General features: G+C 47.6%; 2 protein-coding genes across 2 annotated transcripts; both read left to right on the forward strand.

Annotated features, from left to right (window-relative positions):
- Nucleotides 1-17925: 17925 nt before the first annotated feature.
- LOC119093657 (putative acyl-CoA dehydrogenase fadE25) lies at nt 17926-32973 on the forward strand. Its single transcript, XM_037216685.1, has 10 exons — nt 17926-19179; nt 20250-20378; nt 24430-24614; nt 25116-25230; nt 25739-25908; nt 26131-26261; nt 29705-29820; nt 30721-30838; nt 31034-31226; nt 32764-32973. The coding sequence occupies exons 1-10, from the start codon at nt 19056-19058 to the stop codon at nt 32971-32973; spliced, it is 1491 nt and encodes a 496-aa protein (XP_037072580.1). The 5' UTR covers nt 17926-19055.
- A 178-nt stretch (nt 32974-33151) lies between these two features.
- On the forward strand, nt 33152-39197 carry LOC119093750 (NADH-cytochrome b5 reductase 1). Its single transcript, XM_037216788.1, has 4 exons — nt 33152-33335; nt 35905-36126; nt 36302-36432; nt 37138-39197. Exons 1-4 carry the CDS (start codon nt 33152-33154, stop codon nt 37309-37311), a joined length of 711 nt encoding a protein of 236 aa, XP_037072683.1. The 3' UTR covers nt 37312-39197.
- The last annotated feature ends 11758 nt before the right edge of the window (nt 39198-50955 follow it).

Below are 50955 nucleotides of genomic sequence, written 5' to 3' on the forward strand. Positions count from 1 at the left end.
TCTTAGGTCACGCGTGTACCATCTGAGGTCACGCGTGTACCGTCTGAGGTCACGCGTGTACCATCTGAGGTCACGCGTGTACCGTCTGAGGTCACGCGTGAGTCACGCGTGCCGTCTGAGGTCACGCGTGTACCATCTGTCAGTGTCGTCTGAGGTCGCGTGTGCTCTGAGTCACGCGTACCATCTGAGGTCAGGCGTGTTCAAGTCACACGAATTTAGAAATTCCATGTTAGGAAATCCAGTACAAAATTAGATGGACCATGACTCTCCGGAAGACAAAGACCCACCCATGTCCACGGTAGAAAGTTAGACGGTGGACCGGTATTTGGGTAGAGCTAGCAATGTTAGCCTCACATATGTATCAACAGGATCATGGTGAAAATTCTCGGTAACGTGTACTGGGAGTTCAACCTCCATGCTCGTTAAGTAACACAGTACGTGTGACAGTGTGCTTTGGTTTCCCAGAACATGCCGCCTGACTCAGCTTTCATTAACCTGATGCGTTTATCTCACCTAGGATATGGACCAGCATTTGCTTATGCTTACAGTTTGGGATTGCTCCTGGATAATAGAAGCCTAACACGCCGCCAGCTCATGCGTAGTTTGTTTGCTGTCTCAATTTATCGTTCTGACGCATCGCAGTGCACTGCAAGTTGTTGTTACATTTCATAAAATGTACAACGATTCACCACAATATCCTTCTGAAATCCTCACTCGGGGCACACATATCTTGGGCATATGCTCTTCTCCCAGGAGCCGTGAGCTCGAGCCCTCAGACAGACTGGGCTTGTCGTGCGGAGCCAAGATCGAAAGGGTTTGATATATATCATACATGGTATCTTCGACGCTTGGAAAAGAGTTTGCAATCAAACTCAAAACAGGCACGTTGGTACATGAAATCACACATCAGCTGAGCAACTGACATCAATCTCATTACTTATCCTTGACCAGCGTTGGACTTAATTCGAGTTGAAAATGGAGCTGACTTTGAAGACATCTCAACTTTTGCTGAATCAGGTTGAAAAAGTGTTTTCTTCAATAGTCGGGCTAAGAATTGAGCGGAAAAAGTCCCCAGCAACTTGCTGAAGTGTAGCTGTCTGAGCTCAGGGCCGGGCGTGCACCCGCAGTCATTCAGAGTCAGCGTCTGGAAATTACGTAGGCTCTCCGATAGAAAGACAGGATACAAGGCTTTTTCTTAGCTTGTTCCATTTTCCAAGGCTTATCCTTAGCTTATTCCATTTTTCTTAATTTCTAGAGCGGAAAACCCCCATCCTTAAAACACAAACCCTAACGAGCAGCGAAATTCAATGCCATGTGGAAGGGCGTCATGATCACGTGCAACGCGCTGCAAGTATGGGATGGTTATGGGTCACAGGTGCCGGAAAGAACGCAGTCCAATGCGTGAATTACAGCATTAACTAGAAATACGCCAAGTGTGCAAAACGCCCTAAACTTTAACTTTAAGGCTGAACATTTATCAGCCGGGGATCTTGAGGTAGGAAAATCCTGCGTGCGTGGAGAGGCCATGCTATCAACGTACCCTCAGTGGGGACTGGGATAGTAAAGCGTCCATGAGTTGCGATTGCTTTCCTGATACCGGATTATTCTAAGCGTTTTAGGTTAAGCACGTCTTAAGTAACTGAGGATTGAAGTTCACCAACATCTCATGCTGCAAGCATCTTCTGAATATACTACAGTACAGTACAGTGTTTCAGGTTTGCTGTTCGGGGGGGGGGGGGGGGGTCACCTACAGACCTTACTGACATAATGCGGCGGGCCAGTGCTGAAGGGGTTCTCAAAGCCCTCATCTTGTATGCTGGCGATCTTTCCACCCGAGAGGCGGCCGTTCTGCACGTCTTCTATCAGGTTCTCGACCAGCATCTGCTGTTCGAGAGTCATCTTCTTCAGCTCGTGGTTGCACTACGCGCGTGTTGACATTCTTCTCCCTGCCAGCGCAGAGGAAATCGTTCCCTGTTGTCTATAGCTTAGCATCATGACTATGCTTCCGGTGAAGCTGCCAATGGTGCCGTGGAATATGGAGCGCTGCTATTAGACGCGTTGCTAATCGCAATAAAAAGTGATAATGCCTGTAACCTTTATACCTGGGATTACTGCAGTTCCATCATACAAAATGCGGCTCACTTACCAGTAGTCCACGGCGTCCATGCCAATAAGAGCGGATTTGCCGATGAGCTGTCTGATCACCCTCGTTGCTGACTGCCATCAGCCAACCGGCCATGCCGTCTCTGAGCAGACGCTGCAGACCTGGTGGCCAACGGAGAAACTAAGTCGCCACGGCCACCAGAGTGGACGGGGCGATGAGGAGAGCACTCTACACGTGGCCACGGCAAATGCAATGAGCATGGAGGAGTGCCGGCCCCGCCAGGTCATCATAGCATTGTCCACGCCAATGTGAGTTGTCTGCCCTTGGCGTTCAGTCCAAGGTGTCATTTGATTAATATTTGTGACAGAAATCTTATCACCATATTGCACTATGAAGCTCACCCCAATTCACCTTGTACCCAGAGCCTCCTGCCGCAGGCAGCATATTGTCGGTTACTAGGTTCACGTTCTTGACCGCGGATAATTTTAATTGAAACATCCAGGGATCGAACTTGGCTCTGCGAACAGGCCATTCGTATTTAGTGGTCTCCAGTATGGTGTGGAAAATGATGACGCCTGCGTGCAATACACAGTAATGACGTGCATATAAGTTATGGTCTAGGTCACACAACAACTGGACTGATACTGCATATTCAGAACTAAGAGCGCCACTCCATCTGCGCTCCGGAGATCCGCATCATATCACAGTCATGATCCTTGGTACATTTCTCAGCTTTCAGCCTTGTGCAATTGTATGCATGTTTCATGCATTTGTGCTCTGTTTTATGTCATTTATTATTTCATGCATTTGCACTCTTCTTGAATTTTCACCACGAAAGCCTTGAAACATTTCAACAACAGCATCGGAAAAACATCCTGCTGACGCAACATGCTTTTGGCAGCAGTGGTAGCCTTGCTTACGTGAATCCTTCCTTCAGATCTCCAGCCTATGCTATCTACGCTCTCCGGGCGTCACTGACCTCGGTAGGTACGTGGTGTCGCTGTGCTTTTCCCAGTTGTTGTTGTCAGTTTCTTGGTCTAAGGCCATGGCAAGCGAAGCATTCATCAGCCGCGTCGCGCTCGTGTCGCATATGCATTCGCCGAAGAAGTCCTATAAAAGACAGACATGACTTCAAATTCAGCAGCGTGCTGTGGAGGAGCCTCGGACACCACAGTTCTATGACAGGCAGAACACACAAGCTGTTACAGCACGGGAAAAAATGCTCCTGATGGAAACCGATTTGAGTTAGTCATCAAATAAAAAACAGTCACACTTGCTTTCAGCTCCATGCATGCAGCAAATGGTCACCGTACTGTACACTTGGTTCAGCCCACATGATTCCACTGTACCACATTGCGTAAGGGTCAGACAGGAGTATCAGACACACTGAATCCACATCAGACGACTGGACAACCCAGCGCGCTCTTCCCACCCAAACACTGACCTGGACACACCCCGACACTGACCTGGATGGTCGAGAAGTCGCACACACGCATGCCCACGTCGCCGTGAGTCTTCCTGGTGACGTGCTTCTTCACCACGTCGATGCAGGCCATGGAGATGCCGTTCCAGCAGGCCGAGGTTAGCAGCAAGAAGTACGGTGCTGCACATTCGTCGCTTGACAGCGCGCCGTCACCTAAAGCACAGTGCAGCAAATGCTGGACGTTCGCTGGGCTCTTTGGAGTAATTATCTTCCGGTTTGTGGCATTTCAGTTCAGTCCTGGCGTTGCTCATCCAAGGATAGCACTCTGAATGCGATGTACATGTACATTAATTACTAATAATCCAACCAAGTAGTCTGGTGAGCACAACGGCACATCTGCATGATGTCCTGATGGCTACAGCTCCACACACCAGTGGTAGCAATTGCAATACAATGCACCCTCCCCTTCATGCCATCACTAACACGCTTTACATGGAATTACAAACAAATGGCGCACACTGAGTGAACTTACCAGACACCGGATAGACAGAAATGATGCTCCCCACTGACGTCATAATCAAGACCGCCGATGCCATCTCGGGCGAAACGCATTGCGTACATCACCGCATCTACTAGCGCATCATCCATGCATCAGCGCCGATATAGAACCTTGGCACATTGACACCGAGATGGCCGTGAAGTTAACGATTTATTCAGCGATTTTGTCAGCGACGAGTTCCGATCTCTCTGAAAAAGTCCCAACGTCTTACTTACGCTTGCTGTCTAAGTGAAACGCAAACTAGGACTACTTCATTGATTCGATTAGGCCCCAGCATTGCTCGACGGTTCACAATTCAGGAGCAGCAATGTCATACTTGACGAGGTCAAGCATGATAATGAAGAACAAATCACACGACTTCACTGGTCACAGTTTTATGAGTGGGACCAGACGCAAACCGAAAGGGGAATTAAACTCAGGCAAAGATATCAAAATATCATGTAAATAATAATAATATAATATAATATATTATAATATATAACAAAAACATCCCGCAACAGCCATGTCAGCCACATGTGCATTAAGTTGTGTGGAATGGTCCAGGCCTTTGCATATCATGTCTCATATAATGAAAAGAACATTTCCATATTAAATGGTTCACACCATCTATGTCCGACCACCCCTGAACACTATGCAGCTTTTCTCATGCTCGACACACCTCTCCCTTAGCAAAACCAATTGGAGGTGTGCAGGAGCGGACTCTGCAAACAATTGGCGGACGTGGCAAATATTGTCAACGGCTTCCAAGATGATAGCTAATAAAATTTCTCGCCAGCGGCTGGGAAACACAGTGTTTACGGTTTGGTAAACACATCCAAACACATCCTGCGATCTCCAGGGCATAGCGTCATGCCCCCGCCACCCAGAGCAACAATCTGGTAAACACACTCGAGATGGAGACGCTTGAGACGTTGTGCAGTGGTGCAGGACTGGCTTAATCCAGCACAGGGTGTGTCAAACCCTCATTTACTCGGATGCCGTTACACCTAGTCAGAGGGTAAGCCTTGGGTCATGTTCACCATTACACCTTGCACAACAAGTCTGTTTTTTATCAATTCGAATATTTGCCAATTTGGTGCGATTTACCAAGAAAATTGATGCTGGATCAGGTGACGGAGACTAGTGGTACCGACGCCCGTCTACCCAACTAGCGACAGAAATTTGAAGCCCTGACTCTGTCTTTGCTTTGTATTATTCTGTGACTACACGCGAATGGCTTCGCGCTAGTCGATGCGAACTACGCGACACTTGGTCACACTCTATCACCAGTGAAAAGCTTTTAAGGACGAGATTTCCTTTGTCCTCTGGACCCCCCCCCCCCATCCCATGAAGCTGTAATCACACCCACCCGGTACTCGTTATTCATTAACGCACCCACCCGTTTCATTTTTCAGCACGGTTGTTCTACACAGCTAAATTTTCCCTCATAAAAGAGCCTCAAAACACTTTTTTAAAGTTTTCAGGTTCTGGTTTTGAAGGAAATGCTCACCATTTGAATATATTGAGGCAAGCATCTCCGATGATAAAATAAAGTCGCTTGAAACTATTGGTATTCTTTAAACCGCAGAAGATTGCTCTGGACAAAAAAATCCACTTTTTTAAATATGCTCGGGAATGCGTCATCGTGTGATTGTGTGATGGAACGTTTGTATAACGTCGGAGCGGCTGCCAAACTGGCCGTGCCGAGCTGCCACCAAAGCCGAAGGGCTGACCTACTTGTAACACTTCTACTTGTCGGTGACGTGTCGTGCTTAAAGGTGCGTTACTCGTAGAACCCAAATATTTTTAAGCGCGCGTGTTTTTGTGCTTAAAATAGGTGTAGCATTTTTGCATGTTCTTACATTGTTTACTTGCATGCACGTCCTAGGCTGTGACGCTTTTGTAAAGTTATTGAACTTCCAGTCTTGCTTCTGTCATAACTCGTATCACTGCCCAAATCCCTCTATGCTATGGCGCGAAACGTGATTTGTGTTCGACAGTTGCGGTGAGCACATAATATTGGTTGAGGACCAACGGAGATCCATTAATGCCAGAAATCGTGCTAGCATGCACCAAACTTAACTAACTTGAATATAATATTTTGCTTGGCATGGAGCGCTGCATGGCCAACGAGGTTTGCGGTGTTCGAACGATGTATATATGGCGCTTTGCTTGCCCTGGTGGTCTAAAATTATGGTGTGCGAAATATTCTGCACAAGTTTGCGGGCGTCAAGTTAAAAAAAACAAGGGGTTTTGAAGGAAGCATGCCTTTTTGGTACCTTTCATTTGATGTTCGATGACATGGGTGCGATTTCATAAGCAATACTACTTTTCTCGCAATATTTCTGTATAGTTCAGAAATTTGACTTAAAGTAGCCGCTGCTGCGAGAGAAACGTTACTGGACATCCTGCTGACCTCTATGAAAGTCATGCATTTCATTTGCATTGCTTTCGCCATGTGTGTGCTCCGTACTGTTTGCGTCGCACTAATTTGTCAAAATGTTCATGCGATAAATGCTGCAAAACTCTCAAACATTCGGTTCAAAAATAAATATATCCGAACATCAAGCTGTTATCCCGCGACTTCAACGAGATATTATGTAATAGTTTTGATTTCTCCACTATGACGTTTACCACAGCGGTTGTCATGGTGACAACGGTCGTGACTCTAGGAAAGAAGTGTAGTGCTGTACAGGCCGCTGACAGCGTAACTTGGATTCCAAAATAATGAAATTGATATGCGTATCACGCCTTGACGGTGTTGCAGTGGCACTACTCAGGGCTATTCGAAGACATATCTGGTCCTGACGTTTCACGAGAATACGTTTTTGAAATATGCCCCAAAGGAATGGCGCTCCCTTTAAGCCTTAAAGGGGACACTGAATGATCTTCAAAATGAATGTTTTAGTTCGAACCCCATACAAATGTGAGACACTCCGTTTAAGATGTGATTGCTGAGGGCATTGACTCAATGCATGAAACGAGACATCCGTAAGCGGCAGACATATGAGTAATGAAAGCGTGGGTATCAGGAACAAAATCAGCAATAAAATCGGAGTCCTTTGAACGCGTTCTAGTTTGAAATATAGCTTAACCGTTCATGCATAGAGTTTTCCCGTCATCAAAAAGCTAAGATTCGTCAACAAGTAGTTTTTATCATTACTTCACTACTCACCTGACCTGACTTTTATCCTGAGTTCAGCTTCGCCTAGCTTTAGTGCTAAATGTAGATCAAGCAGGTTTAGGTGCAACAAAACCATTGTAACCCATTTCGGTTCTGAGCTTTTAACTGTCCAGATGGTTCAATGCTACCCTTGCCATTGCTGCAGTAATTTGATGTTGGCAACGTAATTACAGCAATGTTAGGCCCTAACAAACACGGCGCGGTATTGTTGGAGACTGCAAAACCTGAAACATGATTGTACATTCCTTCGCAGTTCCTTCTTTATCACAGTGATCCGAAGTTTTTCCCCGTCATTTAAGGATATTTCTTTATTTACAGGCACAAACAATAACAGATAACAGCCACTTCTCGCAGTGCACCACAATGATCATTACATGTGAGAAAAAAACAAAACCAAAGTGCTGTCCAGTTGTCCAGTTGTCCTGCTTTTCATTGGTGGCGGAGATGCTCCCCGTAAGCGGTTTGAACAGCGCTCCAGCTAAGACGCAAAAATGCCGCCGAGCACGCTGCTAGGAATGAGTCCGCCCTGTTCGTATCTGCATATGTCAAATGTTTATAAACCATCTGCTTATTCGGAGCGCTTCAAAACATAGGCACCGCGATCCCCAGTATCCACTAGCAGCCCAGATCGCATGTTTATTCCGGCACATATGAAGATTCCACTCCTGGTAAAAGTCTGCCGTCAAGCGACCAGATTAAAAACGCTGTCTTACATGCGCGCCGAATACCTAATTTACGCATCAGAACGCTCGTGCACATCGATAAATGCCGCTGCGTACGCACGTTCCGCGAGGTGTCGTATTTCAAACTCGCATTAATTAGTCCGAAGGTCGCAATGACGCTGCACACGCTGAGCAAATTTTGTTCAGTCATTCCGTAAGTCCGATGACGTGTGGCTTTTTGGTTTGGTTTCCACTGGTCTTGATTTGTGACGGCTGTTACTTAATCCCGGTCCAGTAGCGCAGGCAGTGGCGGCTTATCTAGGGGGAGGGCGCATCTGGCGCTAACTGCCACCCGTTCCATCTTCTGAGGTGAGGCCAAAGCAGCCCCGAAGAGCCTAGAAGGCCTGTCGAGTCCGACGATCTAGGGCGCGTTTGGAGGGTCTAAGGGTGGAAAGGTCTGGTAGGAACCTTTTTCAGGGGCTCTGGTCCGCGAAGACGAACCCGCAAACAACGGTCAGAGGGCTTTTTGTACCGATCGGGTACCCCTGAGTCGATATGGGCCCATATGTTGGTCAGGTACCACTAGTACCACACAGCCGGCCTCGTGTCGAGATGGGCCTGAGGGCCCACTTCCCTATCACCTATAAAGCCGGGGTCAGCGATTCGCAATGCTAGGGTTCCCTGACACGACGAGGGGCTCATATGTCGGTTAGGGGCCACATTGTTTAACAGGGGCCCTGTGGTGGCAAGTGACCCCGAGACGGAGCAGTATTTGAGGGGGCCCGAAGAGCGGCCGAAGGGTTTTTCGAGACCAAAGATCACGGGCTCGATTGAACGGCTGAAGCCTCCAAAAGGGTAGGTCACATTAGGCCACATTAAGTAGTCCCTGCAGGTTAGGTTAAGTAGTCACTGTATCGAATGGAGTGTGTCGGAATCAGTTCAAAATGCACAGGGTCATGCCATGTTTCCCCTGGAAAGTCTATTTGTTACAAAATCGACTAGTGAAAAAATAACATCAAATGGTTTGAGCCTGGGCGCTAGTGTCGTTTGTGCCGATAGTGCCGATAGTGTAATGGTTAACGCGCCTGTGTTAACCACTGAGGGTGTGATAAACCACAGGTACAATGTTTCGATTCCCACTGTACCCATCCTTCCAGCCAGAGTGAGTGGCTGGTGACGCCATATAGTCCCAGCATATGAGTGCGTCATAAAGCCCCAACGACTCCGGTAATCTCGGGGAGCAAAGAAAGCGACGGCATGGGTTGCAGTTTTCGTAGAACAGAACGGCATCGGCCACTGAAAGTAACGCCAGGCGCGGCGCGGTAATGACTATCGTAAAACAATGTTTCTGAATGTCTTTCAAAATGTATTTGTACAGGTCAAGATAACACACGGCGAGTCTTCATCAAAACTTTCGGGTTGTCCTCTGGACAGATTGACAGTTACAACACGGAAAGTAGAGAATTTACTTTTACTCACCCAGTTCCACAGTCAGGTTCCAAAACCGCTTCGCGGTGCTGTAAAGACCACTACGATACTGTCATCAATCTGTAACCACTCAGGTGAATTATACGCCCGTAACATCTCTGGGGTCCAAAAGCGTTCAAAGGTACTTGTTTCAAATACGCCATCATTTCGTTCACCTGTTGGCCACGGCCAGGGCTGGAAAAAATGCCTTTTCTGTCACCGACGGCTACACTATCTTCGCATAATCATTACCGGTGCAGAACTCCTAACTTCCTAACATGATCCAAATCAGTTATAGCAAAAGCCATGCAATACTGGTGTCAACAGATTCAAACGACATTTTTTAACACCTCTGTCACCTTTATTCATTTTCCTATGCAATATGATAATAAAAAGCGCTTTATCTCTGACCTCTTCGCCGATCAGTACGCTAAGCCAGAGGCTCAACGGGTAATACGGAAGACCTACAACAGTGATGCTCAATCTCTTACCTCAAAGCCGATACTACTCACAGGAGCAGAAAACTCCGGATGAATCTTTGACATGTGTCACTCCAACGTCCTCCGTATATCTCTGGAGCTAAAGTTCAGGTATCCATATACAACAATCCTCGTAAATCGGCAGGGCTTTTTAATGCTATTACATTAAAACGCTGACGGTTAGCTACGTTTTTCTAGCCAGGCAGCTTCTCACGACATGAACACAACCACCAGCTGCCCACAGCCTTGCACGGAACCCAACTCATCACCGCACGGTGCGCGTTCGAGTCCATCTGTCTCATATGGCACGACGCTTAAAACGCTGCGTATCCAACTGATCACGTTCGTCGCCAGATGCTGCGGCCAGCCACGATCCTTGCGACTAGTAATACGCTTAGTTATTCGGTATTTTATGCTCTTTAGTGGGTGAAGTAAATTTTGGCTGAAAAATCTGTAAAAAGCACTGATCTGAGGGGCATTGGAAAACACTGTGTCACCGCTGATCTGTGACGTCAACAATGATACAATACAGTTTGCAGTATATTTCTGGCGCCCGCCAAAAACTGTCCTCATTGAAGCTGCTATGTTAAACAGAATCTCACGGCTCAATTTCCTCATACTGCGAAACGTCAACTCAGGCTGCAAACGTTAACGAGCACAGACCGATACAAAGCTGAGTTTCGTTTGGCTGGGATAGGAAGTTGTAGGATGGTCTGGTCTATTGAAATTAGTCTGCATTTCCACAATTTTGTCATCAATTGGTTTGTCAAAGTGTTAGTTTCTGTCACCGATCATATCCGGTAAATCAGCCTTTTTCGCCCCTGGTCCCGTCCTAATATTAATCGCTGGGGCGACGGTGCACGGTCTAAGGAGACCGCAACGCTTGGCGTTGAGGTTTTTGTTACTAAGATATCAACACAGCATGCTCAAAACTACGCTATGTAATTTGTGTAAATGATGGATTCTGCCCAAATGTTTCTGTTAAAAATTCTACTGAGCTCTATGGGTTCAAAAGAGTTCGCTGGACCATTGTACAATGAGGAGCGCCGGTGATTTATTTCATGGAATCATTAAAGGCATGGTTTTTCAATTAATTTTTGTATACACGTAAGGAAGAATTGATTTCGCGGTAACGTCTGGCTTATTTTTCAGTTATGGAAGGTGGAAAGGTGTCACGTATTTATGCATATATGAAACCTACGAAAGCATTCCCGCATTAACGGATTTGCCGGGGGCATTTTAATATTAGGGGGCCCCATTGTTAACCCTGTGCCCCTCCCTGCCACGGCCCTGGCTGCGTCCTTGGTACCAACCCTGTGTTCACAGCAGTAGGTTCTGGGACCGCGGGTAAATATTTCTCAACCATGGCAGCTTTGCAGCACATTGTTGCCTGTAGTGGAATTTGCTTAAGTGCCGGAATAAATTGGCACCCAGAACGTTCCCGCCATTGCTGCAGGCCACCAGCGCAGGGACAGCGCCGGGACAACCCAAGGTTACCGCGCCGCGTCACATACCGAGAGGAACATTCGCCTCACCTCCCAGTCACGTGACCGCCCAGTCCCGCTCCGGCCTTGCCCGCCCTCTGTCGCCGGAGAAAAGCGGCGAACTGCGGAGCGGTGGCAGCAGTGTTGGAGCAGCCGCCGAGTTGTGGGGTGAGTGTGGAGGGTGGTGGGACAGGACCCGGGCTGGGTCTCCAGGTGTTTTTACAGGATGGGTAGGGGTGCAGTCTCGTATTTAGTTACCCCCACCACGTTGAGAAGAAAGTCAGACCAAAGTAGAGTTGCGACCCGTTTTGTCATGCTTTGAGGTCGGATTTAGCTCCGCTGCGTGCGGTCCTCGGTGCTTCGAAGCATTTTCAGCTCCTGGCATTCTGACCGTCTGGCTTAACATCTTATCAGTTTTTAAAGTTTGGTTGCTCGTGCTTTTCGTTATTCGCGTTTTGTGTAGGTATACATTGGTACCTAATGTTAAAAAAGGGCATTGTACATCGTTCGTCGTGTTTAAGGCGGAACATATCGCAAACAATCATAAAACAGGTAGATTTATGCTCCTGCCTTCGAATTTTAATCAGCACGATAGCGAGCTTTCGAGCGCCTCAAACACAGAGCTTTGACCTCCCAGCGCCACTGCTACGTTATCGGCACGTGATCTCAACATTACTGCGAATCAAGAACCATACAAAGGTACGGGGCCAACGTAGCAATATTAATGCAATAAAATACGTTTCTTGTCGCGTGTAGGTAAGGTTGTGAGGCAGACAGACCAGAATAGACCAGAACCAAACTTAAACTAGCCTAACCTAACATAACGTAACCTAACCTAGCCCATCCAAACGTAACCTAACCTAACTTAACTTAGCTTAACTTAATTTAACTTGACTTAACCTAGCCTAGCCTAACTTAACGTAACGTAATGTAACGTCACCTAATCTAACCTAACGTAACGTAACGCAACCTAACGTAACCTAACCTAACCTAACGTGACCTAACCTAACCTAACCTAACCTAACCTAAACTAACCTAGCCTAACCTAGCCTCCCGACTCTATCCCCTTCAACCCAGTGTTCCATTGGCGCCCATGTTCCATGCCATATATATGTGACGTATTTAGAAGTGTTGTTTAGCCGCCAGTTCTCACTTTGCTTTTCGTTCCAGACGTCATATTTGCCCCCCTCACGTCGACCAATCTATGAACAGTACGGAAGACTGCTTGGATACGCAAGAAGCATATTTCATTGCATTCTTGTTACCTTTGCCCCGTGCATCTTTATGGTTCTTGATGCGCAGTTATGTTGGGACCACGCGTAGCAATGACGCCCGGTCGCGTTTGCTGTGTGGTTGCGGCGCTCGGATGTTCGCTATCGTAATTATTTGATTGCCAAGGTAAGGTTATATATGTACCTGTTATACGATTATTTACCATATGTTCTGCCTTAAAAGCGGCGATTGATGCACAATGCTGATTTTTAGCATTATGTACCAAGGTATACCATGGCCCGTTTTTTTCGCACGATGCCTCTTAAAATTTAGTGATGTTTGTTTTTCTTCATCCACCAGTATTTGCCAACACCAGGAGCGTGGGTCGGGGTAAGAGGGTAGGGTAGGTGTGACAGTGGGTGGGGGGAGGGAGGGAAAGAGCCAGAGAGCTCAGCCGAAAGCGTGGTCGGCTTCCACAGCTGCATAGGTTGGTTCCCGACTGGCATTTCGACTTGTAGGTGCTTACATAATCACTGTAGTGGCTAGCGCTCCGAAGTGCTGCGCGTAAAGGCGCGCCGCGCGACATTTAAAATGTTCCATATTTGTATGAGGTTTAAACTGAGATGGCCATGTTATAGAGCATTCGGTGCAGCTCACAGTACTGCTGTTCGTAAGGCCTAATTCCTTCTAGTTTCTGAGCTACACGGCGCGGAAGATGTACAGACTTTTGGGGAAACTATTGCAAGGGCCCTCAGATATCCATGACACCATAAAAGCGTCATTCAAATCCTGCTATCGCATTGATCCTGTGGTGATCCAGGCCAAGAAGAATATAATAATATAGTCGGATATTTCCAATTTCCAGATATAACGGTCCTCAACAGGCTCTCAATGTTGTGCAAGATGCGATTCGGTAATCAATGACGCATTCGGTGATCAATGGTGCCTGCATCCCTATCTTCAAATATGGAACACTCTGTTTAAAATGCGAGAAGTCGGGCGCGTGGGAGTCGAAATCGCGGAATGATTTGGATTTTTTACTTGAGCCCACTCTGAATTAATGGGAGGGAAACGTGTTAAGACTCCACATGCCTTTAAATTTGCCTTCAGGTTGATTTTGATCCTAGAAAACACCCCCACCGTCCCCCTCCCCCCCCATCCCTGCCATCCCACACCCACCCCCGCCCCCAGTCCACCCCGATGCCCCTATGTGGAAAGCCTGAACGATCTCAAACAAACATCATTGATACAAATGGTTGGTTGTGTGAGCCTCGAACTTGCGTAAGCATAAGTGCTTTATAACTCACACGGTGCGCTGAATCAGAGAAACTGTTCTGTCTGATCAGGCTGTTGCGATGGTTGATAAAATATGGTATGAAGCGTGAGTGGTACCCAAACCGCAGTGAGCACAATTGTTTCAAGGTGTATAGACAACTCTGAACGTGCCCATTTGAAAAGCGTATTGCTTATAGTCATCACCGGTTCTATGCGAAAATTGCGGATGAATGGCTGGTGACAAGACCAGAGGCGCAACTTTTCGGTTGTTTTTCACATCATTACAGAGCCAGGCCATGTTCTCATTATTGATACACTTATTGCAGCGGCCCGCGGAAGTCCGATCCTCGAGCAATGTAATCTTGTTTTACCATTGACCACACTAGGTATATAAGCCCAAGAGCTAGCTTTACAAAAATCTGCACACTATATATCTATAATTGGTAGCTGAATACGCACATCTTCTAATTTGTCACCAAGTCTTGCAATTCATGACCGTCATCTCCATCCACTGACTCTGGGCAGGGACATAACAACCCCTGGAGTGGAACGTGCAGCTAAGCTAGATTTAGAGGATACATCATTGTCAGAAAAATATACAGAATTGACGCTCCAAGACAACGAGAGCACTTAGTGAACCTAACACCACCCTAGACCATATCCTGCTGTTCACATTTTGAATCAAATGTAGCGTGAGTTGTTGACACATTACTTTTCTATAACTACTTTCCACTAAAAACTGACTGGTCACGTTTGTCACAAAGAGATGAACTTGCTGCACATGAATTCATGATATTGTGTAATAGGTATGATAGTGAGAACACTGGTTACAGCTGAGCAATCAGATACAAAATATTGTAGTATTGACCCAAACTTAGACTTTTAAGTGTTGTCATACTGAAATCGTCGCTGAGATGATTAACCTGCTGCCTGCCGTAATAAAACTGTTAGTACTGTGTCCTGAATAACCTCGTAGTTTTAGCATAAGATGGGTCATGAATTTCATCGATGCCCTATCCTTCTGTGCAACTTCAAAATGCATGCAAAATGTGCCTCCTGATTTTGAAAGGACCTCGTCACGAAAAAAAAGTCGCCGGATGTGTCCCATTTTCAAATGAAGGCATGTTTTCTTTTTTTATTGTTATCTTGTGTAACTGGAACAGAAGCCAGAAGCTACTACGAGATTAATTCTGTCTGAATGTTGTGTTAAATAAACTGAAGAAATCATGTGTTAAACAACTGCAGAATCTAGACCGCTGAAGCTCCTCATTTGAAATAATCCGGTGGACCTTTTATAAAACGGCATTACTCGGAAGTTTTGTCCGAATTTTGATCTGGCTTTGACAGATATTAAGGACCGCGCGAATGTACATTTTGGATAGAAGCAAGGCAACGATTTGTATTACCATGGCCCAGCTATGTTTGGCTGGAAATGTTAACATTTGGTCAAAATCGAATAGTGGAAAATGTTATTGAACGTGGTCTTGAACATGCAAACTCGAAAATCTCACTAACAAAACCTCGACACCAGGCGTTGCAGCCTCCATATGTCTCGCAGCGTCGGCCCCGTGGTTAACACTAAGCCGTGGCCAACGGGTGGACGAAAATGATGGCGCATTGAAAAGAAGTACCTATTAGTGCTTTAGGAAATCAAATCGTATATTTAGAAGATGTTCCGGGCGTATCTTTTACTTGTGCGATTTTTAGATAGATGACAATCACGGATTGGCATGTAGAGCACCATGAGTGATGCTGGAATCTAGTGGTGGAACTAGAAGAGTGAAGTGTAGTCTCTATATTAGGTGTTGCGGGTCTAAAACTGTTTGTTGTTTGCTTCCCTATTCAATGTTTAAAAAACAGACGTTTTCAGGCAAACATGGGATGACCTAGGTCGCTTTTCAGATCATTTTGACCCACTCTTGTCGGCACTAATGAGCCCCTTACTTTTTCTATGCGATGGGTTCCCTTGAGTGGAACGCCGCAGTGCACACTTTTGTACCCGATCGAGGGCTTATGGGCGATTTCGTCTCACCGCGGGGCGTCTCCCGGCTGCCATTTGGCGACACAGGGATGGGGTCCGCTGTTCGACTTGGAGGCCGGTAGAGGGATACATCATATCACATTGGTCCCTTCCTGACGCGGGAAACCCTCCGACCCGCGCAGTTCGCCCCGGATCGATGCCGGAACCCTCATTGACGCAACACAATCCCTGATCGCCGCAAGTGGTTCAATGATTGTGCTTAACTCCAGTTCGGTTTAACGGCCCCACGCGAGAATGAGGTTGGAGAGCCCGCCGTTCGGTACTGGAGGCCGTAACTGTCACAGGACCCTTTTGTTGTGTTGTGAATGTGAACTCTCATCATTACTTTTTATGCTTCTTTTCATTGTCAGAGAGCCCCGAGCGACGCAAGATGTCCTCTGATATTCGGGGTTCCGTCCCCGTCGCTCTTCAGAAGATGTTCCCTGGCCGACTTAAGGCCCTTTGTTGACACAGGACACCTTGTTAAGCACTGCAAGCCCCTGGCCGATACAGGATCCCCGCATTGTCTCAGGGGGCCCTACCAATGTAAACAGCGGTCTAGTCTAGTCCATGCATGGGAAATGAGCTCCGACCGACGCGGGGTCGACTGTTCAAAGTTGGTGATCTCTGCTTGAAAAGAAGAAAGGTCTGTCTAAAGGTCTCCACTCGGTGGAAGAAGGCCTGTAACTGACGTTTAAGATCACAGCCCTACGGTTCTTAATGTGACCTTCAGCCACCTTTTCGGACCCTTCAGTCGTCCAATCGGGCCCTTGACCTTTGGTGTCGAGAGACGCTTTGGCACCTCGAAGGACCCCGCAAGCACGGCTCCTAACGACTCGGGCCACTGGCTGACACAGGATCCCCTGTTGGGCACTGTTGGACCCTAACTGACCCTCTCATGGTTTCAGTGACCCCGATTGGTGCAAATCGCAGGTCTGGCCTCGCTCATGCGTGGGAAGTGGATCCCCAGGGCCCAGGCCGACACGAAACCGACTGTTCGATGTCATTGGTCCCTGATCGAAACAGAGGCTCGCACTGTCCCAGGGTCCCAATCGATGCAGGAGGTCCTTTGACGAACATTTGAGTTCACGGCCTTATGGGCGGCGGGGGGGGGGGGGGCCCTAATGTGACCTAAGGCCAGTCCTTCGGGCTCTTCAGCCTTGCAATCAGGCTCTCGATCTATGGTCCCGAGTGGCCCTTTGGTCCTTCTTCGGACCTAAAAAAGCTTGTTACCGACTCGAGGTCACGGCCTACACAGGACCCCCTGTTAGGCATTGTGGGACCTGACCGACACAGGGGTCCGACCATTGGTCCATGGACCCAGGCCAATGCATGTCGAGGCCCCGGTCTTGCTCCTGCTTGGGAAATGTATCCCAAGGTTTCAGACTAACGGGGAGCCAACTGGTCGGTGTTGGTGGTCTGTGGCCATCACAGATGCATGCATTGCCTCAGGGGTCCTCAAATGGCGCAAGAGGCCCTCTGACTGATATTTAAAGGATGGCAAACTTACGGACCGTGATTCTTTAAATGGCGCGCAGGAAGTCATTCGTGCCATTTGGTCTTACCGTCGAGCCCTTGATCTTCGATTTCGGTGGGTCCTCACGACTCTTCAGGCTTCCTCTAACTTTCGGTGCGAAAGGTTTTCCGTCAGTCGCCTCTTCATGGCTGGAATTTTCTCTCAAGGGAGTGGGTACGGACGTTGGCGTGACAGGGGTATGGGGCTCCGGACTCATTTTTCAAGTTACAATGCGCGGTTCATATCCTTATCTATATCATATCCTTCATATGCTTATCATATGCTTATCATATCCTTATCATATACTTATCATATCCTTATCATATCCATATCCATATCTAGTATTCTAAGGGAACGATCTTAGAGGAAGGTGAAAATTCACATCTTGAAACTTTTTTCCTCGATTCACAAATAAACATGGTCTGTGATGCGCTGCAAACAATAACTTGTTTTTCAATGATAATATTGAGAAACCAATTGAACTAAACGGAGAAGAGACGCCAAAAAAATGTTTTACGCAGGGGTCATTGCGATAGAATGGTTGAGGCATAGCCGTGAGAAATTCGTGATGTTTGTCACATGCATTGTGCGTAGTTGCCAGTTTGAACGAGCAGGATTCGACGGATCAGTGGTGTTGTAAAAGCTAGTTTAAACAATGGGCCAAACCATTCAGGGCTACGTAAGGTTTTGAGTGCATTTGCGGAGGACATTATGCATATAGATAAGACATTACGGTGAACCTCATTCCTCGTGGAATAACCAGGAGAAAGGAGATATAGATGTATTTGTATTTCGTCTGCTTGACTATGCAAACGTTATGGGTAGTAAATTCGAAGTTGCCTTGCCGATCTCGTTTGATTTTTAGCTGTTCTTTTTGGCACTAGTCATTAGCCTCTTCCCTTTTCTCCCCTCCCACTTCACATACTCCCACATCCCACCTCCCACTCTCACATCAACATACCTGGTGCGAAGGTGGTGCAAGCTCAATTTCTCTGCTGAGTTAGGTGCCTCCTATAAGCGTTGACAAAATATGGCCCATTGTGTCTCGTCCGCAGGTGGTGGGCCGCACCATTCTAAAAGAAATCGCCTTCCTTCGTGGATAAGGTGAACAAGGTGGCCCGTATTTGGCGCACGTTTGCACAAGAGACATGCGGCCATTCACTCTTGCGTACTCATAGCACTTGTTTTCGATTTATTTTACCCGATATATGCAGATGTAACGGGAATAAGACGCTGAAAACTAACACCGAGCGGGCGTACCGCACTCCGGTTACTCTATCATTTGTAGAGGGAGCCAAGAGTTCGAAACGAGAAACAAATGGCAGGATTTCTTTCGCGCTGACCGAATCATCCGTGGAATGGCCAGTAAGCCGTCAGCTTCACAACAGTTTATTGCTGCACCTTAACTCTTTTCATAGCGTTAGCGCTGTGCTTTACGACTCATTGCTGGGATGTAAAGCGGCCGTCACAGAACGGGACACCACTATTCAATAACCGCGAAACAAGCACATTGCAAAACAACAAGCATCGTGACCGAACATACGCGAGCGGCCGTGACATCCCTGTACTTGTACAGCGGGACAAAGGTATGTCACAGTGGATAGCGACGATAACGGTGTACTGCTGCGACGCAGATCCACTGCGACAAGACCTATGAGTACCCGCGGGAGTCGCTGAACGCCTTGGCCGACATGGGTCTGCTGGGTGCGATCGTCCCGAAAGAGCTGGGCGGACTTGGGGAGAATCACGTGTGCACCGCCATGGTGGTCGAGACCCTGGCCCGCTACGGCTGCCCCAGCACCGCCATGGTCTACAGTGAGTACTGTCGGCAGCACCGCCATGGTCTACAGTGAGTACTGTCGGTAGCACCGCCATGGTCTAAAGTGAGTACTGTCGGTAGCACCGCCATGGTCTAAAGTGAGTAATCGGTAGCACCGCCATGGTCTAAAGTGAGTAGTCGGTAGCACCGCCTTGGTCTACAGTGAACAATGTCCGTAGCACCGCCATGACCTACAGGGAGTACGTTTGCCAGCACCGTCATGGGCTCTACTGTCTAATTCTGCCATCAGCCTCGTGGTGTACTTTAACCAATGTCACTAGCATCGTCAAAGCTGACAGGGAGTATCGATAGCACCTTCATGGCTTATAGTAAGCACCTTTGCCAGCAGCGCCATTGTCTACAGTGATTTCGGCGATTGTTTATGCCATAGTTTACTGGAGTTGAGCCATGTCTTGGGCAAAAATGAACTTTAGTAAAACGTCTTTGTTAACCCCAATTTACATTATGTGCTGTACTGTTCATCCACATGTTCCCGTATTATTGTGGCCTGTAATAATAAACACTGTTTTGAAAGCTATCGGTAGTTTTACCTGGCTATTTAATTACCCTTCGTTGCGCAGTTATTTTTATCCCCATGACCTGTTTTAGCGCAAGCATCCTTGAACCGTGAGTACCCTGTGTTATTGTATCCTCGCTTTGGGATTATATCACATTCCCTGCCAAGGCATGGTTCACAGTGAGTACATTGCTGGCATTGATTCAGAATGCTTATTTTGCTGTCAGTGCGCTGCTGTGGTCTAATATTGCGCACAAATCTTAGCCCAGTTTAAAAGCCTCAAGCCTGGTCAGTAATAAGATTGAGTATTGCTATCATTTGTTCAGAATAGCCCACCATATGTTGGCTGGCTGTCAAAACTTGCCACGACCTGTCCTCTTTCGTCAACGTATTGCATTCTATTATGGTACATTATGACATCTGTCCAGCCACGGCGCGTCACAGCTGTGTTATCCAGCCATGTCCATTGCATGTACTGAATTGACTGAGTGATCCGGCAGCGATCGGTGCACGCCTTGTCATGGGTGACACGTCTTGTTTGGCCTTCAGCTATGCACGTGGCTGCCGTGTCGACCCTGCTCTTCCGCTACCACAACAATCCAACGATCCAGGACGTGCTGCACCGCCTGGACAAGGACAGGCTGGTGGGGACGTTGTCCTTCAGTGACCCGGCTACCGGTGAGTGACATCTAACAGTGGCATGTCGCACTGCGTTGAGGCGCGTAGAATAGTTTGTTGTGTAACCGGAGGACGATTTTCGGCGGTCGTTCCGCAGCGAACGGCCGTAAAGCATGGCGTTGGGATATGCAGGAAAGGGCACCAACATTTGGATATATTTATAGCCGTATTAGTTGTATATACGGGAAGATGGGACATACATTTTACCTTTTATGGATGCTCAAATGAAGTGTTTCAGATCTGAATATCTTGAAGCCAACATCAGCTATCATGGTACAAGCTCTCGCACAATTGTTAGACACATTTAAGAAGAAAAACTGCACTAGATAACACAATTTCTCTGTTTAGTAACTATGCTTCTCAGTACGTCATTGATTGCGTCACTGTACCTTACACATGTGCACCAGCATTTTGGGGGAATTCATAGGCGCGCTAATTGCATGCTGGGAGTGAGGGGTCATGTATTTACTTTCTAAAAACGTTAACAAGGACCATATTATGAATATAGAGGGCTCGCTTAAAAGTTGGCTTGCCTAATCGACACCCGTTTTCGGGCTTCTAAAGATAAAGGACCATGGTGAAACGGCAGTGCTGCCATGGCCAGCCTCAAGCCCGGGGAATTGCTGACATACGTTTCGACCAAAATCTGCCACCTACACATCGAACGCCGTTGACGGTCAAAGGTGACCTCCAACCAAACCGGTCACATGTTTATGGCTCTAGCTCGTTATGCGTGTTTGGCGTGATCACTAATAACGTTTCACCTAGGTTATCACCGTGCCCATCTCTCATTATGCCAGACTCGGGCACGACAGCCGGACATTAGCCGACTGAAAACCTAGAGAGCAAACAAACCAAGATGGCGGGCGTTGCGGCGTAATCGTGTTCTGCGGTATCGCGTCGCTGTACCGTTCACAGTAGCATCCTGGACGCCAGAGATATTGCCAGCATCAGCCTGCCTCAAAGCATCTCAAGATCTGCTCTTAGCTCGGGGATAAACTGTTTTCTACGAGTGTTTCTTACGTTGTAGGATTTTGAAGAGTTTCGGTTTCGACACTGACCGAATGGAAGAGCAGCACCACCGGTCGACGGGGATAATGGAAAGTGACTTAACGTGTGATAGATCCGCTCTTTGTATGCACCTCCAAATGCAGTGCTCAATTTAAAAAGTATACTGGCGTATTATGGACTGGCATTTCGTATCACGCTGGGAGATAGGACGCCGTAGAACATCCTACCTGTGTATGCAATGACGTTTGGATGCTGTTAACCGGACAAGGAACTCTTTGTGCAAGGGTTGTTTTCTTCCGATGATGCATATTTTGTTTCGTCAAAAAACTTTTAAATCGTGTTCCTGATCTGCAACAATTATTGATTGCAGAGGCTTTCATGTAACCTTAAACCCTCGCTGGGCTAGCTGGTGGATGGGTTTCCCCCAAGCGGTGTTTCTGACGGAAGGGAGAACCATCCAATATTTTCCAATAATTTTGTCTTAGCTGATAATGCTTTCATTGCTTATGTTCGCAAACAAGTGGCTCGGGGTCATGTCATGTTGGGGTGTAACGCCATTTCGGAATGTTTGCACAAAACTTCCGTCACGAAATATGGTTTGTTTAGTTTGTTGCTGTTTGTTGGCAATAAATGATGCATCTATTAACGAAATCGGAGCGGAATGAGATTCTTCTGTACACGATTTCTCTAGGAAGGTCGGGGTCTTTTGATGGCTATATGAAACTATCATTGGTGTATGGCAACCCAGCCTTAGATCGTCTTAGACGCCTTGGGGCACTGTGTCACATCCAGAACTGGATTCTGTTTTTTCTCAAATATCATCGTTCAATGCTTTGGGAGGGTTTATTGCTAGGGCTTTATGCTCGCCAGCATTAAGGTTGGCCTGGCCTGTGTGTAGTTGAGAAGATCTGGTCATCGTTTAATTCGTTAGATGCCAGGCCTCACCGTTGTTTGTATCACGGTTCTAGTTCAGCTTGGTGCCAGATGGCGAGACACGCCTGTTGCTGACGTCTGTCAATGACGCAAAACACTCTGCTTTTCTTGGTTACGGTCAACATTTGCTACTTTGCCAAGTTAAACATTCGCAGGGTTTTCCCATGCTTCACCGAGTACCACAGCTCCCGCCGGGATAGGTTATCCCGAGATATCTGCAGTGACGAACATTTTAGCAACTTGATCTGGACAAAAACAAGCATTGGGCTCCTCTTTTTTAGCGTTATGAGCGTGCAGTTCTTGTGCTGAAAAGAAATGCTCTTCAGTATACCAGAAGGTATTAGTTAGACTGATTGGGTAATGATGCCATCACCGTCCGTGAAGGTGCTGGGGTTTACTATTGAAAGTACCCATTGTGGGAGATGCACATGCCCCATATTTTGAAAAGGGCAACTCTATCCTCTTCTGCTTGTGTAACATTTGTCATCGCTCTACGCCCGAGGTTCGTAAACTTTCCATCCAGTCCGATGCTTCCTCCCTCTTCTGTACTGCCTCTCTGTCTGGCATGGCGCTGCAGCGTGTCGCCTAAACAGAGTGCAAGGCGTGATGAACTTTGGCGCCAGGATTGCCACCGAAGGTCGCTGGCGTGATTCGATGGCGGCGGCTGTTCAAGCGCCGGGCTGGCGCGCTGCTCGTGACTTTGTCACCCAGCCTTGCTGTATCCAGGGCCCTTAACGACTCGGGGGCTCCGGGTGCCATTCGGTCACTGTTCACCCCACGTACCGCTGTATGCGAGCGTGCCACCCGGACGGCACGGCGGGCGCCCTTGCTCTGCCAGCTCTCCGCTTGTCGGTGGCACGTGGGGTCGCGGTGGTACGCCGATCATCACTGCCTCTCGCAACCACAATGAGTTTGGTACCAGGTTGGAGGATTTAGACGGTCGCGTTGTGTAATCATTGCTTGCTCGCCGTTGTGTCACGTGTGTTGGCGACATAGATTCAGATTTTTTTACAGAGTGGTGGGAATGAATGGTTGATAACGTGCGAATGTGCTTGCGTTGTCATGTATTACTATTGCATTCATACTACTATTGTAAGCGTATGGAATCAAACAGCAAGCTGCCTGTTTGAATGATTCCTGAATACAATTAACTTACCTAAACAGAATGAACTGAAAACAGAACGTATTGGTTATCATGCAAACATTGATTATATTGTCCAAGCTCAAAACACAAAGTCTTGAGTGAAAACACAGCGTTTTTTTACAGAATCTTCAATCTCTTTGCTTAATGGCAACCTTTCATCAACAGTTCCTGGTAAATTAGAGATCAGTTAATGCCAGCAAAAACTTCCATTTCGCATTAGTTTGGCAACTATTTGAACCGGTGATGTCCGCACGTTGCTCGCGATAGAAAGACTGCCTATCTAATCATTAATATATCGAGAAAAGACGTCCCGGACCAGACACCAGGGAAACATGACGTCCTATACAGGCCACCGAGGAGACCGGGCTCCACGAGATCGACTGGACGTCACGAAAGTACACCATGCAAACCACGCATCACGAGCCAGAACCCAAGCAACCCAGACTTCACAAGCCGAATACCAGTGAGACCGGAAGTCCCGAGCGGACACTTCTGAGACTAGGCATCACAAACCAGACACAAAAAACAAACTTCGGAAGCCAAGCACCAAGGAGACAGTCGAAAAGCTTGGAACATGGGAAGGAGCATGTCGGAGGAAGCACGGCAACGCGTTCTGCAAGAGACTAAATGTGTCGAGCACAAAGCACTGATGGGTTTGCACTAACCAAGACACTGCTGGAAAAAGGAAGCAGACCCACGTCAAGTTGGTAGTCTGTTTCCATCCATGATGCTGTACAAACTACTTTACATGCCCTCCGCGATTCTTGGGCACCTATTGGGCATAGCTCTGAGCGAAATGTTTCCTCCGTGCCAAACGGCAATATTTCGTTCCCATCGAAATCCAAGTGTTGCCCCAGGATCCATGCCCCAGAATCCAACGTGCCCAGGACCAAGTTCCCCCTGTCGTCTTAATGTTATCGGCCGGACGTCTTTTGTGACCTGTGGCACCCTCGCGTGCCCCAGGCGGCCACTTCTGGTTCCCGCTGTCGTCTAAGTGTCGTCAGCTCGACGAGAACCATGTGAAGCTGCTCAAGTACGGCTCGTGGGCCACCTCGGCCGGGTTTGCTGACTGGTACGCCATCCAGACAGTCAGCCCCGGTGCCAAGCCTGGCAACTTCGCAGACCTCTCCTGCTTCCTGGTTATGAAAGTGAGCACAGGCATGTTTGGGCTTATATTGCGACTCATATGATTTTGGAATGCTTTCGGTTTACTTGTCCTTACCAGTACTGCGTATGAATTCGATTCCGATGGTAAAGGTGATGGAACAGATCTTATACTTTCGGTAGTGGTTTTCAGAAAAGCAAGATGTGCCTGAGAATATCAGTGATCATAAAGCAGACTAGAAACAACCTCAACGAACCTCATCGCTTTTACTCAAAGCAAACGCATTCCATACAGCTTATAAAACAGTAATATATAAGCATACACACAACTGTATTTTACAGCCATTTAACGTGCATGGTTATTGTTCGAGAACAGATCACACAGCAACACAGCGCTTTAGTAATTTACCGCCTAAGAGACGAATCAATCTCGAAATATGTTACCTCTATGTCGCACACGTGTTGGTGTGAAGTGCTCCACAGCCTTGCTCGTTGTATATTACCTATTATAACCGACATAACCCATGGGCGTGGGGCCGTTGCAGGACGAGGTGCGAGCCAATGCCAACGAATGGCTTTCCCTGGGTTTGCACGGAAACCAGTCGGGACCGCTGATTTGCGAGGGAGTCCTGCCTAACGACAGGAGAATCGGACCCATCGGTAAGTCACGTGCGGCGTCGTTAGAGCGGGAGATCACGCCTAGATGTCGGTGACAAGGGTCTTTGTGGGTGCTGATGATTGGATGATGTGCTAGAACACGCAGTGATATAGCACGCTCGTTTCAGCTGAGGTGTCATCGGATGTCCTGGTTATGACGTCATTGGGAAACATCAACTGTCTGTCCGGTGGCATGCAAGGCCATTCAGAGTGCGTCATTTGTTTGCATTTCCATGAAAAGTGTGTAGGTGATTGAACCGAGAAAAGGGTGTGTTACACTACAATTGCTACCACTGGTGTTTAGAGCTATTGACATTAAAACATGTAGCTACGTCGTTATGCTCATTAAACTGCATGGCTATCTCACCAGCTTTTTATCTACGTCTGTAGGGCCATCACAGAGCTAACCCTGAACGAAAAATGTCTCGACTGCACTGAATTACTGCAAAAGCGATGTCAAGTACTGCAACATGTTAAGGAAACATCTATCATTTGCTGCACTGTGCTTCAGGTGATGGCGCGCGAGCAAATGATGAGTGCGTGGATCCGTTCTTCCTACTGCTCTCTTCGGCCTGCTGGAACGGTATCTCTATGGCTTGCATCGACCTGGTAAAGAAGCACGTCACCAGGAAGACCCACGGCGACGTGGGCATGCGCGTGTGCGACTACCCGACCATCCAGGTCAGTGTTGGGGTAGGAAGGCGCACTGGGTTGTCCAGTGGTCTGAAGGGGATTCAGTGTTCTGGTGCTCCTTCCTTACCTTTACACAATGGGGTACAGTATGATCATGTGGGTTGCGCCATGTGTACAGTTTAGTTCACTCCTCACCGCATGCATGCATGGTCATAGTGTGACTGTTCTTTCCAAGGCTCCTCCACAGCAAACTGTGTCCGCCCCCACCAGGACTACTTCGGCGAATGCGTATGCGACACGAACGCGACGCGGCTGATGAACGCGTCGCTCGCCATGGGCATGGACCAAGTGACTGACGACAACAGCTGGGAAAAGCACAGCGACATCACGTACATGCCGAGGTCAGTGAGGCCCGGGGAACTTAGACATCACGGGTTGGAAAACTGGGGTAGGGCTCACGTGGGTATGGCTACCACAACTGATAAGAACGTGTAGCATCAGCAGGATGCCTTTTTCGGATGTTGTGGTCGAATCTTTTATGAGCCCTGACAATGAGAGCTGGACACGAAAAAAGTGGGTAATAGCTTCTCTAAAGCAAATGTGTCGCGTTGTTTTCTTCAATATTTGTTCCAGCAATTCTCGTACCTGTCCGTGTGTTGCGTCTGCACCGGCTCGATGGTCGATGGGTTGGTCAGTGTAGTAGCTTTAGCTGACATTGCCGCCAGTTAAGGCACGTTTTGTAATGGTCTCAGTCGGCAGCGTAATTAAATGATGGTTAGCACACGCAAACATCAGATTTAGTGCTACTCGAGGACGGCTGTACCATGCCGAGGCATTACTCGCTGAACAAACTCATGGCTATATCCTACAGGCATAATTAGGGTACAACAGGCGTTTGCAGTCTTGCTTCGCTGCGCTTGATGTGGAAATTAAAATGGTTATGTTTTGTAGCTGAATTCACGTCTCTAGCTGCTCTAGGTGTCGACCTATGACGCAAAACGTGAACAACGTTGGTAAAGGCCAAATCCATCTTGTTGGTTCGTGCACTCGTGACACGGAACACGCGCATTGAAATTCATGTGACGTCATTATTTGTTCAAATCCCTATCAGTACATGCCACTACCGAGTGAGGGCGTGCGTTGGATGCCGAGACGTGGCAAAAAACGTGTAAACCCTTAGAAAGGAGCAAAACCCATTTTACGAGCTCTTGTGTGCTCGACACATGGCACATGCGACCACACACTTGCGAAAGGACACTTCGCGATAGCCCGTCCAATGACCTATCGCAGCATTCCAGCCCCCCGTCGTAACATGCCCTGGGTGCCGAGTTGTGGCCAAAAACCGGTAAGCCTGTCATAAATAACAAGTCTTATCATTTCGGCGTGTGTGGGGGTGACACGTGACCCATGCGCGTGCACTCCTGGGGACACACGACTGCCCGTTGACTACCGTATGAAAGCATACCAGGCCCGTGTCGATACGTGCCTTGGGTGCAAAAATATGGCCTAAAACGGAAAAACCGACGAAATCGGCAAAGTCCATCTTCACAGCCAGCGCGCGCATTACATGTGCAACATCATATGTTAAACACGTGATTTGCGGTTAGACTGCCTATCGAGGCATGCCTATCTAGAGTCACTTTGCTTGTTAGGCGCTGATATATCGCAAAAGCATGTAGACTCATTGAAAGTGGCAAAATGCACTTCCCAGCGCGTGTGCATCCATGACACGTGCCACGTGCGATCCATTCTCTCAACGGCCGATTGCACGCTACATTTATCAAAGCGTTGCACTCCCGATTCCCTCCAAATCCTGAGTGCCAAAATGTGGCACCAAACGTGGTCATCGCTGAAAGCAACAAAATCCACCTTGCCACCTCGTGTAGGCGCGACATGTGGCCGTGGGGCTGCACAGTCTGGCGTCGCATATTTTTCCCCATCGAAACGCGCCACTGTGTGTTCGTCTCCTGGGTGCCGAGATGTGCCACAAAACGTGTAGGCCAGTGGAAGAGAACGAAATGCATTTTTGTGTGCATGGAACATCATACATGCGACCTTACCAAGTTGCATAGCACATCTGGCCGTGCCATTGCCGGGCCGCTCCGTTCCGTCGTCGGAATCCAGTCACGTATGCAGTCGGCCGGTTGGCCTTGAACGTTCGGTTGGAGCTGCCGGGAGCCGGGGCAGCACCTTGTCGCGGCGTAAAAAGCTCCATGCGGCAGGTTTCCCAGGCTCGTTGGCGAGCCAATATTGTAAAAGCCATCAACAAAGGAGTAGTAAAGAGGAAGGACAGCTTGGCCAACATGGTGATTAAGACGCGCCCGGGTGTCCGGCTAGGTACCCTTCGTTCGGGGGGGGGGGGGGCTCAATTTGGCCCTCCTGAGATCTCGGGGAACTAAGAAAGCTAGAGACACCAAATTTGCAGGGTGTCTTGACCTGTACGAGAACTCACTCAGGTTCAAGTTTGAGCTTCCTAGGTCATAAGTTTCATTTCAAATAAGGTCAAACAACGGGAAATTCTAGGTTGGTCTCCGAACTGCCCCCAGAACCTAGGAAACTTTCTAAGCAAAAGGTCAAAAGTCCATTTGGGGTCAGTGACCTTGTTTGACCCTTTGAAGGTCATGGTGACCAAAATCATACAAGACTGCTCTGAGTTTTGCATTTGAATAAGCAACAAAGATTACGCTAGGCAGTATGTTCATAAAACAAAATGCCGACCCGACTCATCTTAGGTCAATGACATTTTCTGACCTCTAGGAAGCCAATGGACGATGTATAATGCGGTTCTTGCTGTCAATAAATTGGAAATGAGCACCACAAACTATATCCTACAGCAAGCTCCAGAATAATAAATCAGGTTGGTTGTGACCTTGGTACGATCTTCATACCTGACCTTAGGTCAACGTAATTTGCTCATCCGATATTTGTGTTGCCCAAGAAAGCATCTCAGAGATGTATGGCTTCGTAAAACACTCCGTTATTGTACCAGATTGGACGATTCCCCAGAATTTCCCTTCGCTGAAACCATGGCCTGACTGCCCTGCCATAGGTCATTGACCTTACAAGGTGCATCTAAATTGGTGATGTTAAACAATCGGCTATTGAATCTTCTACGGCTGTACAAAATTTGGCGAGGCTACGCCGCGCCGTCGGAAACCATTCTGGAAATTTCTGGAAACCATTCTGGAAACCATTCTGGAAAACCATTCGGGGGGTCAATTTGACCCCTCCCCCACCCGAGCGCGTGTTAAGTTTTGACACTTAATTCTTAACAGCTCTAGCCGTAGTGACTTGTATTCGACGCAAATATGTGAAAAGCCACCAGTTGCAGCATGTCTTGCAATTTGCAGCGCATCTGTTCGCAGTATGCATCGCAAAGAAACTCGCGATGCATGCTGAAGTTGTAGCTGCTGCAATTGTAAGCGTTGGGAAATCTAAGGTCTATCCTTAATATGCGATGGGCGCCGAGGTGTGACCCAAAACGTAAAACTGGTAAAAAAATGGTCAATTTCATCTTTTCAGCTCGTATACACGTGTCGCGCGCCCCGTGCCAGCGCAGATTTGCCAGCGTCCCATTCGATGATCTAACTCGCTGTGTGAATTTCATTTCGTTACGAGCCGCCGTTTTCGAGGTGCGGCTCCAGGAGTAGACTGTGTTGGGCCGTCGGTCGGCGGTCGTGGCATTGGCGTTGCCCGTGTTAAAGCTGTGAGGGTTTGTGCGGCCATTTATCGCTCACCACGTGCTGATTTTTGCGAAATGCAGAATTATGACTTGTACAGATGCACTTGGGCAGCAGTCACATATTTCACTGGCGGCTACCAGATATGCATGTCCTGTTCGCAGAACCAAGTTCCTGTCCTGGCTGTGGCAAATGAAGTTCTCCGCGGCCAAGAACGTGAACGTGGTAACCGATAAGATGCTGCATGCGGCAGGAGGCTCTGGGTACAAGGTGGACTTGGGTGAGCTTTATAGCCCGAAAGGGAAAGCATAGGGGTTCTGTTCCGATAGTTGGTTGAAGAAGATAACTAATATATGCTAACAATAAACACGAAGCTCTCCACGCAGGACTCATAATTACATGTTTTGAAACCTGTAATTGTGCAACTGGCAATTACGTCAAGGAGTCAGTCATCTACCCTAACCGCCATATTTAGCTCATTCATTGCACGTTTTGAAATATATTCAAATACGGTATGTCCCTGTGCGTCCCCCTTGTTTCAATGTCATGTGCACGTAGTGATATATTACGCTTGATATCAGCCCAGCTACGGGTACATAATGCTTTCAAGAAACACTGTCACGTTGTCTCACAACGCACGGGGTTAGGTCTCACCTGTGCTGACCCAATGCTGATCCCAATGTCAAGGGTCACACGCAATAAGCCACCTGCTCCATTCGTTATACGGCTTTGCGGAACTAGGCCTTCTAGATCTGCTTATATGTTGTTCGATTTGAGGATGGACATGCATCACATGCGCTGAGACACACAAAAGGGGGTGACGATATCGTAGCATGTTTATTCGCACCCGTGAAGTCGAAACAAATGTTTGGCTGATTTCAACTGAAGGAAAGACAACCGGACCGTCGTCTGAGGCCCTCACGATAAGGTGCGCTTCGCCCGCCTACAAATATCGATCAGCTGGCACCTTGGACTGAACGCCAAGGGCACACAACTCACATGAGCGTTGACAATGCTATGATGACCTGGCGGGGCCGGCACTCCTCAATGCTCATTGCATCCGCCGTGTCCACCTATAGAGTATTCTATAGAGTATAGAGTAGTGTCCACCTAGTAGCCCTCCTTACCGCCCGGCCAACTCTGGTGGCTGTGGCGACTTAGTTCCTCCGTTGGCCACCAGGTCTGGAGCGTCTGCTCAGAGACGGCAAGGCCGGGTGGGTGATGGGACCCAGCAACGAGGTGCTCAGACAGTTCGTCGGCAAAGCCGTGCTTATTGGTATGGACGCCGTGGACTACTGGTAAGTGAGCCGTATTTTTGCGATCGAACTTCACTAATCCTAGCTATAAAGTTTACATGCACCATCATTTTTGACTGCGGATAATATCACATGTAATGGCAGCGCCGTGGATCCCACGACACCATTGGCAGTTTCAAAGGAAGCATATTCATGATGCTTAACTACAGACGAGAATCCTTTGCTTTGCGCTGACAGGGAGCAGAATATCAACACGCGCGCAGTGCACCACGAACTCAAGAAGATGTCCCCCGAGCAGAAGGAGGCCATCGCCAAAGAGCTGATGGAGGACGTGCAGAATGGTCGCCTTTCGGCTGACAAGGTCGCCAGCATCGACGATGAGGACTTTGAGAACCCCTTCAGCACTGGGCCACCGCATTACGTCAACAAGGTCGGTCGGTTACCCTCGGGAACAGTAAGGTTGGAACACCGGCATCTTGGTATTTTTAGAAGGAGAAAATATTTGCAGTACGAAGAGTTGGTGTTCTCCCACCCCTCAAAATTTGCCCAAATCGAGTGTTTCACATTTTAAGACTTCGAAGCCAGCATTAGATCGGAAGAACCAAGCTCACTTATTACTGTTGATACACCTTTAATTGGCAACAAAGTGCTACTGACAATTTCTCTGTTTAGTACATATGCTCCCCGATACGTGATTGCTTGGTTACGTTACCGCATCTGGCAAAATATTGAATGAGATCCCGTTGACGGCCGTTATGTCTGGAAACTGTGCTCACGAACGCCAGATATAAATGGCTCGATCATTATGTTTTTTGCTTTGATGGCCACATGGCACATGGAATTGCAGAATTTCGATGGCGTGATTATGACGTGAATGTCAAGGTGACTTTGTATCGCTCCGCGTGAAAAGTTCTTCCTTGTTTCCGAGCATGTAGCTCGGAAACTACAAGGACTTATGGGGCAGAGCTGCGAACTGCACCACACTGTCTTCAAGATGACTTTTTCAGTTTAAAAAAAAACATGTAAATGTGGAACACTCCGTTTAAACGTGCTCAACCAAAATTGCATAGGAATAGCCGGTATAAGGCAAGCTATCGCAGCTCATGGGTACTTCACTATCCCAGCCTCTACTGAAGTACGTTGGCAGCATGCAACTCTACGGTGTATTTTCCTACTAGCCCATAGGGTTCACGTGTGGAAGGCTTGCTTTTCACGAAGCTTAAACTGAATTATATGACGACAGTGTTGATGAACCCAGCACCAAAAGAAAGACTGCTTGATTATTTTGTGCCAACCCATTGAGCATCTTTTGTCTGCAGATGCCAAAGTCTCACGGCCTGCCGGCAGCTAAGTTTTCAGTTAGGGCGCGCCGTGAATTTTCCAATTTTCGATCTATTCTCAATGGGTTGGGTAGCTTAGTTGGTGACGGGTCAGATCCATGATCAAATGACCGTGCGTTCAAGGTCAGGGCGTTTTATAATGTGTTTGCGAACTTCCCATGAAATATGTTGAACTAATGCTAACAAGAAATGAATGCTGTCGATGTTATGAAATGTAAAAATTCCTTGTTTTTTTGCATGAAGTCGGGGCTTACCATTCGAAAATGAATTATATGTGCAATCACGGTTTAAGCATCTACGCCACGTTACGTTGAGCTACCGGGCGCTTAATGTTTAGGATAGAGTACAATTTTAGTCTACAAAACGCATCTCGTGTATTTCTAGTTTTAGGCTCCAAATGATGCACAGACCTCGTTCCATCCGGCATCTGTCACCCTGTTGCTATCCCATACTAACAGCGAGTTTCATGTGATCAAAACGGCTCTGCACATGCCATTCAATTTCGCCATTCTTTAGAGTTGGCGTTTTCAGGATATAGCTTTCTTGCCCATAGAAACATGAAAAACATAATAAGCTAGGCATGATATATTGTTTTTTTTTCTGTTGGAAAACCTTTGGAACTACCAGACGCTGACGCTGAATGGCCGCGAGTGCACGCCCGGCCTGAGTCCGGACAGCTACACCAAGATGACGCTCCAGAAGCGTTCACCCATCGGCGACAACATGGAGCAGTTTGACTTCGCGTACCCCAGCAAGGACAAGCACAGCGGCTGCCTGCCTGGGCAGTATGTCAAGGCACGTCTCGTCCAATGGGTCCTTCCATTGAGAAACTGGTAGTGTTGTGAGACCATCTGATCACGCGAACTGAGTCCCGCAAAGTATGTTTATCAAATAACGTGAAGTATTGTAGACCCCCGGGACGATGAGGATGGAATAAATATGAAACCAGCAATTCGAAGACGCTTGTTTGCATTGTTAAGTTTTCCACCCACGCAGTTTTATCATGTGTAGACACATGTGGACACTGTCTATCTCACCACTGCTGTGTGTCCAGGTGCGGATCCGACCCGCCGGCCACCCGGTGCAGGAGCGCTACTTCTCACCCGTGTCTCTACCCGACGAGCCCGACCGGCTGCAGCTCATCCTCAAGTTCGAGACGGCTGGCATTCTGTCGCACCATTTCCAGCAGCTTAAGCCGGGTGAGCGACAACCTGTGCAGCCGTGATAGCAACACCGGCTGCACAACTAGATACCTCGTTGGGAGCTTGGAAACATATAAATGATGCTGGCTAGATATGTTACATTAGATGACAGGAAAATTGATAGCACTTTGTGGGGATATCACTCGTTATAGCGATAGGATGATGTCATAGATACGACATATCATATCTCATATGTCTATCGTATCATAGATATATCATAGATATTATCATAGTTATGAGCCAGATGGAATTTAGTAGAATCGATGAATGTGGGAACATCTGGTGAATTTTGACGTGTCCGGCGTGAGGCTTATAAACACGTGTTTTCTAAGTTGTAAACGACATTTACTGTGGACACATTTTTGGTTACTTGATATTATATGAAATATTGGTATTTTACTTATCAAATTTCATGCCATGCTTCCTATCAATGATACGATATATTTTGATACGTTATATACTTCATGTATTCTTTATTTCGTCGTTTCATATATATGTTATAGGACAAGGAAAGCCTTTGGGGTTGTGACACGACACGTAAGCTGGATATTTTAATGGAGCTCTACAAATGTACGAAATGTGGGCGCCCGAATGCGTTTTGGTCCAACTAGCTCTTGTTTGAAAGAAAGATCTTCGAGGTCATACAGGCTCTGCTATGTGGGATCGATGCCCACAGGAGACTAGTGTCTCACAAGACAACATTTTCAGTATTGTGTTTTTCTACAATGGTTGATAATACCAGTTGACACTTCCCTTAAGAAGCAGAAAAATCACCTTTGTCTACCGTCTCGCCCTTTGTAAAAGTGCACAAATTTACACGGCTGCCGAATTACAGTAATAATTATTAACAACAATGGTAATAATAATTAAAAACACTGGCTGCACAGCTAGATGTGTCATTCGGAGCTTGGCAGCGTGGAAATAGTACAAGTACACTGGGTATTTATAACATCATATGACAGGAACATTGACGTCACGTTGGGAAGATGTCATCAAATACCATTACACGATGATAAATGTGAACCAGTGTGAATTCAAGAAAAATTAACGTACATTAGACCATCTGCTGAATTTCAGCAGGACATTAATCTCAGGACATTAATCTAATCCTCCTCCTCAGTCCTCAGGACATTAATCTTATGTGTTATTTTAGGCGACAGAAGGATCTATTTCACAGTGTGGATATATCATCCATTATTTTGACAGGAACATAGATATGACCCAACTGGAATTCAGTCAAATCGATGGATGTCGGACCATCTGCTGAATTTTGACGTGTCCGTGCCTGAAGCTTGTAAACAACATATTTGTTTAGTTATAAACAACAGCGTTTATTGTTAGCAACATAGTTTTGCTTGTTATATGGCATGGCATGAAATCATTAGATATGTTACATTATGTTTCATATCATATCGTACATTAATGATATGTTACATGTTCACATAATGTATGTTTCATCTATTTATTTGTCATTACATAGCTATGTTATAAAATATGAAAAGCCCATGGGGCTATGACACGGCACGCAAGATAGGTGTTTAAATGAAGCGCTACAAATGTACAAAAAAGAGGACGCATGGATGTGTGTTTGCCGAGCTAGCTCTTGTTTCTAGGAAAAATTGTCAGGGTCGTGTAGGCTGAATTTTGTTGAGACAATGCTCACAATAGGATGACACCTCACAAGGCGGCATTGTCAACATTGCGATATTTGTGATTGTGACAACTGGCATTACTAGAAACGTGGCTTCATGGGCACGTACAACACTTATGTTCTCGACCTCGCCATTTGGATAAGTACTTCAATTAACACGGCTGACGAGGGACAGATCCAACTGTGTTCTTTTTAGTAAACTATGTTCGTTTCCGTAGGAAACAAGGCCACTGCCAAGACCCAAACATTGTTTTAAGGGAGAGAAATATGGGTTGTTTCTGAGGTTAAGTTGGCTTCGTTGAATGAAGAGAGATAGGGTTCGATTGAAGGTTGTCCTACCAGCTTTCCCCTGAGAGTGTGTTTCAATATATTTAAAGGTTTTAGGCTCGATTGTTGCACGAACTGGCCTAAAACTTTTTCACTACTTTATAGAGCTTTGGTTGGATCTAACTGGGCCTATCGTGCCAGGTGCATGACTTGCCTTCGCAGTTGTCGAAGAAGCTCTCAGAAAGAGTACTAACAATACAGTGCAACTTGTACACTCACTGACCTTTGAGTCTCGGAGGAATGCCACACATGCTGTAAATGTGTCCTAAGTTGTACCTACTTCATACTGTTGCATGCGACGCCGGACAACAACTTTTCTATGACATGACCAATCTACTGTAAACTTGTTCTTATTCGAATGATTTTACTTGGCTCTTTTCAGAGCGGCACATGACCGCAAGTATAAAACGCTATTGAGGGTCCTGTTTTCCCAAGAATTACTAATCTAAACCGACATGTCGGGCACCCACATGTCGGTGCCTGCTCCGGATTGTACTCTGCCGACGAGATTCCCGTATAGCCGTCTCACATGTTTGCATGTCACACTGCCCTATGGCGAGGACTGAAAGCCCTTTTGCCTGTCCGCAGGAGATTCGATCGAGGTGATGGGTCCGTGCGGCGGCTTCGAGTACCACGCCAACACCACGGACCACCTGACCCTGATGGCCTCGGGCGCCGGGGTCACGCCCTGTCTGCAGCTGGTGCGCTCCATCATGGCGGACCCGCAGGACCGCACCCAGGTGCACCTGCTGTACTACTCCGAGACCATCGACGACGTCCTGCTCAAGGACGAGCTGGACAAATACCAGGGTCAGTCGCCCACCGCCGTCCCAGGGTCAGAGAATGGTCAGTGGCCCGCCCCACCTGTGATCACTGGAAGGATCATCAGTGTTCAGGCAGGGACCTTACCAGTGAATGTCCAGTTTTGAGGTTGATAGGTTTCCAACGGGATTGTTTTCTTTTTTAACCTTGTCTTTTTCACCAGGCACCGACCAGCGGCTGAAAGTCCTATACAGCCTGGGCGAGGCACCGGAGAACTGGGACGGCGAGGAAGGCTTCATCGATACCGACATGATCCGACACACGGTGCCAACACCCAATGGAGGCCGCTGCAAGGTAATACAGCACTGTTGCTAAACTCCAAGGAAGGCACTGCAGGCTGACGGTATGGAACGACCTGCACTTGGTGCGGTGGAAAGTGTGAGTGATCCCTGTGTGCGTTTGCGCTTGCGTTTATGTGTGCGTGTGCATGTGCGCGTACGTCTGTGTGCATGCGGGTGTGGGTGCGGATGCGGATGCGGGTGCGGGGTGCGGGTGCGGGTGCGGGTGCGGGTGCGGGTGCGGGTGCGGGTGCGGGTGCGTGTGTGTGTGTGTGTGTGTGTGTGTGTGTGTGTGTGTGTGTGTGTGTGTGTGTGTGTGTGCGGATGTTGTATGGGCGTGTGTGCGTAAGCGCCTGCATCGAATTAGGAACGTGAAATATGATTTCATGAGTTACAACACCGTGCGAAGAAACGTGCGCCGTTATGAAATATACCCGCAAGAGCCCCGCTCGCATGCCTGCGCTGGGGAGGAACGCTGGCGCCGGAGTGATCGTCAGAAGCGCGAGGGGTGTCTGCGCGGCGCGGAGTCCGGCCGACGGGGTCGGGATCTGTGTTGGTCTGTGGTAGGGAGCGGTCGTACGGCGTGCGTTCCGGCAAGTGAAAAACCGCAGGAAATTTCACCAAAAACCTTCATGTCCTGTGACTGCTTTGGAGCACTTTTCTACCGTGTACACCGTACCGCCACCGTGTAGTGAGGGCGCATGTCCTGTCGTCTCGCCAGATGGTGCTGTGTGGCGGTCCGACCATGATCATCTCCACTCTGAGCTCGCTGCGACAGCTGCACTACCCGGCCCGCGACATCTTCGTCTACGGCCAGTTCGGCGCCGAGCACGTCCGCATGGTCTTCGGCCGCAACGTTCAGCTGTCCGGCCACTCGTCCAGCTGCGCCGTCTGAGGTCACGCGTGTACCGTCGGAAGCCACGCGTGCACCACTGTCACACGTGCACTGTCTGATTACGCGTGAACCGCCATCACACATGGACTTTCTGAGGTCACGTGTGTACCGCCCGAGGTCAAACTGATAGCCCTTGTGGCCGTCTGTACCGCCTGAGGGCATCTATGCCGGCGGAGGCCATCTATACCGACCGTCTGTAGTCATCTGTATCGTCTGAGGGTACACGATACCGTCAAAGGGCACTGGTAAACCGTCACTGGTCACCGGTCACCGGTCACTGGTCACTGGTCACTGGTCACTGGACACTGGTGACCCATGGACGGAGGGTTCGTCTCTACCGTTTCCCGTGTATTGTCTGATGCACGTCTAGCCCTGTGTGCCGAAGACGGCTCAATTTGCCACGAAATTTGTATTATCCCTGTGGTTAAAGTTTGTCGGAGTACCTATGTCCCGATTAAAAGTACATGTTTCACCATAGGTAACCCGACACAAGCACTGTACGGTCCAAGGGTCTGCGGAGAGCATAAACCCACCCGGATGTACTAGACACCAGCCCGGCGCATGTGCAGTGCTAACAATGGTCGTGTCGCCTATGTAGCAAAAGGGCCTTGGTGAGCATGTTCGGTAATGTGTACTGGATGTTTAACCTCCCAGCTTGTACAGTAACACAGTATGGTGTGACGGTATGTTTTGCTTTCCCAGAGTTTGCCTCCCGACCTCGCCTTTAAGCACCTTGATGCGCTGGTCTCACCAAGACGTGGACCAGCTTTTACATATGCATGCATGTTGCATCGCTGTGGGATGATAAAAGGTCATTACACCAGCGCATGTGTGGTTTGCTTGCTTACTTCTATCTGTGTAAATTATACACCCGGCACATCGCGATACATGGCAAGTTACATGAACATATTTAAACAGTTACATAAACATTTTTTTTCCAAAACCCTCCAAAAGCCAACATGATCTTAGAAAAGGGTCATTGTGAATTCCCCCGTGGGGAAGAAATAAGAGCCATTTATTTGCCTTTCGTTGAATTTGCGTGATGCATCTTGTTTGTTTATGCTTTCCCCTAAAATGAGTGCGTCAAGCCTTCGTAGCTTTTATTACAGACGGATTTTGACGAATTTGTATGCTGCAAACATAACAGAACACCGGAAAAGCGTGGCAAATGAAACTTTTACTTTCGTAATGGGGAACAAGGAGTCTACCGCGATTTCTTTCGCCAGGGCGGCTGACAAACGGAAGTTCTGAGCTTTGAGAAGGATTTCAAGAAATTGGTATTGTGCATAAAACCAGACACGTCTAATCTAATAATATACGAAAAGTACAAAAAAGGTGCCCGTCTGCCTTTACGTCGCGACCATTCTTGATAATGCAGGACCTAACCAGGTTCGCCCACCTGGGCGTTGCGTAAATGGAAACGGGGTACTTGTGCGATTAGGGAAGGCACGAAGCGGTGTTTTTTTTGCGTGAGCGGCGCGTTTGAATAATGATACTCTGGCAAGCCACAGGCGTAGAATGCGGCCTCTCAATATCAAGAGAACAGGAGGTACTGACAAGCAGAGACATCGGTTAGCAGAACATGACCCAAAACTCGGTGTTGTAGTGGCTTGACTTCCCAAAACCCAAATTTTGGCACGATGTCAAGCAACAGTATTCCATCCCAACCGTGTGTCCTACTGGATAGGATTAGTTCGGCAAAATGGTGGGGTCAATGGTGAGTAGGTGTTAACGGATGTGGAAGAATAACTGCATCGTGAATGGTGGAAAGAATGCAAAAAAAATATGGAACAATGATGCGCTTAGTCCGTAGAGACCAGCAGAAGGAAGAACAACCCAGCATAGGGGAGAGCTGGACGAATAATAAAAGTTAAATCATAGTTACATCAAGTCGTTTATGTTGAAACCGAAGACGGACAGACAGGCAGACAGACACAGAGGGGGCCGGCGGAGAGTAGGCTAAATGCCCGACAGACGCATAGTAACCCAAATCATCAGGCGGGTGTAACGGAGGGAAGAACCACTCCACGAACTCTCCCGATATTACTGTGTTCATAATCTCGAACCTCCCCCCCCCTTCCCCCATCCTGAACAGTGAAGTACTTTCTTGCACGACGACCAGCGTGCTTGCACGTATGAGGACGTTTCTAGCACTGAAGGAAAAGGGCATGCACATTACGAAGGAAGGTAACGCCCAGAACAACCTGTAGCACGCCTCAAAGTTACACTCTTCACAAAGAGGTTATCTGGTAGTGCTGTATTGTGCCATCGCGACACACCGGTTACAATACGGGCGGCACCTGGGCTGTGAGCGTGCGCTCGGGTCCGAGGCTCTGACTTACCTCCTACTTGGCAACGTAGGGCCCATTTTACACGACCGCCAAGGCGTACCCCATCCTTGCTGTGATCCACATGGCGTGATGTTTCATGCAGCTGGGTCGACACGTTGCATGATCAGCGCGTAATCACAGTCGACCTGACAGCTCTGCAGCGCTCTGCAAATTTCTCGGTATGCGATTGGACCGACGCCTAACGTACCGTGAGCGCATAAGACATCTCCGCGACAAATGTTTAAAATATATTAACATCCTAAGGCGCTTGGGACGTGCATCATACGGTGCTGATAGGAGGACACTTTTACTCCTATATCGTTCCCTGATTCGTTGAAAACTTGACTACGGCTGTTTTATCTATGACGGTTCTTCAGACCTGATCAAACGTACTTTGAACACGGTGCATCACGCCGCACTACGCACGGTGGAGGCTCACGGGCCCCCATTAGCATTACAAAGGCAGATGCTGGGACTGCGCTACACGTGCATGCTGGCGCAGTTCCCAGATCATCCCACCTACAGAGCAGTGTTTTCGCGCAGCTTACGAGGGCTTTTTCTACGCCAACGCTCTCCACAAACTTCTCCCTTTTATGTACGAATGAGAGAACTTTTAGACGCGAGCGGCCTCAATCTATGACGTGTCATCAGACCTATACCCGTGAAGACTGCTCCTTGGGAGCTAGCATCGCCAAGAGTGGATGTTTCGCTATCAAACATGCACAAGCAACGCGTTCTCATCACGGAACTTAAAGGCGCGGCCTTAGAGCACATAACCTCCTTTGACGGGTACATGGTGACTTATATAGATGGTTCGAAGACGGATGCAGGCGTAGGGTCCGCTTTTGTGTGCGGATCCACAACCCGGTGATTCACACTGCCTTCACAAGCGTCAGTCTACACTCCCGAGCTTATAGCCATCATCAAAGGTCTATGTGTTATTAAAGTGGACGGCAGCAATTTGCATTTGATTCCTTCTGACTCCTTGAGCAGTCTCCTGGCTGTCGGCGGCTCCTCGTCGAATCCACCGGTCCAGGACATTCAATCGCGTCTTAGCTCACTGGATCGAGCAGACAAAAACAGTCGTACTATGCTGGATCTCAAGTCACGTGGGGATCTGCGGAAATGATCTTGCTGACGAGGCAGCAAAGCGCGCTACGACGGGGACACGCATTCCTATAACACCACTACCAGCTCAAGACATGCACCCCGCAGTGTCGTCGTTTATGCAGAAGCGATGGCAGTTCCACTGGAACTCGCTGAGCGCCAACAAGCTGCAGTCTGTGACACCCCGTATTGGACTATGGCAGTCGTGCTTTCGAGACAACCGGAGGGAAGAAGTTGTTCTTTGCAGGTTACGCATAGGCCACACATATGCTACGCACCGTCACGTGCTATTGGCTGGCCACAGACCATGTTGCAGTCGATGGTCGGACCCGCTGACCGTGCATCACGCACTCATTGCTTGCCGTCACCTCACTGCAACGAGAATGCAGTTTTTCGGACACTACATTCAGAAGGCCACGTGGGGCGTGGTTTCGCGGCTGCGTCCATAGATAATCATCGCGTGGCTTCGCGTTTGTTTATGTTAGTCTAGACAAGGAGGTCAAACTGGCGCCGCTTGCAGCATAATGTATACACACGCAAGGATGGGCGTGCCGCGCCATCGGGACGCGTGCCGTTGGCGGGCTGCGCGTGGTGGCGAGACGCGGGCACAGGCGAGCGAGGGTAAAAATCCGGAATAACGCGGGCGAAACAACAGACAGATGCTACAAGGATGCGTTGCCTGTTTCAAAATATGGGACATGTGCATCTCCCACGAAAGGGTACTTTCAATGTAACCCCCAGCACCTTCACGGACGGTGAAGGTAGCATTACCCAACCAGTCTGACTAGTACCTTCTGGTATACTGAAGCTCATTTCTTTTCAGCACAAGAACTGTACACTCAACGCTAAAAGAACAGAAGCTCAATGCTCTTTTTGTTCATATCAAGCTGCTAAACTGTTCGTCACTGCAGATGTCTCGGGATAGTTTTCACCGGGCGAAGGCTGTTGTACTCGCTGGAGTATGAGAAAATAATGTGAATGTTTAACTTGGCAAAGTAGTGAATGTTGATCGTGACCAAGAAAAAGTAGAGTGCATATGCGTCGTTGACAGACGTCGGCAACAGGCACGTCTCGCCACCCGGCACCGAGATGAACTATAACCACGATACAAACGATAGTGAGGCCTGGCATCTAACGAATTAAACGATGACCAGTTCTTCTCGACTACACACACGCAAGCTAGGCGAACCTTAATGCTGGCGAGCATAAAGCCAAAGAAATAAACCCTCCCAGAGCATTAAACGATAATATTTGAGAAAAACAAAATCCAGTTCTGGATGTGACTCAGTGCTCCAAGGCGTGTAAGACGATCTAAGGTAAAACAGGGTCGCCATACACGAATGATTTCATACAGCCGTCAAAAGACCTCAACCTACCTAGAGAATCCGTGTACAGAAAGATTTCATTCCACACTGATTTTGTTACTAAATGCATCATTTATTGCCAACAAACAGCAGCAAACTGAGCAAGCCATATTTCGGGACGAAAGGTCCGTGCAAGCATTCCGAAATGGCGTTACACCTCAACATGACATGACCCCGAGCCACTTGTTCGCGAACATGAGCAGTGAATGCATTTTCAGCTAAGACCAAATTATGGGAAAATATTTGATGGTTCTCCCTTCCGCCAAAAACACCGCTTGGAGGAAGACATCCACCAGCTAGCCCAGCGAGGGTTTAAGGTTACATGAAAGCCTCTATAATCAACAATTGGTGGAGATCAAGAAGACGATTTAAAAAACTCTTTTGACGAAACTAAATATGTATCATCGGAAGAATACAACCCTTGCATAAAGAGTTTCTTGTCCGGTTAAAATCATCCAAACGTCATTTCAAACACAGGCAGGAAGTTCTACGGCGTCCTATCTCCAAACGTGATATGAAATGCCAGTCCATAATACGCCAGTATACTTTTTTAATTTAGCACTGTACTTGGAGGTGCAAAGAAAGAGCGGATCTATGACACCCAAGGTCTCTTTTCATTATCCTTTTCGACCGGTGGTGCTCCTTCATTTGGCCAGTGTCGAAGCCGAAACTCTTCAAAATCCTACAACGTAAGGAACACTCGTAAAAAACAGCTTTTCCCTGAAGATGCACAAGGCTCCGTTTTCATTGAGCGGAAGGTCTGCCGACACATCTGAAGGACATCTTGACGCCATCAGTGTTTGGTAAAGCCGTGAACCATCCGAGGGTATTAATAACTGCACAGGCCACTGCAAGCTGCAGCTTATCCGGTTAATCTGCTTCAGACCTCCCGACCTCAGGCCTCAGTCGCAACCAAGAGGTACGGGGCAAAATACTTTGGGCGCAGGCGCCCAAAATACTCATGAACTGGGCGTCAGGCGCCCAGCTCATGCGATCGATAGGGGGCTTGCATATTTCCGCCGGTAAGCACTGTCGTCCTCATGTTACTTCAGCCAACTGTGGGCGGTTCCCGCCATATTGCCCTGTTACGGTTCATCGGAGTGGGTTCTGGCCAATCTAAACAGTCCACTGCCGACCCTGTCTCCCCTCATACGGGTTAGTGCTCGCAAACCTAGGCAGTTCACTGTTTTCTCTGTCATATTGTCTCCCTTCTCATCGGGGTCAGTGCACACCCACGTAGACGTGCACTGTTGTTCCTTGTCTCCCTTCATCAGGATTAGTGCTGGCCAACCTGGATAGTTCACTTGTCCTCCTCTACCCTCATCAGGGTTCGTGCTGGCCATTCTAGACAGTTCACTGTCATCGATGTGTCACGCCCCAGCTGTCGCCTGGCACGTCCGTTGCTCTCACGCACTCCAAGCTTGTCACGCCACATCGGACTCAAGATCTTAAGATGCTTTGAGGCAGGCTGATGCTGGCGATATCTCCTGGCGTCCAGCATGCTACTCTGCACGGTACAGCGACGCGATAGCGCAGAACACGATAACGCCGCAACGCCCGCCATCTTGGCTAGTTTGCTCTCCGGGCTTCCAGTCGGCTTATGTCCAACTGTCGTGCTTGAATTTGCCGTAATGACAGATGGGCACGGTGATAACCTAGGTGGAGCGTTATTCGTGATCACGCCAAAAACGCGTCAAGAGCTAGAGCCATAAACATTTGACTGGTTTGGTTGGAGGTCAACTTTTACCGTCAACAGCGTCCGATGCGTAGGTGGCAGGCTTTGATCGAAGCGCATGTCAACAATTCCCCGGGCTTGAGGCCGGCCATGGCAGCACTGCCGTTTCACCATGGTCCTTTATCTCTAGAAGCCCGAAAACGGGTGCCGATAAGGCAAGCCAACTTTTAAATGAGCCCTCTATATTAATGATCATAAGGTCCTTGTTAACGTTTTTAGAAAGTAAATACATGACCCCTCACTCCCAGCATGCAATTAGTAGGCCTATGAATTCCTTCAAATGCCGGTGCATCTGTGTAAGGTACAGTGACGCAATCAATGGCGTACTGAGAGGCGTATTTACTAAGCAGAGATATTGTGTTGTCTAGTGCGGTTTTTCTTTTTAAAAGCACCTAACAACTATAAGCAAGCTTGTTCCATGATAGCTGATGCTTGCATCAAGATCTTCAAATGGGAGGCTTTCCCTTCAAGCATTCCTAAAAGGTAAAGCGCATGTCCCGTCGTCCCATACATACCATTGATACGCCTATAAACATATCCAAATAATGGCGCTCTTACCCGCATATCCTAACGCTATGCTTTATGGCCGTTCTCTGTGGAACGACCGACAGAAATCGTCCTCCGCTTAGGCAACAAACCATTCTACGTGCTTCAGCCCAGTGCAACATGCTGTTATTAGATATCACCTACCGGTGGCCGGGTCACTGGTGGACAACGTCCCCACCAGCCTGTCCTTGTCCAGGCGGCGCAGCAGGTCCTGGATCGTTGGGTTGTTGTGGTAGCGGACGAGCAGGACCGACACGGCACTCACGTGCATAGCTGAAGGCCAAACAAGACGCGTCATCCATGCCAAGGCGTGCACCGATCGCTGCCGCATCACTCAATCCATTCAGTGCATGCAGTGACCAAGGCTGGACAACACAGCTGTGACGGGCCGGGGCTAAACAGATGTCATAAGGCACCGTCATAAAATACGATACGTTGACCAAAGAGGACAGGTGGTGGCAAATTTTTGGCAGCCAGCCAACATCTGGTAGGCTTTTCTAAACAAAGGGCATCAACCCTGAATACTTATTACTGACCGGGTTTGTACTTCATGCCAGGTGAAGTCAGGGCTGATTACCAAGTCATCCCAATCTTCGTTGAGTTAGAGTGGGAATATTTTACTCGATGTCTTTTGAGCTGGGCTCAGAATTGTGTCCAATATAACATACATCAATACACCGATCGAGTGGCAACTTACATGATCACCAAATAAAGAGGTCAACAGCAGTAAGGTGTCTTGAGAGCATACGAATGTCGTATGTGGAACTCATGGAGTCTACATAGTTGTTTCTCGTAAATTATTGTCACTATAATCCAGTTTATCGGCATTAGCTCTGGAATCGAATCAGAGTCGACACACGTCGCACTGTATTGCGCGGTTCGGAGTTCAGAGCTTAGATTAATTGTGATCTTGACCCTTACTATTTTGAGTAAGGTCAACATCGCATTTGCATGCCGTATGTATCACTTCGGCCTCTGTGCGAAGCTGGGTATTCCAAAACATTTGAATCCCGTTTACGCAACAGAACAGTGCTCACTGTGGACTGCGGCGGCGCACTGACAGCAAAATAAGGATGCTGAATCAATGCCAGCAAAGTGCTCAATGTAAACCATACATTGTCAGGGAATGCGGTACAATCCCAAAGCGAGAATACAATAACACATGGTACTAACGGTGCAAGGATGCCTGCGCCAAGGCAGGCCATGGTGATGAAAATAACTGCCCATCGAAGGGTATTCAAGTAGAAAGGTAAGACTACCAATAGTCTTAAAAGTGTCTATATTACAGGCCACAATCATACGGGAACATAGGGATGAACGGTACAGCACAGGATGTACATTTGGGTTAACAAATACGTTTTACTGGAGTTCATTTTTGCCCAACACATGGTTTCACTCCGGTAAGCTATGACATAGACAATCACCGAAATCACTGTAGGCCATGGCGCTGCTGGCAAAGGTGCTCACTATAAGCCATGAGGGTGCTATCAATAGCACTCCCTGTCAGCTTTGACGATGCTAATGGCATTGCTTACAGTAAACCACGAGGCTGTCGGCAGAATTAGACATTAGAGCCCATGGCGGTACTACCGAGAGATACTTACTGTAGACCATGGCGGTACTAGCGAAAGTACTCCCTGGGAGGGTGATGGCATGTTATAAAAGAGCACGTATCGCGTGAGGTCGTATTTTCTTACGGCAGAGCTCGATGAGGTCCGCCTGGAGCTTCTTCTGCCGGTCGGTTAGCGTCTATGAAGGCTCAAACTCGGACCCAACGCCCCAAAACGGATGTGAGCCCCACATCTTTTCCGACCTGTCGTCCACACTGCTGTCAGTGGTCTGCAAACAAGATGTAGCATGGTAGATTACATTGCTCGGGGATCGGACTTCCGCAGGCTGCTGCAATAAGTGTATCAACAATGAGAACATGGCCTGGCTCTGTATTTATGTGGAAAACAAACGAAAAGTTGCGTCTTTGGTCTTGGCACCAGACGTTAACCCACAATTTTCGCATACAACCGGTAATGGCTATAAGCAATACGCGTTTCAAATGGTTATGTTCAGATATGACTACACACCCTGAAACATTTGTGCTCAGTACAATCTGGGTAGCATTCACGGTTCACGTTATATTTTATCAACTATAGCGACAGGCTGATCAGACGAACAGTTTCTTTGGGTCAGCGCAACTATTCGGCATCTTGTATCTTGGTGTAAGTTCTTTCCTCGCCTCCTCCCTCCCCCGCTTCGGCCTTATGCGGTCTATACTTATCTGCTTTACCACCGTAGAAATTATATACTATTTTCAAGACGACTTTACTTTCGTTGATGAGTTCGCATTTCCATTGAATTGGCGGTTGTGTGAGTTAAAAAGCACTTGCGCTTACGCAAGTTCGAGGCTTACCCAACCAAATATTTGTATGAATGATATCTAATTGTTTGCCATCGTTTAGGCCTTGAGCATAAGGGCATCGGGGTGGGTTGGGGGTGGGTGGGGATGTTTTCTGGAATCTAAATCAACCTGAAGGCAAATTTGAAGACATGTGGAGTCTTACCACGTTTCCCCTCCTATTAATTCAGGGAATGGGCTCAAGCAAAAAACCGAAATCATTCTGTGACTTCGACTCCCCCACGCCCGACTTCTCCCTTTTTAAACAGAATGTTCCATATTTGAAGACAAGGGCGCAGGCATCAGATATGATGAAACAAGCTCACTCATAACTATCGGTACACTTCTGAGTGGGAAAGACTGCTCTAGACAGCACAAAATATATATTTGGCAAATATGCTGTTCAATACGTCATTGATTGTGGATTCGTATCTTGCACAACGTTGAGAGCCTGTTGATGACCGTTATATCTGGAAGTTGGAAATATCCGACTCTATCATAATATTCTTCATGTCCTGGATCACCACAGGGCCAATGCGATAGCAGGATTTGAATGACGCTTTTATGGTGTCATGGAAACCTGGGGCACCTTGAAATAGTTTCCCAAAAATGGTCTGTAAATCTTCGGGGCCGTGCAGCCCAGGAACTAGAAGGGTTTAAGCCTTACGAACAGCAATACTGTGAACTGCACCGAATGATCTACGACATGGCTATTTCAGTTTACAATCTCATACAAATATGGAACATTTCAAATGTCGCGCGGCGCGCGTTCACACGAAGCACTTCGGAGCGCTAGCCGCTGCAGTGATTATGTCAGCACCTAGAAGTCGAAATGCCAATCGGAAATCAACCCATGTGGCTGTGGAAGCCAGGCCCGCTCTCAGCTGAGCTCTCTGGTCCTTTCGCTCCCTCCTCCCAACCACCGCCACACCTACGCCCGCCCTCTTCAACCCGGCCCGCGCTTCTTGTGTTAGCAAATACTGGTGGATGAAGAAAAGCAAACGTAACTAAATTTTTAAAGGCATCGTGCGAAAAAACGAGACATGGTGTACATTGTTGCCTAATGCTAAAAAACAGCATTGTACATCAATCAACGTTTTTAAGGCAGAACATATGGTAAATAATCGTAAAACAGGTGCATTTATACTCTTACCCTTGGAACATAACTAATTACGATAACGAACATCCGAGCGCTGCAACCATACAGCGACCGCGACCCGGCGTCGTTGCTACGCGTGGTCCCAACATTACCGCGCATCAAGAACCATACACATTCACGGGCCAAAGAAACAAGAATGCAATGAAATATGTTTCTTGCGTATCCAAGCAGTCTTCCATGCTCTTTGTAGATTGGTCGTCATGAGGGCGGGGAAATATGACGTGTTTGGAATGAAAAGCAAAGTGAGAACTGGCGGCTAAACAAAGTTCCTTAATACGCCATATATATTTGGCATGGAACATGGGCGTCAACTGGCCACTGGGATGAAGGGGATAGGGTGGGGAGGTTAGGTTAGGGTAAGGTAGGTTAGGATAGGTTAGGTTAGACCATTTTAAGTTTGGTTCTGGTTTATTCTGGCCTGTCTGCTTCACATCTTTACCTACACACGATAAAAAACGTATTGCATTGCATTAATATTGTTACCTTGGCCCCGTACCTTTGTATGGCTCTTGATGCGCAGTAATGTTGAGATCACGAGCCGATAACGTAGCAATGGCGCTTGGATATCGAAGTGGTGTGTTTGAGGCGCTCGGAAGCTCGCTATCGTGATGATTAAAATTCGAAGGTAGGAGCATAAATCTACCAATTTTATGGTTGTTTGCGATATGTCCCGCCTTAAACACGACGAATGACGTACAATGCTCTTTTTTAATTTTAGGTACCAATGTGTGCCCACACCAAAAAACGAATTACGAAAAGCACGAGTCAACAGGTTTTAAAAATTGATAATCTGTTTAAGCCAGACGGTCAGAATGCCAAGAGTTGAAAATGTTTCGAAGCACCGAGGATCGAACGCAGCGGAGATAAACCCGACCTCAAAAAACGCCAAAGGGGTCGGATCTCTACTTTGGTCTGACTTTCTTCTCAACGTGGTGGGGATAACTAAACGCGAGACTGCATTCCTACTCATTCTGTAAAAACACCTCGAGACCCAGCCCGGGATCCTGTCCCACCACCCTCCACACCCACCCCACCAGTCGGCGGCTGCTCCAGCACTGATCTCACCGCTCCGCTGTTCGCCGTTTTTCTCCGGCGACAGAGGGCGAGCAAGACTGTAGCGGCTCGGGTGCGGCTGGAGTCTTTTAATTTCCTCTGGACTCAAAGGATTTTCATAGTTTTCTGAAAATATCAATACGGGTGATAGTGCTGCGAAGATTTGACGATGACTCAAATCTGGCGCACTATGGACGTTTTGTTCAGCGATACTTGGCGTAGATGGCGTATCGGCGTGCTTGCGGGAAATGTGTATGGGGTCTTCGCATTTTGGTCATAACCAGTTTGGTGAAGCGTACACCAGTAGGCAATAACGACTAACGGGTTAGACAGATAGGCATGAACTATTCTTTAATGGTAACGGGGAACTATTTGTATTGTCAGAAGATGATTAAACTTGCCCCATGGACGGAAATATTTAAGAAGCCATGCCCGAACTGTGCTTTGAAAGTTCATTTTGGTTTGTCGAATGGTCTGGGTCAATCTCACTGTGACAGTGATTTTGTGTTAATAACATCCTTGTTGCCATTTGTTTTACTACTGGTGGGATGGAGTGCGACCTCCAATTTCCACCCGTCATGTTGTCTGCACCAAGTTACCCCTGGCTGCATGCTAGTCATGGTTTCCCTTTCAAAGCAGCATTTCAGGTCATCTTTTCCCCATATAATTTAGTTGCCACCCAGGCTTTGTTGATTCTCAACTTCAGTGACAGTGTAATACATAATCTGTGATGCAGATATATGTATTTGCTTAGCTAGCAAAAGATAATATTTATTGGAATGATACACTCCAGGTGCAAATCCATCCAAGCTGAAATATGGTTCCCTTCCATGACCAATTATGACCAGCATGAAAAGGACAGCATGACAAGTTTGGCAGTTATAATTAACAATTAGGCTTATGGTAAATAGCTGAAGCGCTAATCAGGCCATATTGAGCATGTTACTCGGCGTTTTATTAAGGAATGACAATGATGCTTATTACGCTTACTTTTCTCAATATCCACACGACTTTGCCACATACCCTGCATCAAGGGGAACGCTTTTAACTGATCTGACATGCTAATGAGGCGCTGAGATGTTGCTTACTTTGTTTGACCATGGGTACCTACTATTAGGGTAATAGGAAGGGTTATCCCTCATAAAGTATAGTCAACAATTTTGAGCTACTTGTGCTCAGGGCGATCTTAAGCATAATCCCACATGCATTCTCTCAAATTTTCATCAGTTCTAGAAACTGCTCTGTGCATCCAATGCTAGCTTCAAAGGGAATCAGACTGGTTGCTAAGTGTGGATATGGAAGAAAACAAATAACTAGCATCATGATAGAGCTAGGTATTTTGAGGGGCAAAAGAGTCCATTTGCCATGAAAAAGACCATTGTGGTGGAGTGGTCCTCTGTTCTGGTCTGAAAAAAGCGGATAATTTGAAAGCTTGGTTTTGCCCTCTGCTTTGTGCATGTGTTTGTTTTTGTCTGTGGGCATGCCAGGTTCTGCAATGGGCGTTATGTTAATTTTATCAGATCTTTGCATCTGCTGATCAGTTGGCAGCACCCCGTAGCTTCAAAAACAGTAAGAAGCATCACTGACTATTATCCCTTTATGATGACTGATATCACATTTTTAAGGCCTTCACACGTCATCTGTATACAAAGCCCTGTTGGCTCACTACATGGGGTAAAGTATGAATGAAGCCAGGAAATAGCACATTTCACATAAATCATTATGACACAAAAACAGGGCATCAAGGAAAGATAGCAATCATGTGAAGGTCTTTAGGTGCTGCTACCTGGAATGGTCACGAAAGTTCTTCCAGATACGCCTCAAGGTTGGATCACTCCTCACAAAAATGCATTGTGATTCCACACACATTTCACGTACATTTTACATGAACTATTATGGCACAAAACAGGGTACCAAGTAAATGTAGCAAAAATGTGACTGCTTTCAGGTGCTGCCACCCA

The sequence above is a fragment of the Pollicipes pollicipes genome, unplaced genomic scaffold (assembly GCF_011947565.3).
Source record: "Pollicipes pollicipes isolate AB1234 unplaced genomic scaffold, Ppol_2.1 Scaffold_1342;HRSCAF=1570_pilon_pilon_pilon, whole genome shotgun sequence".
NCBI lineage: Eukaryota > Metazoa > Arthropoda > Thecostraca > Pollicipedomorpha > Pollicipedidae > Pollicipes > Pollicipes pollicipes.

Excerpts from the sequence above, each read along its gene's own strand:
- LOC119093657 (XM_037216685.1), top strand. The coding sequence starts at position 19,056 with ATGGGTCTGCTGGGTGCGATCGTCCCGAAAGAGCTGGGCGGACTTGGG. Across the intron at positions 24,615-25,115 it reads CCTGCTTCCTGGTTATGAAA|GACGAGGTGCGAGCCAATGC; the intron begins GTGAGCACAGGC and ends GGGCCGTTGCAG. Across the intron at positions 29,821-30,720 it reads TGGGTACAAGGTGGACTTGG|GTCTGGAGCGTCTGCTCAGA; the intron begins GTGAGCTTTATA and ends GTTGGCCACCAG.
- LOC119093750 (XM_037216788.1), top strand. The coding sequence starts at position 33,152 with ATGTGGACACTGTCTATCTCACCACTGCTGTGTGTCCAGGTGCGGATC. Across the intron at positions 36,127-36,301 it reads CGAGCTGGACAAATACCAGG|GCACCGACCAGCGGCTGAAA; the intron begins GTCAGTCGCCCA and ends CTTTTTCACCAG. Across the intron at positions 36,433-37,137 it reads CCAATGGAGGCCGCTGCAAG|ATGGTGCTGTGTGGCGGTCC; the intron begins GTAATACAGCAC and ends TCGTCTCGCCAG.